This window comes from Phocoena phocoena, chromosome 4 (assembly GCF_963924675.1).
Source record: "Phocoena phocoena chromosome 4, mPhoPho1.1, whole genome shotgun sequence".
Classification (NCBI taxonomy): Eukaryota; Metazoa; Chordata; class Mammalia; order Artiodactyla; family Phocoenidae; genus Phocoena; species Phocoena phocoena.
In genome coordinates, this window is record NC_089222.1 from 131,235,986 (window position 1) to 131,308,074 (window position 72,089).

The following is a 72,089-nucleotide window of genomic DNA, read 5'->3' on the forward strand; positions in this document are numbered from 1 at the left end:
CATCACAGGAGAAAGTAACTGAAATATGGACTAGTTGATTCGGTAGAGGAATTAGCTAAAATTTCTAGGCATTTCTTTATGTAGGAGCTGAGTAAGTTGAATATTTTGAGCCCAAGTTACAGAAAAACCTCCTATTACAGAAAAATTGGGTGATGTATATGTATACCATAACTTTGTTTTGAATTAAAATTCTGAATTTAGCTTTTCCCCGGAAACTCCAAGATAACTAGAAATTTCAAAAAGAAATACTGCAGTCCTTTGGTTTGAAGGGGTTAGGTCATGGGCTCTTAAAAAAGTTTCTTTCTTATTGTTCTGCTTGTTGCTTTTTTTCATTCTACATTATATATATATTTATATATTTATTTAAATTAATTAATTAATTTGTTTACTTATTTTTGGCTGCGTTGGTTCTTCCTTGCTGCGTGCAGGCTTTTCTCTAGTGGCGAGCGGGGGCTACTCTTCATTGTGGTGCACAGGCTTCTCATTGTGGTGGCTTCTCTTGTTGCGGAGCACAGGCTCTAGGCGTGCGGGCTTCAGTAGTTGTGGTGCTTGGGCTCAGTGGTTGTGGCTCACGGACTTGGTTGCTCCGAGGCATGTGGGATCTTCCTGGACCAGGGCTCGGCCCGTGTCCCCTGCATTGGCAGGCGGGTTCTTGACCACTGCGCCACCAGGGAAGTCCCTACATTATATTATAAAGATATATACATATTACATAGAGAGATCTAATTTAAACAACTGCTTCATAATATTACATTGTACTTTGTATTTAAATCATGCGGTTGTGTGGATGGATATATAAATTGTGTCCAGTTTTTTCTCTATTTTAAACAATGCTACAGTGAACACCTAAAAAAACAAACAAACAAAAAACAGTTTCTTTTATGAGAAAGCTGTGTCCTCTTATTGAGGCTCTATTAGAGAAATTGCTTTTCAGTAGTAAGGAAGATTTTAGAAGTAGGAAGAATTAATTACAACTAGTTATACTAACTTAGAATGGATTTTGTTTCCTCCTTTAATTTTTTTTGCTTGTAAGAGAAAATTTGAGGCCTACTTCTGACTACATAGAACTGTAGAGAGCAATGTGCTTTTAATATAATTTCAGTTAAATAATTTATTCTCCAATTCCTTGTTAGCTTTTACAGGAATTTATAACATATAATAGTTCAGTAAGGTGGCTGGCTAGATATGAGATATATTAAATGAGAAGGTTTTCTATTTATCTCCAGTAACTGGCTAGAAAATATCCTCATAAAAAGGATTTCCAATACATAATGATAAAAGCAAAATAGCCATTTCTAGAAATAAAATTCTGGTGAGAAATGGCTGGAACTTACTCAAAATAAATTGAAAACCTGTTTTTGAGAGTTGTAAAGGAAAATTTAAATAAATGGAGCACTGTACCACATTCCTGAATGGGAAGAAGTGTGTATTAGTCAGCTTGGGCTATCATAACAAAAGACCACAGAGTAGGTGGTTTACATAACAGAAATTTATTTTCTCAAGGTTCTGAAGGCTTGGGAAAGCAGTTTGCGATCTAATAGACTTTAGCCATAAATTAGTCCTACAAATTCCTCTATGTACCAAGTAGTTCATCATAGCATTATTTAGCCTAGTAAATAGTAGTGAATAAACCTTTAGAAATGGAAAAAAAGTGAATCCCTGTACATCTACTCAAAGCTAAGTTTACTGAGGGTTTATTCTGTGCCAGACACTACATTCAGCTCTCTTCATGATTTTTTCACTTAATCTTCACAATAACTTCAAAAGGTAGATATTATCTTCTCTTTTAGGAGTTTTACTAAGCTAATAAGCTGTTTATAATAAACATAGAATAACATGAAAAGTGCTCGTGACATACTAAACATAAAAGCAAGACACATGTATCGAGAATGATTATAACCATGCATAAGAAATATGAATAGAAAAATAATGAATAGAATAGAAAATAATGAAAAGAAGTCCGTGAAAGGTGAACACATTCTTATTTATTCCAATTTGCTTTCATGGGTACGCATGAATCTTGAGACAATAACCACCACCACCACTGTAAAACTATCAAACATGATTTTAAAAACAAAAACCAGAGAGAGAAAAATTTAAGGGTAAGTCAGCCAGAAATGTAAAAAAAGCAGGAAGTTATATTTCACTCAGCTAAAAGCTGAGATCTTGATGGTGGTCCCCAAGGCCTGCTGTGATGGGGTCCCTCCCCTCCCCTCTGTCTTCATCCCCCAGCTCTCCTCCTCTTTTGTGTCCCCAGCTCCACATGCCTCTTCTTTCTCAGCACACCAGACAATGTCACTCCATGGGGCCTTGGTCCAAGGGGTCCCTCTTCCCAGAATTCTCTTCTTGCAGCTACCTCTAAGAACACTTTTCCAGGTGACACTTACCCAGTGTCACCTTCTCAGTGAGGCTCCTCTAGTCAAGATTGCACCCTACCTCCAACCTACCATCCCACCTCCAACCTCTGTATCTTGTCCTTCATTTTCTCTTTCCATATCACCTGTCACCTTCCAACATACTAGAGAATTGGCTTATTTCTTTTGCTTCATGTTTATTACCTGTCTCACTCCACTAGAATGTAAGCATCTCAAGGGCAGGAGATTTACACACAAATCCTCGTCCACATTGCATCTCAAGTATCCAGGACAATGCCTGGAATCCAAAAATATTTGCTGAGTGTTGCCAAAGGTGCTGTCCTAGAGTAGAGAAAAGACCTGAAGAGTGAAAAAAAAAATGATCCCAAGGTGAGTTCTGGGAAATACAAGCAGTGGCCTACTTGGAAAGTGATTATAGTAGATCTTACACTGTTTGACTTATCAGTACTGTTGATCTTATGACACCAGCCCCACCAAGAATAACTGGGTTAAGACTTTGCAGTTGTGACATTTATGGCTTACTTCATCTAGGTTTTATTTTGCTTGCAAATAAGTCAATGTCTTACAATGATTTTAACATGGGGAAAGGTCCACAGTAGTATACTTTGTTCTAGCCTTTTTTTATTCATACTCTGACTCTTTTCAATAGTTGTGGCTTTCTCAGAACTCTCTGCACCTTATCCTTTTTTCTTTCCAGCCGTAGGTGGCAGCACACCACTGCCTACAAACAGCTGCGTTTGTAAGTCAGAGCTGTTGGTCAGGAAAGAGCAGCTAATGAGTAATCGGTCCAAGCTGATTGGCAAATTAATATCTTCATTAAGTGAACTAGCCGGTTTCCTTTATAAACAAGGTCAGAGTATTTATAACCCAGTGCATTTCATAAAGCAAAATCCATCTACACTGATGTGACCTCACTAAGGTACCCATGATTGATCTGCATGGAGCATATGCAAAACCTCACTTGGAAAACCATCTTTAATAAGGACTGGTACCATTCTGATGTAATCGTTAATAAAAGGCACCCTTGCTATGCAGCCTCGTTTTTCTCACACGAGGTAAATGAAGAAGTGAATACCTTAAACAGGAGCTACTATTATAAGATGATATTGGGTGGCCTGTTCCAAATTGAGTTCTTAGTAATAAAAAATAAAGTGTGATCCTTATTGATCAAATATATCTTCTGTCACTTAGGCTAGACAAAAACTTATTTCACATTTAGAGTACGCTGTACAGGTATAAAGTTTGATGTTTACCGTCTACTCTATGTCACATTTCGAGTGATTCAAATGCTTAATGTTGCCATGATTGTCAGAGAACTATGTGAGAAGTTCAGAAAATCTTCTCACGAGGTGATCAGGCGTCAGGGACCTGGTGAATTTCTCTTTCTAGAACAGTGCTGTACAACAGAAATATAAGGCAAGCCACAAATATGAACTGTATGTGTAATTGTAAATTTTCTAGGAGCCGCATTGAAAAATGCAAGAAGAGAGGAAATTAATCTTAATTCTGTATTATAGTGTCTTTAACCCAATATATCAAAAGTATTTAGCGGGTAATCAATATAAAGACAACTGAGGTATCCTACATTCTCTTTTTCACTCTAAGTATTTGAACTCTGGTGTCTATTTTACACTCACAGCTCACCTCTGTTCAGACTAGCCTCATGTCCAGTGCTTGATATCCTCGTGTGGCCAGTGGGCACTGTGATATCCAGCTCAGCTCTAGAGATTTAGTATCTGTTATGGATTCATTTGTGTCCCCTCAACATTCAGATGTTGAAGACCTAACCCCCAATACCTCAGGAGGTGACCTTATTTGGAGACGAGATCTTTACAGAGGTAATCAAGTTAAAATGAGACCGTTAGGATGCATCCAAATCCAATATGACTGATGTCCTTATAAAATGGGGGAATTTGAAGACAGACTCACACAGGGAGAGCGCCATGTGAAGATGAACACAGAGAAGGGGGTGATGTGCCTACCAGCCAAGGAGCACCAAAGATTGCTGGTAAGCTACCAGAAGCTAGAGGAGAGGCGTGGAACAGGCTCTGTCTCACTGCCCTCAGAAGGAACTGACCCTGCTGTCACCTTGATCGTGGACTTCTAGCCTCCAGAACTGTGAGACAATAAATTTCTGTTGCTTAAGTCACCCATTTTGTGGAAAGAAATACAGTTCCTGCTGTTGGTAGTGGGCACTTTGTTCCATCACTCTGCAGCTTTTCTTTTCCTACCTTGAACCTCTTCTCCTCTTTCTGCACTTTCTGCACTTTCCCCTCTGTTCTCACCACTCAGCCTCCCAGCATCCTCTCATGGAATCTCCTAGTATTTCGCTCCCATGCAGACAGGCTGGGAGTTTCCCCTTCAGTGAGCATGAGAGGGGCACATCCTGAGCAGTGAGTAAAGAAGGCTGATTTGCTTTAGGTCTCTAGCAGGGATAATATTACCCACTAGGCTGTCTCCCTAGAGCTGCTATAATGCAGGTCCAGTGCTGTTTGAGAAAGTGCTTTGAAAACCGTAAATAACTGCATAGATGAGAATGAGTGTTTTGTAGGTGGGATGAAGTGTTTCTCAAATATTTTCATTTCTTCTCCCTTTAATTATCTGGGCTCCCCACTTCACAGAAGGAAATGAATCAAAGGGGAAAAGACCCTGACACTTTCTTGCCATCAGGCAGTAATGCGCTTCTATTGGTTGTCTCTCCAGCACATAATGTACTTTTCTGCAGACACTGCAGAAGCTCCCTCCTCCCCTATTCACAAACCAGGTGCTGTGGGTGACATGGATCCCACTCCATCTCTAGAAATGGGTCCCAACCTGTGTGTATATATATGTAGACACACATATTCTATTAGTCTGTTTCTGTTTCTCTGGAGAACCCTGACTACATCCACTGTTCTTATTAATTCATGGCAAGGGGTCATAGTGCTTAAAAGGATGAAAGGCAGGGCTTCCCTGGTGGCGCAGTGGTTGAGAGTCCTCCTGCCGGTTCAGGGGACACGGGTTCGTGCCCCGGTCCGGGAAGATCCCACGTGCCGCGGAGCGGCTGGGCCCGTGAGCCATGGCCGCTGAGCCTGCACGTCCCGAGCCTGTGCTCCGCAACGGGAGAGGCCACAACAGTGAGAGGCCCGCGTACCGCAAAAAAAAAAATACACAAGAGCAGGGACCCAGATTGACTAGAAAGGCCTCATTAGTTCCAGTGGAGGGGGAGTTCATAGGCACTCCCACTGACATTGGAGGAGGTCTGTGCACTGGGGTGAGCAGCCTGAACCTTCACCCAGCAGGGCAGCCCCACAGATACTCGCTCTGCCCAGGTGTCTCTTGGTAAAGGCAAGTAGAGGAACCAAAGCAATTACCTAGATAATTAAGGAAAAACAAACCTGTGTGTGGCAGGTAACTTGGGGAACTTCCACTCAATTTTCTAGGCAACCATTGGAATTCTTTGCCTCCCTGTTGTCAGCAGGAATGTGATCTGGCTCACAAGAGCTACTTTAACAATTATAATGCTCTGAGTTGGTAAATATTGCTTCATAGGAACTCCTCCTGTACTCATCAATCTAGAGTTTGAAATAGCTCCATGGGAATCTCAGGGCTGTGTTGTTCCCACTGAGTCATGGCAAAACCCCCAGTAACTGCTGTGAAAATGTTAGGCTATTTGTGAAACTTTGGAAATCAGCTTCTGGCAACTCTTGTTTTGTGATTCTGGGTGAGATGAGACCTGCAACCTCACAGGCTGGGCAAAGGAAATTCCAGTTGTGATGGAGGCCAAGGAAGAAGATTTGCTGTCAGTCTCTATATGAGGCATGTGTTGCATCTTACCTCCAACACCTTCCTATGAGGCAAGGTCCTACTACCCTCGCTTTAGAGATGAGAAAATGGAGCATCAACCAGGCACACACTGGTGAGTGACAAAACTAGAATTTCCACCCAGATCCTTTTGATTCCAAAGCTCTTTTTACTCTCCCAGTGGCTCTGGGAGAATCCAGGGTACCTATATTTTTAAAAAGCTCATAGTTGTTTCTGGTATCAGTTGGACTGGAAACTGTATGTTAAGGCGATGGTTCTCAAAGTTTAGCATGTGTTAGAATCACCTGTAAGACTTGTAAACACACAGATGTCTGGTACCACACCTGGAGAGTCTGTCTGATTTGGGTCTGGGTTTGGGCCCAAGTATTTGCACTTCTTAACAGGTTCCCAAGTGATGCTGCTGCTGGTACCCAGGGACCACACTGTGAGAACCACCGCTACATTCGGGACCTCAGAATTTGTTGTGAAAATCAGCATAATGAGAATGAAATCAGATAACCACAAACTCACCTTAGAGAGAATGGTTCAGAATAAGTCCTGACTAATAGTAAAACTAACACAGTCTAGAGAGAATATGCCTATCATAGGCGGTTGGTCAGAAGAGAGGCATTAATTAATGGGGCAGAAAATATATCTGACAGTTTCCCTCTGAAGGGAGGAAGTGATGAAAGGGTCAGTTTCTACCTTTCCTTCTGATTCTCTGGACACCAAGCAACCTCATGAACGTTAATTCAATTAGCTTATTTGATTAACTTATTTTGTTTTCCAGCTGTCTGATATCTGAATGATGGTTTCAAGCAGGACTATTTTTCAGGACCACCGCTTTGCCTAATCCCTGCGGGTGCCATTCATATTGAATTCTGTGCAAATGGTGCCCCCTGGAGGAGCGGAAAAGAATATCATCCTAAGTGAAGGATCTAGCATTGTTGGTTAAACATGATTTATGCGCCCCTGGAGTCTACTCCTTTCACATTAGACTAGCAAAACTGAGGACCAGTCCCAGGGACCTATGAGAATACTCTCTCAGAGAGGCCTGCCCTTGAGAAAGATTTTCCTAGTCAATATTCCAAGTAACCCAGGACCTAAAATTCTTGAAACAAGTGAAAATGGTAGGAGAAGGTCGTTAACAAATCCAAACGCTATCAGGATGTGTATCTTGCTTCTCTGTTTTGTGGGGATAAAATTATTTCAAGATTTGACTTACAAAGTAGGAATTGTGACTGAAACTGAAACCAATGTTTGTCTTCATGAGAGAGCAAGAAGTCTCTTGGTTGGAACCCTTTGGTACAGAAGGGTTATTCTACCATGAGCATAAAACCCGGAAGAGGCTCTGCATGAGACCCACCAATGCTCCATGTCTCATGACCCTCTTCTCCCCCACTGAAAGGTCAAACTTATCCTTTGTGTCCATGCTTTCCTATGACCTGCAAGTTTTCCAAGAACCCCTATATTCAAAGCATAGGTATACCACTTGACAGCTTTGTGTCCTTACTTAACCTTCCTGGGCGTTTGTTTCCTTATTTGTGGGATGATTATAAGATAGAGATTATTACAGATAGAGATGATTACAGATAGAGAGATTATTACAGATAGGATGATTACAGATAGAGAGATATAGATTGATAAAGCTGAGAGCAGTGATTGACACATCCTTGTGTTCTGTAAATGTTACTCGCTACTGTTATTGTTCAGACATGCTTGTTAAGAATGCCCTGTGAATGATTTGTACATGTTGGATATTTAAGGGATTGCAAAGTATTTAATTAGTGGAGATAGTATTGAGGGGTCCAATCCACATCTGCAGTGGGTAGAGCTAGAAAGGCATGGAGGATAGTTAGATAAGAGAACAAGTAGAGAGGTGTGAACTCCAGAGGAGAGAGCTCATCTGGAAAGTAGGTTATCAGGAATATGTGATTCCAATCTGTTGATATAGAAGGAGCTGTGAATGTGGGAGGCATATTTGGGAGAGAAAAAACAAATGTTGCTCATGCTTGTGTTACCTAAACTCTCCCCTCCCTTTTAAGGGTCATCTCCTTCTAATGAGAGTTATTTATACTGCTGCTTGTAGACTACTAGGGCCCAGAAATCAATTTTTTTTTAACTTTAACTTTATTGGAGTATAATTGCTTTACAATGGTGTGTTAGTTTCTGCTGTATAACAAAGTGAATCAGCTATACGTATACATATATCCCCATATCTCCTCCCTCTTGCGTCTCCCTCCCTCCCACCCTCCCAATCCCACCCCTCTAGGTGGTCACAAAGCATGGAGCTGATCTCCCTGTGCTATGTGGCTGCTTCCCACTAGCTATCTATTTTACACTTGGTAGTGTATATAGCCCATGCCACTCTCTCACTTCGTCCCAGCTTACCTTTCCCCTCCCCTTGTCCTCAAGTCCACTCTCTACGTCTGCATCTTTATTCCTGTCACTAGGTTCTTCAGAACCACAGAAATCAATTTATATGATCTGTGACCAGCATTAAAAAAAACAAAACAGAACAGAATATAAACAACCTGTGTCCATTCATTGCACATGGTGAGTAATATTGTTTTATACAACCTGTGTCCATTCATTGCACATGGTGAGTAATATTGTTTTATAAAACTTTGCTCAGTTATGCATATACATGTGTATAGGGTCATGATGTACAATGTATTTTTTTACTGTGGCTTTTGGTACAAGGAGTTTGAAAGTCACTGCTTTAGTGTATTCATTGGGGTGGGGAGTTTTCTCTGCTCTTGCAGGGTCCTCCTTACCTATTCTCCAGGCTGCTTTTTTCTCCCCAGACTTTTCTGAGCCAAAGCAGATACCTACTTGTTGCCTTCCTAGTGGGGCTGGGGGCTCAGGACACCTTCTAATGCAATCTTCCCACTTCTGCAAAATCCCAGAGATGATGGTGAGCATGATGGGGATCTGTTCCCCTCTGTTTTTATTTTTATGACTCAGTCCCTCACTTATTTCAAACTTTTTATTCAAGTGTTGGAGAAACTATGAGAGAAATTATTTAAACTCTGCTGCCTAACTTTACTTTTCCTGAAGTCCAAGGAAGGAGTGTCCTGGAATTGAAATCCTGTGCGGGGCTCACTTCCTAGATGCTCCTGGTTTATCACTGTGATTCCCTGACCTCAGGGCCACATCCCTCACTGCAGGAGGGCTCTTCTTGCAATTTAAAACCTGCAAATATTTATTCGTTTTGGGAGGAAAATGCTGCCTTGTACTCACAGAGTTCCATACGTTTTCTATTTACTTCTGAATATTTTAAAACAGCAGGTCAAGTTTAAAATATCCATTTCAGATCCATCTATCCCCTCCCCTCCTCCCAGCACTGGCCATGCTTTCCCAAGGAGACTTAGAGGAGGGAGAAAGCTTGGTCTGCTTTTTCACTCCTTATTCCCGATTTCTTGGGGCACCTTTCTCCTTGATTGCAGAGGGGAGATGGAAAGGGACAAATCTGTCATTCCTGGTGTGCATTGGCCATCTCTTGGCTATTGCTTCTTAGGCTGAAATGGACCAAGTAGAGATGCCCACTGAGGGCAGGCATCCCAGGCTGCTTCCTTCTTGGGGTACATGTGTGAGTTCTTCACGGACCCTTCAGGATCGGGACAGGGCTCCACATCTTGTTTCCTTCCAATGCCTTAACAAGGGAGATTAACTCTAGCTCAACCTCTTTGAATCCCACCGCAGCTTTCACCACCAGCAGTACACCCTGCTGTTTCCCATTGCTTGGGACATCCACCCTGTACGTGGCCCTCTTGTTTGGGGTACAGTAAGATAGCTTAAGCCCAGCTACCTTCTGCAGTGTCCACCTGAGTCACTGAAGACTCAGGTTTCCTTCAAATACCAAGTGGTAGGAGGGCTGGTTTCCTCACTGCTGGTCTCTCTCTCTGCCCTGTTGGCTCTCCTCTCTCCTGCTCAGAGATGTTCAGAGAGTGGGCAGATCAGCATGTCTGCTCCATGAGCTGATGTCTCCCTGTGGTTCAAGATGCCTGTCTCCTCTTGTTTCTGACACTCCTACTGTCTATGAGAGCTCCCCATTTTTCTTCCTCCATGGAAAACACCGAGGCTCTCAACTCTCTACCGATGACTCACAATAAGGAATCTCTCCTCCTTCTCCTCTTCCTGGTTTTCTGCTTGTTTGGGGTGGGGGGAATGGTTGAAAGCAGTACCGTTGGTTAAGTCTGGTCTATTAAAACATCCTGGAGGGGTTCATGCCTCCAGCTGTTGGCAGCTCTTCTTAGAATGGGAGGTGCTTGATGTGTCTTCGCTTTCTGCTCTAGGTCTTGGTCACCAATTTTGAGACAACAGAATTAGTATCATCAACACCCCAGTGGACGTGGGACGAGAGATCCACATCATGTACCCTATCTATAAAGAGTTAAGTTGGGTGCTTGCTTCGGCAGCACACATACTGAAATTGGAACGATGCAGAGAAGATTAGTGTGGCCCCTGCGCAAGGATGAACCACAAATTCGTGAAGCATTCCACATTTTTTTTACAATGGAATATTACTCAGCCATAAAAAGGAACAAAATAGTACCATTTGTAGAGGCGTGGATGGACCCAGAGTCTGTCATACAGAGTGAAGTAAGTCAGAAATAGAAAAACAAATATTATATAATATTGCTTATATATGGAATCTAGAAAAATGGTACAGATGACCTTACTGGCAAAGCAGAAATAGAGTCACAGATGTGGAGCACAAACTTATGGTTACCAAAGGGGGGAAGGGGGACACTTGGGATGAATTGGGAGATTGGGATTGACATACATACACTAATATGTATAAAATAGATAACTAATAAGAACCTGCTGTATTAAAAAAAAAAACTGCCTTTATATTATTTAGCCATTTTAGTAAACAATTTACCATACTTGTGGTATGTCATATGTGAATTTTAGATATTTTTTCCCCAAATAGCATCTGTTAATTTACCACCATAGAAATAGGCTTAACTATGGTGAAAAATTCAAATGGTAAAAAAGGTACATTAAATATCCACCCCTCTCTTTTTAACCTAAAGCAGATGTTAGCCTGGAAGGGGGCAGGGGCAAATTAACATATGAAGTGGTAAGGACAGTGTCTCTGCTCTGACCACACACCCAGAAATACTCCTGGTATGTCCATCACCATGACCTCTTGGCCGAGTCAAGGGGGTAACTCACATTATCAGTGGGGGTGGCAGTTCTCTTGCTGAAGCTATCAGAATCAATGCCCTTCCTTACAGATGCAGATGTAGAGAATGGACTTGAGGACACGAGGAGGGAGGCAGGGTAAGTTGGGACGAAGGGAGAGAGTGGCATTGACATATATACACTACCAAATGTAAAATGGATGGCTAGTGGGAAGCTGTTGCATAGCACTGGGAGATCAGCTCGGTGCTTTGTGACCACCTAGAGGGGGTGGGATAGGGAGGGTGGGAGTGACGCTTAAGAGAGAGGGGATTTGGGGATATATTTATACATATAGCTGATTCACTTTGTTGTACAGCAGAAACTAACACACCATTGTAAAGCAATTATACTCCAATAAAGATGTTAAAAAAAAATTAATGCCCTTCTTTATCCTCTTTATTCTCTGCTCTGTCCTGGGCTCCCATTTCTGAAGCTTCTGCAGTGGCTTCAATTGCAGTGTTGACATATTCCCTTCCATGGCCACAGACCCCAGTGATTTGCCCTCCAACCTGTGCAGTTGACATAGATGTGTGATTTCATAGCTTCCTCATGGCCCTCACTCATGAAGAGAAGAGTACCCTCTTCTCATCAGGGGTACTTTTCTTTGATTTCTTTTTTCAGGTTTTCATGCCTTCCCAGCTCAGATCAAGCTTGAGACAAGTTACCCAGCACCTAAACTGAAAGGAAACAGCATACCTGCAAAACTACATCTGAAATCATTTATTCTTCGTAACCACTAGTTGGGGGTACCTCCTGACTCTCGCACTTTCAAGTGGGGGTAATATTCAAAATACATACTTAATGACCAGTTGTCTTGGGCACCATGATGGAATGGGGAACTGACCAATTGGTATGGTCAAACCAGTGCATACAGGCTGAATATTAGACAGGGGTTGTCAGATTAGATTGTCAGATTAGACAGGGGTCCCAAGCAGGCAGGCCTCTGGGCCATGTTGCTGGTAGATTAGTTTTGTTGGGTATGCTGAGTGGTTTTGAAATCTGTTTCTGAGCCTAGGCACGCACTAGGCACTGTTTCTGATCTAGGCACGCACTCTCCCATTTTCAGTCTGCTATCTTGTGTCATGTCTTAGAGTTTTTGCTGGCTTTGTTTGTTTGTTTTGTTTTTTAAAATGTCTTACTATATTTTTAATTAAAATTTTTTTTCATTTTAACAGTTTTTAATGAAAGTTATATAAAAGATTATTTCTGCATCTTCTCAATTGTTTCTTCCTTATATTTGTCCTTTTCCTTTCCTGCTTGGCAAGATTTGACTTTATGCTCAAGGATCTTTTTTTGGTCTTTGCCCAGTTTAGTTTAGTGATAACCTCCTTCCTGGGGTGAATACTCGCATGCTCAGTTGTGCCATCAGCCTTCTCCTGCTGCACTCGTATGGTGTAGATGACAGATTTCTTCCTGGAAACCTGGACTACTTTGCCAATTTGCTGCCCTTTGTAGCACCCTCGCACAACCTGAACTTCGTCCTTTCAGATGGGCATGAAGCAAACATTGTACTTCTGCCTCAGCTCTTTGGAAAAAGGGGAAGATGTATATGTATATGTATAACAGATTCACTTTGCTATACAGCAGAAACTAACACAGCATTGTAAATCGACTATACTCCAATAAAAAGTAATTTAAAAAATAAAATAATGAAAACGGTGCAGTATAAAAAAATATAGTAAGATCGCTGGCTTTGTTGATTTATCTTACTGTAGCTTCCTAGAAAGCATCTGCCTGTGCCATCCTCTTTTCAAACCTTTCCTGTGGTCCCGTCTCTGTCCAGGGGCTATTCACTCCAATTTGTCTCTTAAATGATCCCAGATTGTCGTTGCTTGGAGAGGCCCTCATACCTGTGGGGACTGTACGATACCTCCTCTGGTTGCTGGGCCTAAATTTCCACAGAGGTGGGCACCCCATTCTGGATCTGAACTACATCAATATTGCAGCTACTCATTAAATTATAATTAACTTGGAAATGAGAGACTAAACATAGAAACAGACAACGGCCAGACCCTATATAAAAATAGAACTCTGACCCACAACCTACAGCAACCTGCCAAGGAAACCAACCCTTTCATTGACAATAAACAGTCCAGGAAGCCAGCCTGCCATAAGTCAGACTTGTTAGAATTCAGACTACTATCTCTAATAACAATCTAAGAAGCTAAACAGTAACTTCTGTAACAGCCAGCCCCAAATGGGCAGGATTTGATTAAATCCTTCCAACTTAGGACCAACTAGAGAAAAACAAATATGCACACCCCTAACCAATCACATAAGATACCTTGCTATGAGTTATCGCGCCTCCAGCTTCCCCAAGCCCACAGCCCCCAATCAGGGTACATGTGAAGCCTCCCTTTTTTGTACAATTGAGCTTTCCTACTCCTCTGCCTGCCTTTGCATCTTTGCCAAGATGCAAGTGACAGTGGCTGACTCACTTCTTATCCGGGTTCTGAAAAAATAGCCTTTGATTTTTCTCATTTGGTTGGTCTTTATTTCCACAGAAATAAAGTCAATTCTAACTATTTAGATATGATAATAATAATAAAGGCCTTCAATAAAATTTAAGTAAGTTACGGTAGAGAGGGAAAATAAGAATTTTTTGTATTCCGTAAAAGTTTAAGGTGGGCGGGGTGGAGGGAGGAGAATGTTCCCTTTAGCATCTTTTGAATGTCTTGGGTTCAATTTTCTGATTTTTCCTACTACCACCTAAATTTGTAATAAAACAGCTGACCATAAAATGTTGAACTTTGTTACTTTTAAGCTGAAAATTTTTTTGAAGCTTAAGGCACTTATTTCTGCAAAAGATGACTTTTGGGTTTATTAATTAAAAAGAAGGCAGGGAGTATTTGAAATATTATCATCTGAGGGACTTTATTCTACATTTATAAATACAGTCTCACCACAATTAAGAGAAATTGAAAAGAGTTTGAAATATGGTGATAGCTTAAAACTGAAAATAATTCTTCTTAACATGAATAATTGTCCCACCAGTTTTATAACCTAATAAAAATCATAGTAGAAGAAAAATCCTGGGCATTTTAATTATGAGAAATCACATGTATTCTGGGAAATTAGAAACATAACACACATATTCGTACTTCAGAATCCTCATTCTAGAAATTCTTTCCCTGGAGATTTTCCAAAGAACTGGATTCCATGATCTGGCTTCTCTGCAGTACCCAGTAAACAGAGCTCAGTAAGAGGCATACCTGATTTTGAGTCCAAGTTTAGCAACAATATATTTCACATTTAAACCGAGATGCAGAGTAGAAATTCAGTCTTTGGACATTGTTTCCCTTATGTTTGTTCCTTTAAAAATATAGATTTTTCTTCTATACTCTAGACAGAGGCAGAGGAGAGAATACCCTTGTAATTTTTTCACTTTCTAGTAACCCCTTTAAAGTTAACTGTAGTATCACTTAGATACATACACATTACTCATATTATGATTTAAATCCTAAATCCTTCAGAGAATTCCCCAAATACTCTCTTTCTGGGTGTCTCCATTGGTTGGTGTGCTTTGAAGAAAAGGACATCAAAGGTGTTCAATTAGCACTTGTTAACAGATTGACTCAACGCAAAGCAATGTTAAATTAACCTCAATTTGGAAGATGTGCTGAAACAATAACAGTCATTTAACACTTGTTTTGTTAACACTTGTTTTGTATTATCTGGCCTGTTTCACCCCACCTCCATGTTTTCTGTTATGAATTCACACTGACTGTGTGTCTTTTGATTTCTTAATTATTTACTTTCCTTCTTGTGTAAAATGAGAATGTCTCCTACTCACTCAGCCCTAGGTTTTTAAGAATTAGAAGAACCTGCATTGTTCCCCCAAATTTACCCTTCGTTTGTGGGCATGACACTCCTCTACTTTTCACAAACTTTCCTGTGCACAGGTGTCACCTGGAGGACTTATTAAAACTTGGAGTGCTACCCTAGAGCGTCTGATTCCATAGGTCTGGGATGGGGCCCAAGAACTTGCATGTTTAACTAGTTCCCACGTGATGCAGCTGCTCCCTGTCTCAGGACCACACACTGATACCTACTGCTATTACAAGAAGTAAGAATTCCGCTGTGTGTGTGTGTGTGTGTGTGTGTGTGTGTGTGTGTGTGTGTGTCAGAGGTGGTGGCAATGGTGGTGGTGGAGGTGGTAGTAGGGGTACGGTTTGACCAGGGTAGAGTCTGGACATAGGAAAGCTTGCAGGTGTAGATCATTGTGAGGAAGCTGCGGGGTGTTCTGGAATGAGCCCAGGTCCCAAAGGTGTGAGAGGGGAATTGAGAAGGAGAAAGCCTGATGTATTCCTGACCTCTGGATGCTTCTCCCATTTGGATTTCATTGGAATGAAACTCCTAAATGGTTTAAGCGCCAGAGGGGCTGCTAAATTGTCATGTCTCAGACACACATACAATATTGGTATCTGCAGTTTATGCTCTCAGACTACATATTAAAACTCTGTGCGGTGGTGGAGTAGCTAGATAAATATTTGTACATTTGACTGCACCCAGACACTACTTATGTTTCCTTATTCTTCTGTTTTGTCTCAAGAAATCTGAGTCAGATGGTGTAATTGGTTGTGAAGCTTAATCCCATCATCATAGTCATTCACCTGCTTAAAGATGGGGGTGTGTGGATGATTTAGCACATCTAGTAATCTGTTTATTCCCTCCCAAATGGTAAAGACAAGAAGCTCTTCACAGATTGCTGGATGGCTCCAGTTATTATGAATTCTTACAAAGACACGGCAAACAGGCAAGTGTTAGTTCAGCAGAATAACAATACACATTGATATTTGGATCATTCTTGCATAGTATAAAATTGCAAGTGATTTCAGGTTCTGAAAGGACTTTATAAGCCTCAGGTCTCAACACTCAGATTTTAATGGCACATAGTCTTTTTCATTTCAACTTTGTTTAAAATATTTTATTACAGAAAATTTCAAACATATCCAGAATTAGAGGGAAGCATATCGTGATGGTACTATCACCCAGCCCCAATAATTATCAATATTCTGCCAATTGTGTTTAACCAGTCTGCACTCCTGGGCCACAGAAATTTTACTTATAAATACCTCATTTCTAACAGATAAAGGCTTTAGAACAATATAACCACAATAGTATTATCACACCTAACAAAATTATTATTTGAAATATTATTCCAATCCGTGTTCAAGTTTCTTCGATTGTCTCAAAATTTGTTAATTGTCCTATTTGTTCAATCAGGACCCAAATAAGGTCCTTTATAGAATTTGTTGATTTATCTCTTATCGTTTAGCAGTTTCCTCTCCTTTTATTTTTTTAACAAAGACATTTATTTATTGAAAAAATGAGTCATTTTTCCTGTTGATTTTCTGCATCCTGGACTGTTTTGGTTATATCTCTGTGGTATTGTTTAACTTGTTTCTACAGTCCTATATTTCTTGTTAACTTGTAGCTGAGTCTAAAACATGAAATTTAGGCTTAATTATGCTGGGGGAGGCAAGAATATTTCACAGGCAGTGTGGGTACTTGCTATTGTATCACATCAAGAGGGATGTAATACCTGTTTGTCCCACTTTTAGTGATGCTAAGATTGATCAGTGGGATTTAGGTGTCAACCTTTTCCTAATGGTCTTAGTAGCCATTGAGGATTATTGTATAGATCCATTATTTCACTGTGGTTGCAAAATGACATTTTTCTAAGTCAATCGTTCTTTCTGAATTAGTTGGACTTCTTTATCTGGTTAATATGAAAAACAGTTTGTAAAGGGGAGGCAAGATAAATGCTTGATTCTGTACCTTAATCTAATTTCAGAATAATGAGCCCAGCAATATATATATATATATACACACATATATTTTTATTTATTTAATTAAAGTATAGTTGATGTGCGATATTATATAAGTGTGTAATATAATGATTCACAATTTTAAAGGTTATACTTCATTTATAGTTATTATAAAGTATTGGCTATAGTCCAGGTATTGTACAATATATCCTTGTAGCTTATTTTATACATAGTAGTTTGTACCTCTTAATCGCATACCCTTATATAGTCCTTCCTTCTCCTCACTGGTAACCACTAGTTTGTTCTCTATATCTGTGTATGTGCTTCTTTTTTGTTATATCACTAGTTGATTTTTTAGTTTCAACTTATAAGTGATATAATACAGTATTTGTCTTTATCTGACTAATTTCATTTAGCATAATACCCTCCAACTCATCCATATTATTGCGCGTGGCAAAATTTTATTCTTTTTTATGGCTGAGTAGTATTCCATTGTTTATATGTACCACATCTTCTTAATCCATTCCTCTGTTGATGGACACTTAGGTTACTTCCACATCTTGGCAATTGTAAATAATGCTGCTATGAACATTGGGGTGCATGTATCTTTTTGAATTAGTGTTTTCAGTTTTTTTGTTTTTTGTTTTTTTTGGATATATAAACCCAGGAGTGGAATTGCTGGGTCATATGGTAGTTCTATTTTTAGTTTTTTGAGAAACCTCCATACTGTTTTGCACAGTGGCTGCACCAATTTACATTCTCACCAACAATGTATGAGAGTTCCCTTTTTCCACATTCTTGCCAACATTTGTTTTTTGTGTTCTTTTTGATGATAGCCATTCTGACAGTGTGAGGTGATATCTCATTGTGGTTTTGACTTTTTTTTCCCCTGATGATTAATGATGTTGAGCATCTTTTCATGTGCTTGTTGGCCATTTGTATACCTTTCTGGGAAAAATGTCTATTTATGGTTCTGTCCATTTTTTCTTTCAGGTAAAAATTATGTTTTCCTTTTAATTGACACAGTTTCCTCTCTCGGTGCTACTTTGGTAAGGATTAGGTCCCCACCTCTCAAGAACATTGCATCTGAACAGGCTGAGACAGAGCCAGTGTGAACACAGCCCCCCAACCAGGGCTTTTGGAATAACAAGAAGAGCAAAAACTAGCCTTTCTCTTCACTTACAAAGGGAGTCACTCAGAGGGTCCAAAGCTCTGCTTTCCAAACTAGAAAACCTGGAGCTCAATGCAAAACTGGAAAGCAAAATGTATCAGAAATGAAGCATAGTGCTTCCTCAGATACTCAAGGTCTGATCATCCCTCCTCTTCTACAAGAAATAGTCCCACTCCAACATTTTTAAAGAAAGATGTTTTGTTTCTGTTTCACTTTCCAACTGGGTGTAAAATCTACTAAAAGGGATACAATGAATCAAAATAAATCAGCTCACTCACAAGAGACACTCCCAGATAATGATTTTTTGGTTGCTGAGATTATTCAGCATATTATTTCAAAGTGGCAAAATTCAGGACAATCGGAGAAAAGAATTCAAAAGTGGCAGCTACATTTGCTGATATGTCCATGTGAGACACACAGACACACAACCCCATTTTTCAGTGTATATGTCAAGGGGCCAAGACCCCGATCAGCACAATAAATTATTTTGTACATTACAGTGCACAGCAAAACAGAAGGAAAGACACTTTCTCGGAGAGGTTCATATTGCTCTGAAGGAGGCTGGAGCCCAGCACCCCAGAGCCATCATTAGCTGGACCCCTCCTCTTCTATGGTTGCAGTGGCCTCAGAGGCAGCTGTTTCCTCTAAACGATCCCCTGGCTTCTCCTCTTCCTTCTGGAAATAGAGGTCTGGGTACTTCTGCATGCACCCCTGCATGGCCCGGAACTGGTCTACACAGTCTGACCCCTTGACATCCTCCATGCTGTAGAGGAATCAGGAAAAGGCCACCTTGAAAAGTTTCCCACACGGACCACTGGCCATCCGCCCAAGGCATGGGCAGTTCCAGTTGATATCTCCATTTGGCAGGATCAGTCTCTTCTCCTCATACAGATCATTGGGGTCTGTATGAGGAGAAGAGACCCCAGCTCCAATTGGCCACCAGCTCCAATCTGCTTGGAGTTTCATAGTCTTCTTTGGTGACGATTCGATCCTTCCCTTCCTACTGGCAGTAGATCATGGTGCAGGCTGGTGCTTCGACCGCACAGCAATGGCAGTGGTGGCCTCCAGGTTCTGTCCATTTTTAAATCAGGTTGTTTTTTTTGATATTGAGTTGTATGAGCTCTTTATATATTTTGGATATTAACCTCTTATTAGTCATATCATTTGCAAGTATTTTCTCCCATTTAGTAGGCTGTCTTTTCGTTTTGTTGATGGTTTCCTTTTCTGTGCAAGACTTTTAAGTTTAATTAGTTCCAATTTATTTATTTTCTCTTTTGTTTCCTTTGCCTTAGGAAAGAAATCCAAAAAAATATTGCTATGATTTATGTCAAAAAGTGTTCTGCCTATGTTGTCTTCTAGGAATTTTATGGTTTCAGGTCTTATATTTAGGTCTTTAAACCATTTTGAATCTATTTTTGTATATGGTGTGAGGAAATGTTCTAATTTCACTCTTTTACATGTATCTGTCTAGTTTTCTCAGCACCATTACTTGAAGAGTCTGTCTTTTCTCTATTTTACGTTCTGTCTCCTTTGCTGCAGATTAATTGACGATAAGAGCATACATTTATTTCTGGGATCTCCGTTCTGTTCCATTGATCTATGTGTCTGTTTTTGTGACAGTAACATGCTGTTTTGATTACTGTGGCTTTGTAGTATAGTCTGAAGTAAGGGATCATGATACCTCCAGTTGTGTTCTTTTTTCTCAAGATTGCTTTGGCAATTCAGGGTCTTTTGTGTTTCCATATATATTTTAGGATTATTTGTCCTAGTTCTGTGAAAAATGTCATGGGTATTTTGATAGGTGTTTTGTTATTTTTGTAGATTGCTTTGGTTAGTGTGGACACTAACAATATCAGTTCTTCCAATCCATGAACATGGGCTATTTTTCCATTTCTTTGGATCATCTTCAATTTCCTTCATCAATGTTTTATAGTTTTCAGAGTTAAGGTCTTCCATTTCCTTGGTACATTTATTCCCAGGTATTTTATTCTTTTTGATGTGATTTTAAATGGGATTGTTTCTTGCTTTCTATTTATGATTGTTCATTATTAGTGTATAGAAAAGCAATAGCTTTCTATGTATTAATCTTGTATCCTAAAACTTTACTGAATTCATTTATTAGCTCTAATAGTCCTTTGGTGTAAATTTTAGGGTTTTCTACATATAGTATCATGTCATCTGTAAATAGTGATAGTTTTACTTCTTCCCTTCCAATTTGGATGCCTTTTACTTCTTTTTCTAGTCTGATTGCTGTGACTAAGACTTCCAATACTATGTTAAATAGAACTGGTGAGAGTGGGCATGTGTGGTTTGTTCTTGACTTTGGATAAAAAGCTTTCAGCTTTTCATTGTTGAGTATGATGTTAGCTGTGCGTTTGTCATAAATAGCCTTTATTATTTTGATATATGTTGCCTCTATATCAACTTTGATAAGAGTTTTTATCATGAATGGATGTTGAATTTTTCTGCATCTATTGAGAAGATCATGTGATTTTTATCCTTCCTCTTGTTAATGTGGTGTATCACACTGATTGATTTGTGACTGTTGATCCATTCTTGTATCCCTAGAATGTATCCCTTGTATCCCACTTGATCATGGTGCATAATCCTTTTTATATATTGTTGAATTTGGTTTGCTAATGTTTTGTTGAAGACTTTTGCATCTATATTTGTCAGAGATATTGACCAGTAATTTTCTTTTTGTGTAGTGTCTTTGTTTTGTGTAGTGTCTTTGTCTTTATTATGCTAATGGTGGCCTTGTAGAATGAATTTGGGAGTGTTACCTCTTCTTTAATTTTTTGCAATATTTTGAGAAGGATAGGTATTATCCCTTCTCTACATGTTTATTAGAATTCCCCTGTGAATCTGTCCACTCCTGGACTTTTGTTTGCTGGGAATTTTTATTATTATTATAAATTCAATTTCACTGCTAGTTTTTGGTTTGTTCCAGTTGTCTATTTCTTCCTGATTCATTCTTGGAAGGTTGTATGTTTCTAGAAATTTGTCCATTTCTTCTAGGTTGACCAGTTCGTTGGCATATAACTGTTTGTAGTATTCTTTTATGATTTTTTTTTGTATCTCTGTGATACCAGTTATTATTTCTCCTCTTTCGTTTCTCATTTTGTTTATCTGTGTCCTCTCTTTTTTTCTTGATGACTTTAGCTAAAAGTTTATTAAGTTTGTTTATCTTTTCAAAAAAAACAGCTCCTGGCTTTATCTTTTCTATTTTTTTTAGTCTCTAATTTATTTCCTCTCTGATTGTTATTATTTCCTTCTTTATGCTTACTTTGTGCTTTATTTGTTCTTCTATTTCTAATTCCTTTAGATGGTAAGTTAGGTTGTTTGACATTTTTCTTGTTTCTTAGGGGCAGACCTCTATCCTTGTAAACTTCCCTCTTAGAATTGCTTTTGCTATGTTTCATAGGTTTTGGAAAGTTGTGTTTCCATTTTTATTTCCCTCAAGGTATTTTCTGATTTTATCTTTGATTTCTTCATTGAGGGGTTTCTAGTAACATGTTTAATCTCTTCATTTTGTGTTTTTCCCATTCTTCTTGTAATTGATTTCTAGTTTCATACTGTTGTGATTGGAAAAAATGCTTGATATAATTTCTATCATCTTAAATTTGTTGAGACTTGTTTTGTGACCTAACATGTGATTTATCCTAGAGAACACCCCACATGCACTTGAAAAGAATGTGTATTCTGCTGTTTTTGGATGGAATGTCCTATAGATATATATTAAGTTCAACTGAACTAATGTGTCATTTAAAACTATTATTTCTTTGTTGATTTTCTGTTGGATGATTTGTCCATTGATGTAAGTGAGGTGTTAAAGTCCCCTACTAATATTGTAATATTGTCAATTTCTCCCTTTATGTCTGTTAATATTTGCTTTATATATTTACATACTTCTGTATTATGTGTATAATACAGAATTTTTTTGTATATTTGTTAATGAGTGTTATATCTGTTAATAAGTGTTATATCCTCTTCCTTTATTGTTAATGAGTGTTATATCCTCTTCCTTTATTGATCCTTTTATCATTATATAATGCCCTTCTTTGTCTTTTGTTACAGAATTCATTTTAAAGTCTGTTTTGCCTGATATAGTATTGCGACCCCTGCTTTCTTGTCATTTCCATTTGCATGAAATATCTTATTTCATCCCTTCATTTTCAGTCTGTATGTGTCTTTAGTTCTGGAGAGGGTCTTATGTAAGCAGCATATAGGTAGGTCTTGTTTTTGTTTTTGTTTTTTAATCCAATTAGCCAGCCTATGCCTTTGATTGGATAATTTAGTCCACTAGCATTTGGTAGGTATGTACTTATTGCCATTTTGTTACTTGTTTTCTGATTCCCATCTCAAGTTTAAGAGGATTGTTCTTAAGCTCAGTATATAACTGCTTTTATATCATTTTGTTTATTTTTAAAATACTGTACTTAGAACTAACATATGCTTCTTATAGAAAATTTAGACAATAAAGACTCACATAAAGATGAAAATGAAAATGACCTGTATTCTCCCCACTCAGAAGTACCCTTTAAACATTTTGTTGAGTTTCCTTCTATTTTTTTTCTCTTAGGTACATCATTAAACTTTCATGGTCTACCATTATAATCACCCCCTCACATGTAGTCTCAACCCTTCTACTACTCTCACCTTCATCACACATGTCTAGTAAAACCTTAACCCCCCCCATCTTCTCTGCACCTGTGTCTGAGTAGCTGAATGTTACTGGAGAATATATAACTGAATTGATGTTTCCTTAATTTGATTATCTAAAATCACAACTTGCACATACTACGACCCAGAAACCCACTTATATTTCCCAGAATGATTTTATATGTTCTCCTCAAACCACCCACAACTCCTCCCTATTTTACCCTCACTCAGCTGTTGTCCTTGCCTCATACTTAAGTGAAATAAAAGCCTTCAGATGATAACTCTAAAATTTCTAATGCAAACTTAACAAAGACTACCCTCATCAGCAGTTATCTTCACTTTTTCCCTTCTGTCATTATGGAGAGCCCTTTCTTCATCTTAGCCAATTCCAGGCCCTCCCTTATCCTATGGATCCAGTGCTCTTTGACCTTTAAAAACACTTCACTTTGGTTATCCACTCTCCTTTTATCAAATTTTCCATTCTTTACCATATCAGTTTTGTAACCATATTCTAATTTTCCAACTTTATCTTAGAAACAACACCAAAAACAAACAATCAAACCTTAGTTCCATAGCTCCCTGAAGATTGGTTTTACTCATTTCCCCATTATCCTGCATAACCAAACTTCTCAAGAGTTGTTAAATGTATTAGTTCCACCTCCTTAACTTTTCTTTAATCCATTCTAATATGGTTTCCACATTGCCCCACGACTATACTGAAATTTCTTGTCTCAGGATCACTGACAATGGTCACACAGCCATTTGCAATCTACACATCTCTGTCCTCTTACCCACCCTTTGAGCATTTGATGGGATTGGCCATTTACTTCCTGAAACACTCTCTTCTCTTGGCTATCATTACACTATTGTTTCCTAGTTTTCCAAATGCACTGGCTTATTACATCAGTTTCCTTTTCCAGCTGGCTCCTACGCCCCCTCTGAAGTATTGGCAGTTCTCTGGTTTAAGTTGTGGATCCTCTTCTCTTCTTTTGCTTTTTCTCCCTGAGTGATCCTATTAATTCCCAGTCTTTAAAAAATTAGTATGACTAAAGACTCCAAAGTTTATATCTCCAACCTAGATAATTTTTTTTCTGAGCACCATATACAATTTTGCTTACCTGATAGCTCAACCTGTATGTCTTACAGACACTTAAATCATATACATCTAAGATAAAACTTCTCATTTCTCTTCTGCAAGTGAATCCCTCCCCTATTTGTTCTATCCAAATAAATGGCACATTATCCTTTAGTTACTCAATTCAGAAACCTGAGTCAGTCCTGATTTTCTTTTCCCATAACCCTTATCCAAAGCATTGGTAACTTCACTTGATTCTACTCCCCAAAATATCTTGACTCTGTCTTTTCTCCATCTTCTTGGCTCCTGGTCATAGCCCATCCTTCACAGACTATGTTGACATCTCTTTGATGTCTCTCTGATTCCACATTTGCTCTTCTACAATCCATTTCCACATCACAAGCAAGAGTGATCATCTTCTAGAACATAAATTAAACATTCCTTAAAAACTGTAAGTGGCTTTTCATTATACTTGTAACAAATTCAAACTCTTTACAAGAGCTGGATGGCTCTATAGATCTACCTCATTTGTCTCTGCTGATCTCTTCAACCTCAGGCTGCACTACTCCATCACTACACCAAAGCCACTCTTTTTCAAACACATCCACATCTTTCCCACCTCAGGATGTTCATACATGCTGTTCCCTCTGTTCTTTTCTCTCTACTGTTGCCTTGTTTGACTTCTTGTCTGTTGGAAATCAGCTTAAATATTGTCTTTTCTGCAGATGCCTTTTCTGGCCAGTCTAACTAAAGTAGGTAGAATTTCTATTCCATCCATCTGTGAGTGAAGTGATCTGAATCTCTCTCAAATGCCAATTTTTAATCTTTTCTCAGAAAACAATTTCTTCCCCTATTAGTGCTATAAATCCCAGTGATCTATTCTTGGAAAAGCCAATTTAAATATGAAATACTGACTGTGATATGATAACAGTTGCATGACAATAGACTTGGATTCAAATTTGAATTTGGACTTGTTACTTTTAAAATCGGCTCTTTCCTCTTCTGTTTCTTAATAAGCAGATAGATGATAAATCAAAAAGAATGAAATAAAGGGGAGATACAGTACAGTTGCTGAATGATAAGACAGCCTCGTAAAACTTCTTGCATTTAAGGGCAGAAGAATCGTGAAGGAGAGGGGCAAATATTCCTTAAATGCTTGGTCTGTATTAGGGCACTATACTAGATACTTAACTAACTGTTCTGACTTTAGGGCACTGCTAGGCCAAAGCCAGGGACTACTAACTCATAACATTTTAGAATTGGAAAGAATCTCACAGATCATTTATTATGTAATGAACGTACCCATTATGAGATTCCTCTAGTAATACGTGATCTAGTGCTCTCCCAGTTTACCCTTGAACTCTCTACTTTCCACTGAAGCTCATTCCATGGTTAATAATTCTAATTACCAGAAAGTTTTAGCTTAATGGCATATAAATCTGTCTCCATGTAACTTCCACTCACTATTCCTGTTTCCATCCCCTGCAGCCAAACAGAGTGAGATGTCTCAGTCCACCCCATGCGTCTTCCAGGTATTAGAAGTTGGTCATCAAGTCGCCCTCGGGGCTCCTCCAGGCCAAATGTTATCAGTTGGGTTTGGACTTAGAGTTAGAGTGACTTGAGGCTGATTGGCCACAACCAGGATTCCTGCAGACTTCCTCCCTTCATTTTTCCCTGTGCCTCTGGGCCAAGTGTACATAGTTGAGATCATTTCACAGCCCCTTCTCTCTAAATAATGACTTCTTTAGGCATAAGGCTGCTCCTATTATTATTGTCCATAGAATACCTGTTCTTTAAATGTCAGCATAGTACTTGTGCTATATGTATATTAACTTTAATCCACACAATATCCTTGGATGGTAGGTACTAGTTTGAAACATATGAAGTTGTCATTTTTATTGTTTAAAAATGGTTGAATATCAGCGACTTCAAATGGTGCATTTATTATTAATCTGATTTTATAGATGAGAAAAGCAGAGCCTTGCACATGTGATATATTCTGTTCAAGGCCACAAAGCCAAGGGCAGGGTGAGGTCTACCCCTACATCAGTCCAGCTCAAGAGGTGGCTCGTTTGCTGCATGTGCTGCTTCTTTATGTATCACTTTGCCATTGCAGATGGGAGGATTCAAGGTAAAGACAGAGGCCACAGTCTTTTGTAATGTAGCATGGCAGAGTGGAAAGGAAACATTTGAGATAGTTGTATATTTGCTAAATACATATATTCCAGCACTTATTATTTGTGTGGCCTTGAGAAAGTTACCGAACCTCCCAGAAACCCAATGAGTGTATCTCTAAAATTGGGTTATTAATATTTAACTTGCAGTGCTTGTACAAGGATTCAGTGAGTTGACGTTCTATCAAGCTCCCACCCAATACCTTCCTGTTGCCTGGCATATCGTGCTGTATGGTCTCAGCCCACTAACTCTTTCTTTCTCCTACATCAAGGGACCGCTAACTTCTCCCTAAAAGGCCAATAGTAAATATTGCAGGCTTTGTTAGCCAAGAGGAAATATCCTCATCTCTTCAAGAACCTGTTCTCACTAAAAGGCTATAGTTATCTGACCACTTTGAAAAATGTAAAAGCTATTCTTAGCTCACAGCCCATACCAAAACAGGTAGGTTAGGGGGCTGGAGTTTGCCAGCCCCTACACTAGCTGATTATTATGTAGTTTCTTCTCTCTTCTCAAGTCTCCAGCAGCTTCTAACTCATGCTCACTCTCAATGATTACATTGCTTCTTCTTTCATTGAGAAAATAGAAGCAATCAGAAAAGATGTAGCAGCAGTTCCCCTTGCCTTATTTATTCTGCCTGAATTCCCCTCCTTGTCCCTATAGCTAAGGGTCTCTCTGGGCTCCTGACACAATCTAGCCCTTCTGCTTGTGCACTTAATTCCATTGTCTCCTACTCTTAGGAACATTGCTCTAACAATTCTCCCCTAGCTCCTTCAAAGCACTAACATTTCTTCCTCCATTGAATCATTCCCATCAGTGAGCAAACATGCTGTGATTTTTCCCATCTTAAGAAAACTCTCCCTCGACCCTACTTCCTCCTGTACTTACCACTCATTCCCCATTTCTTGCAGTAAAACTCCACGAATGAATTAGCTATCTAGGCTAACTATAATTTCTCTTTTCTCATTCTTTCTTCACTATCACCCCATCAGTAATGGACTCCAGGTTGTTTACATGAATGAGCAGTTCTCAATCCTCATCTAGTCTGATTTATCAGCAGCGTTTGCCACAGGATCATTCCTTTCTCCCTGAAACCCTCCTTCATGCCTTGTTGGGTACTAGACCCTACTTCTTTTCCTCCTTAATCACTGCTGCTTCTTCTCAGATTCTTTGCTATTCATCTTTATCTCAGGGATGAGTCCTTAGATCTCTCCTATTTTCTGTCTACATTCTGTCTTGTAATGATCTTATATAGCCTTATAGCTTTATCTGTACGTTATGACTTCAGTATGTATATTTCCACCCTAGGCCATTTCCTGAACTCCAGGTTTTTATATCTGACTGTCCATTTAACATCTCTACTCTGATATCTAATTGGTGTCTCAAACTCACCATGAGTTTGAGCTCCTGATATCCCCCATCAACAAAATAGCCTTCTTTTCTAGTCTTTCTCATTTATGTAAACTGCAAGTCCATTCTTTCAGACACTCAGGCTAAAAACCTTAGCTTTATTCTTTAAAAAAATTTTTAATCAACTTTTTGAATGTAATTTATGCCCAGTAAACTTTGTCCATTTCAAGTGTACAATTCAATGAATTTTGACTGACGTATATATCAGGAAACCACTGCCACAATCAATATACAGAACATTTCTCTCTCTCTTTGTCACCCATTCCTCTCTTTTCCCCTGTGCCCTAAAGAGCACTGGTCTGCTTTCTGTCACTGTGGGGTTACTTTACATTTTCTACAATTTTATATGAATAGAACTCTACAGTGTGTACTCTTTGGTGTCTGTGTCTTTTACTTAGAATAAACATTTTGAGATCCATTCCTGTCGTGTGTGTTGGTAGTTCACTTCTTTTTGTTGTGATTTATGTTCCCTTATATGGTTAATTGTTTATGTCTTCTCCAAGTGATGGACATTTGGGTTGTGTCCAGTTTTTGGCTATTCTGAATAAAGCTGCTATGTACATTCAGTAGAGGTCTTTGTTCAGACATTTGATTTCAGTTTTCTTGAGTAAATCACTTAGGTACAGAATGTCCAGGTAGAATGGTAGGTGTATTGGGTAACTTTTAAAGAAACTGTCAAACAGTATTCCAAGGTAGTTGTGCCATTTCATATTCCCACCAGCAGTGTATTAAAGTATGAGTTCCTGCACATCCTTGTCTGGCTACATCTTCAACTGCTCTCTTTTTCTCGCATCCAATCTGAAATTCCATCTATTAGGAAATCCTGTTGCCCAAATCTTCAAAATACACCTAGAATCCTATTCCTTCTCATCCTACTACTGCCTCCATTTTGGTAGAAGACAGTCTCACTGGGTGTTTTCAATGGCTTCCTGCTTATGCCCTTCAGTGTGTTCAAAACACAGCACTTGAAATACACTTGTTAAGTATAAGCAGTTTCTATCACTCCACTGTTTAAACCCTTGGTAGCTGCCCTTCTCAGAGCAAATGCCAAGGATATTATAGTGGCCCGTTTGCCTTTTCTAGATCTGTCCATTCCTAACGCCCTTGACTTTCCATGCTCCCACTTTTCCTTCTCTCCTTTCCTTCTCTCAATGCTACCTTGAATACACCAAGTTTGCTCCCATCTCAGGGCCTTTGCACAGGCTGTTTTCTGGTCCCTTTCTTTCTCAGATACATATATGACTCCCATCTTCACTTCCTTCAGATCTTTACTCCAAAAACCCTTTCTCTATGAGGCTTTCCTTGATTATTCCATTTAAAATCGCACCCATCCCACTCCCTAGTCCATGTTCCTACCTTATTTCTGCCATCGCGCTTATCACCATTTGGTAGTCATTATACATTTGCTGACCCTCATCTATATGCCAATGACTATTCTGGGCACTTGAGAGGCAGTGTTAAATGAAACAGTCAAAAATCTTTATCATCCTGGAGTTTTCACATATTTTATTAATTTATCTTGCTTCTCAATCATCTCCCATCCACAAGAATAAAAGCTCTGTGATAACAAGGATTATGTCTGTTTTGTTTAATGCTGTCTCACTACTGCCCAGAAAAATGCTGGCAAATAGTAGGATTTCAACAAATACCAGCTGTTGTCTTTTTTTTTTTTTGTCTTTTAATTTCATTTTTCCAAATAAAAAAGCAAACTCTGGTCCAAGCTTTATTAATGTAGAATAGATTACTGCAGTGTCCTACTTTGGACTTTGAGGGAATCTGCAGCCTGTGAAAATTGAAGACACAATTGAATTGCTAATTAAAAAATGGAACCAGTTCAATTCTGTAATCTTCTAAGAGTGGGTTTTAAACTCTGAAGTAGTATTAATCTAATTTTCTAGACTGCTTATCAGGAAAACTCCATTTCTCTGCAGAGAGCCTCTTCCAAGACCTTTGGGTTGATGAGCAGCTGCCTGAGTGTTGGGCAATGAGGTGGGCTGTTCTGCAGATTTCCCCTTCTTTAGAAATGTGCCTTTTAACACGTTGTCTGGATTAATGTTTCCCAAAGTGTGTTCTCTTGACCACCTGCATTAGCACTGATCAACTCCAACCACTGAATCAGGATCTCTAAGAGTAGGATTCTGAAATCTTCCTTCTTTACAAACTCCTGATGTATTGGCTATTTGAAGTTTGAAATGATTTGTTTTAAATTTTGTCTGAGTTAGGACAACTGGGTCTAGGAGAATTGAACCACTGTAATTGAAGGCAGTATGGCAAGGATCCTCAGCAGGTGGATTGAGATGTTCAGGTGAGGGTTGGAAGATTTGATCGAAGCCAAAGGTTAGTAGTTTTAGTTTTGCCCTTGTTATGGGTTGAATGGTACCCCCCACAAAATAAAGTCCCAACTCCCAGTACCTCAGAATGTTACCTGGTTTGAAAATATAGTTGTTGCAGATATAATTAGTTAAGATGAGGTCCTACTGGGGTAGGTTGGATCCCTAATCCAAATTGATTAATGTCCTTACAAAAAGAACTCCATGTAAAGACAGGGACACAGGAAAAATGCTATGTGAAGATGGAGGATTAGATGTTGCATCTACAAGCCAAGGGACACCAAAGATTGTCAGCAAACCACGAGAAGCTAGGGAAAGGCAAGGATGGATTCCTCTACAGGTTTCAGAGGGACCATGACCCTGCCAACGCCTTGATTTTGGACTTCCAGCCTCCAGAAATGAGCGACAATAAGTTTCTTTTGTTTTCAGTCTCCCAGTTTGTGGTATATTGTTTTGGCAGCCCTAGGGAACCAACATTGCCCTTGTCCTTCAGTTATTTATTAAACAACTAAAAATATATTATTGAGGTGGGATTATAGATAAAAGAAGAAGAGGCCAGAGTGACAACTTCAGGGACTTCTAGAACTCAGGGAATTTTAAATGTAGGCTTGAAATTTTTCTAGAGGATAGACAGTCCCATGGAAGAATAAGGAAGCTAGAAAAATGTTCACCCCTACATGAAAGCTGATGTATGACAGAAATGGCATTGTTAGAAAGTGAGAAAGAGGTCAGCTAGTTAGTATATAGGGGTAGGAAATTTGGTTATCCATATACAAAAATAAAATTAGATCCCTACTTCATATAATAACAACAACAATAATAATAGTAATCACTTAAATGCATTTAGTAGGTACTGTTCTAAGAGGTTTTTGTATATCCTAGTTGCAACTTCACACTTATCTATCAATAGGTGCTACTATTTTTATACCCATTTTACAGATTAAGAAACTAGGGCATGTAGAGGTTAAGTGACAGGCTAAAATGTGATGGAGGTGAGATGTGAACTCAGGCAGTCTGGCTTCAGACTCCATGCTTTCAATCACTATGCCATACTAGTTCACACTTCATAAAGAAATCGAGTCAAGGTATATTAAAAATTTGACAGCGAAAATAAAACCAAAAGAATTTAGAAGAAAACAAAGAATATCTTTACGGCTTCTAGCATGAAATGAATAAAACAGGAAAACTACAAATTATAAAAAATATGGATGGCATATACTACAATAAAAACTTTGTTCATCAAAAGACATCATAATAAGAGTGAAAAAGAAGTATTTGCAGCACGTATAATCACCAGAGGATTAAAATGCCGTGTATGTAAGAAATTCTGCATATCAATAAGAAAAGGACAAACAACACAATAAAAAACGAGGTCCATAAAAAACACACACAGCAACATGGAACCTCACAGATGAGGAAACATAAATGACTAATAATCACTTGAAAAGATGATTATAATTTCACATCTATCATATTTGCAGAAATTTAAAAAACCTGCCAACACTATATTGTGATAAGGATATAAAGCAATGGCAATTCCTATACACAGCAGGAGGAATGTAAATTGGTGTAACCACTTTGGAGGTCAGTTTTACAATATTTAGTAAAGTTGAAGATTCCCTCACCTTATAACTCAGCAGTCCAAAAGAATATACTCCAGGGCAACTTGCCCATATAGTCAAGGAGACAAGAGACATGTTCACAGCAAAATGGTTTGTAATAGCAAATGCTTAGAAACAACCTAAGTTGTCAACAGAAAAGTGAATTAACTCGTGGTGGTGTATTTATATAATGGACTACTATGCAGCACTGAAAATTAATAAACTAGAGCCAAATATATTTATAGGAGAACTTTATAAACATAATGATGCTTGAGAAAAGAAAATCGCAGAATATGTAAAAGTTAAAAGCATAAGCAAAACTTATAAATGTTAAAAATATATAAAGGTTAACAAATTTAAAAAAAGAGTATATAAAGGTTAAAACATACAACACAATACAAGAATTGTTAAGGGGCTACATAGAGACAGAATAAAAATACAATAACAACAAAAAGATTGGAAAAGACAAACCCTAAATTCAGGACAGTGTTTACCTTTAGAATGAAGGTATGTTTGTAATGAGTAAACAAAGGGCATTAAATATAATGGATTAGTACTATTTTATCTCTTAAAGTAGGGGTGGGTGCATAGGGACTTATTTGTTATTCCCTTTTCTATGTCTTAAATACTGCAAAAATAAAGTTTTTAAAAAGAAAAGATCATCTGGCAGCTATTGAGAGCTATAAGAAACAAGCAAGTCATCTGAATGTCAAATGTTGGGGCTACAAATCAGAAGAGGCAGGAAGTGGCCACAGTCTTTGCTTCCTCTGACTCCCCCTCACTCTTCCTCTCTTATTCCAGAATGGTGGTCAGGAAAGAGAAACGCTGGGAAAATGTCTTTTTTCGTCTTTCTGAGATCCAGGCTCTTCATATTTTGGTCCCTTCCTCTTGGTTGGATAGGGCACTGTTTGGGTAAAGAGCATTCTTTTTGGAGTGAGTACTGCTTTTTAGCAGAGTCGCTGTGGTTTCTAGTCTTTTGTGTTTGACAAGCTCTTTTTGATTTAATATTTTCTAGTGTGCCTTTGATTAACATGCTCTAAGTGAGCAAAGTCTCTCACAAATAAAGTGTGACTGACGTACAGCTAATATTCCTCCTCCACAACACCAAAGTGTCTTCTAGACAAGCAATAAATAAGAATCAAAGAGCTTGGTGTCTGGTACCTCTGGAGGGCCTTATAGCATATCTCTGGGAATCCATTTGGTCTCTACCAAGAGGAAAAGCTGAAAAGAGGGACGTGTATTTCACACAAGTTAATAATCTTGGCATTTCCTATGCTCTTCTATTCAGCAATGTCAACAGAAAATATCATTTTGGCTGTGGGTGTTGTCACTTAACACTTTGCCACAGTGAGTTTTGCCCAAGTATTTTAGTATAACAGGTAGAACAAATCTGAGTGCAGGTATTACTCTTTTTGTATTATTTCAATGATGTTGTTCCCTTACCAGCACCGTGGGTGCTTTCTTATTTGCAAAGGACCAATGGGGAGGAATAAAATGCAGCCAGTCAACCGCTTTGTTTACATGAATTCAGAAGGATCCAACCTAGAAAACTCTTTCAAAAACTGGAGAAACAAAATCAATGCTTTCTCTCCCTTGAAAACTTATATTTCATAATAATCATTATTTTGGTCACAGTGGCAGGGAATTATCTCCCAGAGAATTTAGTATTTTTTATTGTTGTAGGGATTTTTTGGTTTGGTTTTGCCAATTGCTGTTCGTTTAAATTTGGTCCGCCTACTGAAATTGAATCTGGAGCTGAAGAATTGAAAGATTTTGATAACATTCTTAAAATACATGGCTTTATAAAGTGGTAATAGGAGGGAGGTATTGCCTGGATATGGTAGTATTTGGCTCAAGGGACAGGCGTGATCTGAATACTCTCCTTGTCTGCAGGAATATTCCTCTATAAAAGATGTGGTTAGGATGGGCATGGGTGGGAGGACTTTCCCCTGGAACCCTGTTTATTGTGCATAAAAGATGGCTTAGACACCATTTAAAGCCTTCGTCCGGTTATTAAAATCTTGTGATGCTGGAATGGTGAATTTTATCACCTGGTTATCCATCTCCTAACAGCATCCAAAAACATTTTGCCAGACATATGACTGGATTTCTCCAGTAAACAATTTGTACTTTGCAGTCATCTGAATGAGAAGAGCTTTCCTATAGTATTATTTAATCCTTAGAAGCATATTTATTTTCCTAGATCACGTGCATTTGGTTACTTAGCAAAGAATGAATGAAAAAGTCCTTGTTAGGTGTGGTCTGTAAAAGTAGATGTGACAGTCTTGTTCACACTCTTTATTAATATATAAAACAATGCCTGCCACATAATACACGCTCTTTACCCACTGAAAGAAAAGAAGAATGAATGAATGAATAGATGACAGATTGAATATGGGACTTTAACTGTTATGTTCTTCATAGTCATTCTTCTAACATTATAGAATACCAGTCCTGTATTCTATAACTAGAATGAGATATGAAGAGCAGTAGGAAGTACCTAGAAAATAGAAAAGAAGGCAGCAGCTGGGAAGCACGGACGGGTCAAAGGCCTCTAATCGTCTTGTGTTTTATATCCACAAGATTAAAGATTCCTTCTGAGTTTTGATTAAGGATGCATAGTTACAAGATTAATCGGCGAGTCAAATTAGAAAAGGTTTAACTTCAATCTCAGAATTAATCAAAGCTCCCCCTGCCACCCCCTCGCTCACATTAAGCTGTCTTTACAACATGGGATTAGAGAAAATCATCTAAGACTTCGCGTCCCCGGACTCTCTGTTACCTCTTCTGTACAGCTGTCCTCATTCAGACCACAAACAATTCTCTTGTCAAGAATCAAAGCTCATTTCCCCTTGAAGTTTCTGTTTATACCCAGGCCTGAATTTATTCTAGTGCCTCTGCACATATTTATTTATTTTGGTGACCTGCAGTGTCCTGTATCATGCACTCGTCTTATGCATTGTCACGAAACATATTAAAACTTAGTACACTTGTCTGTGTCCAAAAACACCTCCTTAATCATTCCAGTAATTATGCAAACACTCCCATGGGACTGGCTATAAACATGTCCTTCCCTTCCTGAGGAGACTTCTGACTCTCTCCTTGGAAGCCACGCCAAAGGAGTGTGGGCAGAATGCACAATTAATAACTCCACTGAGAAGAGGTTAATGTGGTCATGAGGCACCCAAGAAATAAAACTGCCATTGCTTTATTAAAGGCTGTAATTCAGGCACAGGCTTGCATGGTAACAATAAAACAATTTTAAAGAAATAAATAAAAGGACCAGAAAGAAAAATGTGGATTTTAACTGTGCCTGGATTCTAGATTTTGCAAATATATTTTCTTGACTGATGAACAATAAGAGCCATTGCCCTTTAAATGTGTCACTGGTTGCAAGAAAATGTAAAAGTCCAAGGAAATTCTGTAGAGACTTTGCTACTTATGGCTCAAAACCTGCCCCCAAATTTCCTAAGGACATCGAACTCTTGACGGTCCATATTTGATATGGTCCCACCTCTTCAAGGGGTAAGATGATCATGCTTAATCATGTAAGTTTTCCTTTCCCCTCTGTGGGAGGGGACCATGAGTTCAGAGAATCAGAGTCATTTAAAAAGGCCTATATCATCCGTCCACCCTTTTCCTGACTTACTTAGTACCAAAGAAGATGAGGAGAAATGTAGAGAGTCAGACCTTAGGTTCTTACATAAGGTTCAAAAACACAAAAGAGAACTCATGATCGGGTCCTGATGTACAATCTCACAAAATGGAAAATGTCAGATATAAAGATAATGGGACTCCATTTAGTGCTAACGTGAAATCTTTAGGGAGCCTGGGATAAGGGAGAGCCATGGACTCTGACATGTGGCAGCCAACACTGGCTGTTTATAACTGAATGAAGGAATGGATGCTTTGGATTGCCTGACCTCAAATCATTGAAATACCATTTTCATTTCAAAATGTCTGCAGGGCATGATGGGAGGATCCCTGAGAAACTAATGATCTAGCCCTTCCAACCTCTAAGTTTGGAATGTAGAAAGAAAAATCATCAGGCATCTGGGAATGGGGATTAGTGGACAAGGCCTTTATGGACAAGTAGAAAATAGTGGGCTTTATCTTTTAAACCACCTAGTCAATGGAGAATTTTGGACAGAGGAATAATGGGATAGAAGTGGTGTCTAAAAAATATGGATTTGGGTACAATATAACTTGAAGGATATCTGGGAAAGAGGCTAGTTCAGAATATTTTTTCAGTAATCTGTGTCTGAGAACATGAAATACTATTGGTGTGTTGGATGAGCTCAACAAGGAGAGAAATAAGAGACTTTATTTTTCTTCATCTATTGTATTTAAGCATACTCTGTCCAATCCTCTCCCCTTACCCTTGGATGAAATCTGGGCAAGATCTCATAGCTTTCTTGTCCTTTTGCCTCATTGGACAAGAGTCCCATTCTACTGTCCAGTCTTAAACAGTTCAGTCCAGTCTTAACAAAAACTTCAGCTCCATATCTAGTTCTGAGGTTCTCTCCTTCCCCCCAGCTCAGGTTTGACCTATCATCTAAGGTAGGGGTGCAGTCTTTCCCTTTTCTATTCCTTTCTTTTTTTCTCTTTTTCCTACCTCCTGCTACTGGCTCCTCCAGGATTAGAGCATGGGAAAGAAGGGGTTAGAATGAAAGGGAGAAAGAGATTTTTACCTACTTCATGTTATTTGTAGGTTTCTTCTGGCTGTTAATGACTTGTGTGGCAGACCTCCAAATTCTGGCTCATCTGTGGGGTGCTGTGTGTTCTGTTGTGTGTTCCATGTGGACTCTGAATTGTGTGGCAAGAAATTCCTTCTACAGTTGTCTTCTTCCAACCCTCCCTCTACCATCTTCTGCCCTGCATATCCTTCCACATCAAGATGGTGCAAGCCTGGCTACCTTCAAGTGTTCACTGAACCCATGGGAAAGGCAGGGGTCCTTGCCATTCCAAATTCAGGCTGCTTCTGATGTTCTTTTCCTCTCTCCTGTCAGCATCTCTATCTTTTATATTCTCCAGCGGGAGGCAGACACCAGACTCTATATTCACAAATACCCCTAAACTCTAGTGCATCCATGTCAAACACTCCAGAGTACAATTACACCGTCTTCTTCTCCAGGGAAGTAAGAATTCCTGCAACTTAGCAAACCTCCAGCTGGGGAGTGAAATATTGTAATGGGGGGACTTCATATGTTGAAGTCTTAGCCCTAGTACTTCAGAATGTGACTGTACTTAGAGATAGAATTTTTAATGAGGTAATTAAGATGAAACAAAGTCATTGAGGTGGGCTCTAATCCAATGTGACTGGTGTTCTTGTAAGAAGGGAAGATTAAGACACAGACACACAGAAGGAAGATACATGGAGAAAAGATACATGGAGAAAAAGGCCAAAGAGAGAGGCCTCAGAAAGAACTAACCCTACTGACACCTTGATTGTGAGCCACCCAGTTTGAGCCACCCAGTCTGTGATATTTGTTATGGCAATCCTAGCACACTAATATAGGTACCCATTTTCATTTTGTTCCCCCACTTCTATAAATTGGGATGTGTCAGGCCATTACTTGGTTATCTCTTACAGATGCCTCTTGTCTTAAACTTTGGGCCTTCCCTTGAAAATCTGAGACCACAGGAGACATTCTACTCCAAGCTTACTTTAGAAGGTCTGGATGAAGATGGTAGAACAGATGCTGTGATGTACTCTGCATATGCCCTCAGCCCACCTGATTTTAGGGTAGCTGCCCCATGTACCATGGCCAGGGTCCTTCACCAAGATTGTGCCAAGGGTTTTCTCTGAGTTGTTTTCTCCAAAGCTACAGAAGACTGCTGAAACTTGGCCAGGGGCAATTCAGACTTTCAGGAGAGTAAGCACCCATGGAGGCTGTCTTTACCTTCAAGGTGAATAATACCTCTGCTTCCCATTACCTGGTGTGACAACTCTGAAGAATGTTCCGCAGTTTCCCAGAGGATCCCCAGAGAGACTGAGCCACAGCTGCCCACCATATTATCCAGTTCATTAACACACCATGTACTGACTTTCCTCCATCGCCATCTACTTTTCCCTTACTTCTGTTTTTGGGGATTAACTCCTGGCTGTGCACCAAGTCCTTGTCTTAGGGTTTGCTTCTTGGGGAGACCAAATTATGACAAGTTGTGCCTTGGGCTGTGAGATTGAATTAGTGTCTACTTCTGAGGTTTTCCTGGTTCTATGTAGACTGTTGCTTATTGATTTTTCTCTTCATCAAAGGGAAAAGAATTTGAAAAGGAATAGATACATGTATATGTATAACTGAATCACTTTGCTGTACACCTGAAACTAACACAACACTGTTAATTAACTATACTCCAATATAAAATTAAAACAAAAAAATTTTAAAAAGCAAAACAGTATGTGTAAATGACACAAAGCTAAGATGCTGCCACTACATTCAAAGCATTTATAAACTGAGAAGATTATATAATCCATAGAAGCTTATTGTCACAGATATACTGCAAAGTTCTTTGAGACGCTTCCATAATTCTTGAAATCTTAGGAAGAAGGAAGAATGACGAGGGCACCATGGGGTATTGTGAGCAGCGGTATTGTAGGTAATTCAACATAACCATCTCCATGGCAATTCTGACACTGCAAACATGTAACACCTTTCAGTTGCGTTCCTTATGCCATTTCCACCATATTCTGAATTTGACCAGCTAGTCTAATGAACTGTTTGCATTCCAGCTAGGATCTCTGAGGCAATGTCCATTTAGTGGTCACTGCATTGGGGAGAACCTTATGATTTCTTTGCTTTGAAAATGAGACTGTTTCATCTGCATGAGAGCCATCTCAGAGAGAGTACAAAGTTGTTGGCTAATATGCTGAGGGTGGTGGATGATTAAGAATAAAGCGTTCAAATTCTGATCGTGCCACTCACTAGTTTGGCGGTCATGGGCTGGTTACTTAACTGCCTTCCACTTCCACTTCCTCTTCTGTGAAATAGAACAAAATATTAGCACGTGCTGATTAAAGGTGTTAAATGGATCAAATGAGGCAATACATTTAAAGTTGTTAGTAGGATGCCTAGAACGTGAATGATGGCCCAAGAAATATTAGTAATAACGGGGATGATACTGCTGCAGCAAAGAAATGTAGCTTTTTCTATGTGGTCCCAGAAGCAGAGACAGGACTGGTACTTGGCCTGGATAGACCCGCCTGAGGATGGAGTATTCCCTATGTGGTGACCCCTAGCAGAGGCTGGGTGATGAGTTCTCTCTCTTAGCCAGGATATTAGAAGCGTTTCAAGGAAGGAGTGGAAAGAGAAGACACTTAGGATGACCGCCAGCCCCAGGGTCTCCCCTTACTTTACTCCACAGATGCAGGGAGGCTTCAGGTGAAGGCACAGATATGAGACAGGAGTTTTGAAAAGTCCACAATATTCTGTTGAAGTCTGAAGGCAAGAGTGTAGCACTTGTGTGAATGGCACCAAGAACTTGTGCATTTCTGTACTGGGGTATGGCGGAGCTGACTGGAGGAGGACAGCTCCAAACAGAGGCTGTAACCTGAAATTGAGAGGTTCCCTGGTCTGGCCCTGAGCTTGGTCATTGTTCAGCTATGAGCATCCTGGGTATAGGGCTCCCCAGTCTGTGCTCATCTGTCCTTTATCTTTACACCATACTGCCTATACCTATGTGTATATTTGTTTTATTCTTTCAACTCAGATACTAACATTTATGTCTGTTTTTATTTCTGACACAACAGTGGGCAGGATTTTCTTTTGAATGTCGATTGCTTTAAGATAATTTTTCTTTGTTTGTATTTATGTGTGTATTTTTCTCTTTTACGTTCCTGTTATTCAAGTTGAAAAAATGAGATGAAACTAAGCATTTATTTTAATTTCAGCTTCAGGTTATGTTCCTTTTGATTGTGAGCCTATCTTGAAATTCCAATTTGGATGGCATTTGTTTCATGACTTAAAATAATTCAGGATTCTTTTAGTTGAAAATGTGCAATCAATGGCTTTTTGATGAATAGAGGTTTTACATTTGAATAATAAATAGGCTGTTCTTTGTTTTCATAAATAGCTGGAGAAAAGCATAAACCCCAGTTATCTCCTGTCATTAAACTCATCCTGGAGATGTGTGGAGTCTACTTTAGAAATACTTACAAAAATTAGTTCATAAATGTAGATTATCCAAAGAGAAAATATTAAGCATTAAATATAGAGACTTTGAATAATTTATTTGTTCTATATGAATACCAAAGAAGCTCACAAGGGAAGCATGAAATAGAGTACAGCATACAGTAATTACCAAATATAAGACACTTCAATAAAGACTAGTATTTACGTGCATCTCAGATTGACTTACCAGTTACCACATGGTCAGTGTTCTTCCAGTGGTCATAATGGATGATTTATATTAAGCATGATGAGTAACACATCCTTCCTGATTGTTACCTTGTTGAGGTAGGGAAATATACTGCAATCAAATCATCACCATTGCTTTAGTTTATAAAATTAGTGTATTTGGTTAAAGTGTTATAAGCATGCATGGTATCTGGTTGTCTTATTAATTTGGGGTCTGTATTAGCTTAAAAAATATATCTCACACAAATAGAGTTCTTATGAGATTCTGCTTGATTTTTATTTGGAGGAACTATTTGACCCTCTTAGGGGAGGACTTTTATTTCTGCAATTTTCTTCCAGGAACAGCTTCTGGTTCATTCATTTTAGTAGGGTATGTATAACTTATTGTTTTTTAAAGGTCTGCCCTTTTGGTGGAGCACAGGAAAATAGAATTCGGGGAACAAATTATATAATTCATACGAGTTCCATGGAGAAACTATGTAAAGAAAAGAAACATCAAATATAAATTCTGATACCCAAGAACAATCATTACTATACCAGTAGAGGTGTTTTTCTTTTAAACCACTTTTTTGGGGGTGGTATAAGTATGCATGGATTTTCTGTATATGTATTAGGTATCCTGTTTATAGTGAGAATTTTCTTGTCATTAAGTATTATTTTAAGCGTTTATTTTGAATTAATTATTTATCCACAGAGAAAAAGAGAATTCCATGTACGCTTCATCCAGTTTCTGCCAATGGTTACATCTTCCATAACTATACTGCAATGGCAATATCAGGAAATTGACATCAGTACAATGTGTGTATGTCATTTTATCCAATGCTACAGATTTGCGTAACCACCATCACAATTAAGATACAAAACTATTCCATCACAATAAATATCTCATGTGTGCTACCCCTTTATAGTTACACCCGTCTCTCTGTCCCGCACCATTCCTTACCCCTGCTAAACACTAGTTTTTCTTCATCTCTATTATATTGTCATTTTGAGAATGCTATATGAATGCAATCATCTAGTATGTGACCTTTTGAGATTGGCTTTTTTTCTTACTGGGCAGAATCCTCTTAAGATCCATTCAAATGGTTGCATGTTTCAAGTTCAGTCTTTTTAATGCTGAGTGGTATTCCATGGTGTGGATGTATCACTGTTTGTTTAACCATTCACCTGTTGAAGTACATCTGAGGAGTTTCTGGCCATTTGCTATTATAAATAAAGCTGCTATGAACAATCACGTCTAGGTTTTTCTGTGGTCCTAAGTTTTCATTTCTCTGGGATAAATTTTCAGGAGTGTGATTGTTGGGTCATATGATAAATATAGGTTTAGTTTAATTTTGTTTTTTTAAAGAAGCTACCAGATTATTTTTAAGAAACTGATGAGTCTAAGAAACTGCCAAATCATATGGTGTAAAAGTGGATGTACCAGTTTGTACTTCCACCAGCAAGGTATTAGAGATACAGTTTTTCCACATCCTCATAAACATTTGGTAATGTCACTATTTTTTATTTGAGCTCTTCTGATAAGGGTGTAGTGATATCTCTTCATAATCTTTTAAATATTCTTTTAAAATATGACTTTTAGTAGTTGGGGTTATCTTCCACCAGCATATATTTGAGATAAATGGTTTTCTGTACCCTCGTAACCAATAACCATTGTTGCCTGTTGAACGATTTTCCTCAACAATTCCATTCTCTCTGTACTATTGAGTTATTACCTGGCCAGAGAAAATAATCTACAGGTTGTCTTTTTCTTTACATAAAGTATTCATATCTTGCCTTTGTGTTACCTACTCTGTCATAGACTTTCAGGGAGAAAGAGAGAGAGAGAGAGAGAGAGAGAGGGAGGGAGAGAGAGAGAGAGAGGAGAGAGAGAGATGAGAGAATCAGAGTGTATCCTGGTTTAAAATTGAATACATCTGATGCTGTTGCTCAGATCTAGGCTGTGTGTTTAATTGTGTTGATTTTTGCCTGGTGTATATCATCTGGGGGCATTTTAAGTCACAGTTATCTGATCAACATAAACGTTCTTCACTGCCGTGCACAATGAATTCTTGTATTCATTTATCAGAACATGGCTGAGGAGTCACCTTTGCCCTTCCAGAGAACACAGCTCATTGTCTGAACTTCCTTTCATTGCCAACTGGGGAGGGCTTCAGAGAGGAGGAATACGAAGGCAGGGATACATGAAGAGGTAGGTTTATGTAGGTGATTAATGCAGTTTCATAAAAAAAGAGTTTTGCTAAGGGAACAAAGTGCTACTGCATTCGTGGGAAGCCAAGATTGAGGAGCTCTCCTTAATACATTAGGGCAAGAGCAGGTCGATGGATATAATTGCCAAACTCCCTTCCTAGGAAGAAGCAAGTACCCCGAACCAAAAGCTAATGGCATGACAGTGAATTTAAAAATGGACATTAGACCTGAAGCAAATGTGATGCCCATTAAACTGTACAGGTTGCAAAAGTGGAGCCCATAATTAGAGCATTAGTCAGCTGGCTGTGACAGCACGGGGTCCAGGGAAGATGGATTCACCAGCCTGATGCTGAACTTTCTGGCTGAGTTGAGCAGGTTCACCTCTTGTTGCTGTCGCCACAGATAATCCTCCTGGGACATGAGGTCTTAATGTATAAGTTCACCAAAGCTAGATTTGAGACTTAATAACTCCATAAATCTCTGGGAGATGTTTTTTTCTAATTGACTACTTAATAACAACATTTATTGACGATGAGCTGAATTTTTAGAAATCAATTGCTAATTAGTGACACAGACAAGAAAATGATATAAGCAATGCCCAGGTTGCAGGAAAAGCTATGAAAAAGGGTAAAAGCTGGTGGATAAAGAAACAACTAAAAGGCAAACAAGACCTGAATGAAAAGCAAGCCAGCTATAGAAAAACTCCTTAGGCTTGAAAATAGGAGGCCTAGCAACTAGTTCTAATGTCAGCATGAAATGTGAGAGCCTATCCAGCTGTTTTTACCTTCTTCATGTTTGTTATGTGGACAAAACCAAGTGACCTGGAGAGTCTGATGTGGGTTCATTCTTCTTTTTTTAAGGTAGACTTTATTTTTTAGAACAGTTCTGGGCTCACCGTAAAATTGAGTGAGAGGTACAGAGATTTTCCATATATTCCCAGCCTCCACATATGCACAGCCTCCCTTACTGTCAAAATCCCAAACCAGAGTGGTGTATTTTTCACAATGGATGAACCACATTGATATGTCATTGCAATCCTAAGTCCATGGTTTACATTAGGGTTCACTCTTGTTTTAGTACATTCTATGGGTTTTGACAAAGTATAAATGATATACCTCCACCTTTCTAATACACAGACTAGTTTCACTGCTCTGAAAAACTTCTGTGCTCAACCTCTTCATCCCTCCTTTCCTCCAACCCCTAGTGAACAATGATCCTTTTACCGTCTCCACAGTTTTCACTTTCTAGAATGTCATGCAGTTAAACAGTATGTAGCTTTTTCACTTAGAAATATGCATTTAATTTTCCTGCATGTCTATTCATGGCTCTATTTAGCATTGAATAATATTCCATTGTCTGGATGTACCACAGTTTATCCATTCACCTATTGAAGTACATCTTGGTTGCATCCAGGTTTTGGCAATTATGAATAAAGCTGCTCTAAACATCTACATGCAGGTTTCTGTGTGAATGAAAGTTTTCAGCTCATTTGGGTAAATACCAAGGAATGCAATCATGGTGCCAGTGGAGTCAGTGTGTGGTGAGAGCCTGCTTCCCAGATGGCCATGTTTTAGCTGAAACGTCACATGGCAGAAGAGGGTAAGGGAGCTTTCACAGGTCCATATAAGGGTACTGATATCATTCATAAGGGCTCTGCCCTTATGATCTAAGCACCTCCAAACACCATCACATTGGGGATTACTTTTCAACATATGAATTTGGGGGCCACAAACCTTCAGACCACAGTAGATCTTAATTTGGGGAAATTCTCAGTCATCATTGCTTCAAATATTTCTTCTGTTCCTCATTCTCTTCTCCTTCTAGTATTCCCATTAAGGGTATGATATACATTTTGTAGTGGTCCCACAGTTCTTAACTATTGTTTCATTTTTTTCCTGTCTTTTACTTCTTTGCTTTTTTGTTTTGAAAGTTTCTACTGACATACCCTTAAGCTCAAAGATTCCTTCCTCAGCTGTGTACAGTCTACTAATAGGCCCATGGAAGGCATTCTTGATTTCTGTTACAATGTATGTTGACCTTTAGCATTTATTTTTAATTCTTTCTTAGAATTTCCATCTCTCTGTTTACATTGCCCATCTGTTCTGGTAGACTGTCAGTTTTATCCATTAGAACTCTTAGCATATTAACCATAGCTGTTTTACATTTCTGGTTGGATAATTCCAACATCTCTGTCATATCTGAGTCTGGTTCTGATGCTTGCTTTTACTCTTCGTACTGTGTGTTTAGTCTTATAATTTTTTCTTGATAGCCAGACGCCATGGTCTGAGTTAAATAAACTGGTGTAAATAGACCTTTAGTAATACGGTGGGAAGGTGTATGTATGGGGTGGGAAATGTTTTATTGTGCTATGATTTAGTCTTTTTATGAGCTTGTGCTTCTGGACTGTGAACTTCATAAGGGTTCTCAGTCTCCCACTTAGGTGGGATAAAATGGCTGCAGTTGGGTGTTTTCCTTCCTCCCCCATCTGAAAGGTTGGAGAAGGATGGAGTTGGGTATCTCTCTTCCTCAGGTTGATTAGGTTTTCAAAAAATCCCAGGAGTTTAGGTTCTGGTAAGACAGTTTCTCTTGATGGCTGGTCTTATTAAGAACAGAGTGCTCTGGTATATTTCAAAATTGTTACTTTTCTCCTGGTCCCAATGAAAGCAGGAGGAGATTTTTCTCCTATATTCATTATTCTCCTATATTTGCTCACTGTTCACTCTTTTTATTCTATATTCTCTGTGAGAACCAGAAGATTCTCACAGAGCTCCTGGAGGTAAAACTCATAAAAGTGTGGTAGCTCCCTCTGACTGGGTCCTCCTGGAGTTTTTAACTCAGACTTTTCCACACTGAGCTTCCAGCAATTCATCAATACCATTTATGTTTTCCTACCCTGGCCCTGGCTCCTGCGAAGGTGTCTGCTCATGGATTGCTGCTCCAGTAAGTAGCGATTTTCTGCATTCATCTATTATTTTCTCCAGTTGTAGAGACAATAGTTTGCCCTGTGACCTCACTTCTCCCACAGATCTGAGAAGACTTGTTGATTTTTCAGTTTGTTTCAGATTTTTGCTTGTTAGGACACAGTGACAATTTCCAAGGCCCTTATGTGCTGGACCGAGAATTGGAAGTTGGTTCATCCTTTAAACAATTAATAGTCTTTATCTTTTAGAGCGGTTTTAAGTTTAAAAATTGAGCATATAGTACAGAGTTCCCATATACTTCCTCTCTCTGTCTCAATTTCCCCTATTATTAACATCTTGTAAGTGTGTGGTACCTTTGTTACAATTGATGAATCAACATTGATACATTATTATTAATTGAGGACCCATAGTGTACATTAGAGTTCATTCTATGTTGTGTAGTTTTGTGGGTTTAGTCAAATGAATAATGACACATATCCATCATACAATAGCATATAGAATTGTTTTCATTGAGCTGAAAATTCCCGGTGCTCCCCCTACTTTCTTTTTCCCTCCTTCTTCCCATCCCCTGGCAACTACTGAACTTTTTATTATCTTCATAGTTTTGCCTTTTCCAGAATATCCTATAGTTGAAATCATATAATATAAAGACTTTTCAGACTGGTTCTTTTATTTAACAAAACACATATAAGATTCCCCTGTGTCTTCTTGTAGATTAATACATCAATTTTTATGATTAATTAATTTGACCACTTATTATTAGATGCATACTTGGGTCTGGTACCAGCTGGGACCAGAAACACAAGCACAAATAAGAAACAGCTGTGGTCATATGAAGTTTACATGGAAACTGGCAGAGAGACAGATCACTGGACAGTGACACTGCCAGGAAGATAGGAAGAAGTGAGGTACAAGTTGAAAACAGTGAGTGGCATCAGGTGATATTTAAGAGAAGAGAACAGGATCCTCTAGGAGTGTAGTCAAAGAGACAAGGTTTGAACATAAGCTGAACCAGTTTCCCATTTTGTAACCCAAAAGGGGAAAGAAAGTATGGGAAAAAACCCATCAGTGGAGAAATTAATGCATTAGAGTGAGAAAGTGAAACAGAAGACAATAAAGAAGAATTTATTTTTAGTTGTAGTGGTTCTGAATGGATACTTGTATGAGCATTTTATATTATTTCTTCTCATAACATGCAATAATATTTCTGGTGCCTGGAACAAAATTAATTCCTTTCCCCTGAATAACCTGAATTTAGATATGAGTCTTTTTCCACTGGAAATTGTAGCATTTTAAAACTGGAAGGAACTTTGATGGAAATTTAGCCGAACTCATCCATTTTGCCAATAAGGAGACTAATGGCTAAAAATTAAGTGATTTTCCAAGTTATTTAGGGGATGGAAGCATGGGGCTAGAAAATAGGTGTCCTAATTCTGATTCTAATAGTCCTAAGCCCCCTTCTTTCTAAAGGCATGGAAAGATATGAATACATCTGTTCAATAGCAGGTTCTAAAACATTGGTACAAAGAAGAGAGAGTGAAGGGTGAAACTGTTTCTTATGCAAATAAGAGATGAGTCTTGACATTTCTAATATTCCAGATATGGCTGAAATAAAGAACTATGAATAAAAAGGGAACATCATAGTTGAAGTGGGAAGAGAAGAAAGGAATGGAAACCAGATAAGAAAGGAGCAGTGGGGAGGGAAGAGAAAGATCGAATAAACACTCATGGTGTTTGATCCTTCATTTTAAAGAGAATGTTACCACATTTATGGGGTCAAAAAACTGAGTTCTGGGCAACTTGGAATCTCCAGACAGCCCAAGGGTGTCTAGAAATAACATTGATTCAAGGAGGGAAATCAAATTCTTGTCATCCTGTGAGAAAATCTCAAGCATGAGGTCATTATTCTGAGGTCAACTCACTCTCATAGATTTTCTCAACTTGGTCCTTGTTTCTCCAATTTTCCATGTTGCTTTTCCATGTTGTTCTAGAGTGTTTGGACATAAAAGAGCAACTTGCATGTTGATGGGAGAGTTGCTGGAAAGCTTATCTGTTGTTGCTGGGCCTGTTAGTATCCCGTGGGAGGGGGTTAAGATCTGTTCTATTTCTCCTTTTCCTTCTCTTCTCCCTCTTCTTTCCTCTCTCTGTTCCTCTTTCTCTCTTTCCTGGTCTTTTAACTGTAGATTAAGATTGTCTACATTCCTCCAAATTGTCTCCTATGACAAAGACATTATTTTGTTGACCGATGTTTTAAATGGCTTTGCATCTTTTCTCCCTCCCTTCCAGACAGAGAGGTTTTTACTGACTCTGAAGATGGGAAATGGTGGTGTGTGTGTGATGGTAACATGGAAAAGGAACTTTTTGAAAATCAAAAGGTAAAATATGGCCACTTAGTTCTCTGAGTGAGCTGCAATGACATACATACATGGAACATGGTCCCTGTAATCCTCCTGTCCAGCAGCCTGAGTAAGAGAGGTGCAACATGATAGAAGTAGGGAGAATATGAGTTAATACTTCACAATATATCCCAGCATATATACATTGGACTTAATATCCAAATAAAATGGTAAATGTATTCAACACTGAATTTCACACTGTTTTCCAAATACTTTGCCCATTTCAATTTTGTCCAGAGAGTGGAAGCTTATATAATTCATTTATCTATTGTGTTTACTGATATATTCAACTTTTAGTTGGAATATATTGACACAGTCTCCTTTTCCTGACTTTCAACCCCATATTCTAAATGCAGTTCTCTCTGTTAGAAACTCCAAAACAGCATCCAGTGGAATGGTATGGCAAGAGATTGGAGGCAGAGGCAGAGTGTGGAGGAAAAAGAGCTGATGTGAACTCAGGACCAGTGATATGAGCACCAATTCCAACTCAAAGGGCCATGGAGGGCTTCCTAGAGAGGACATTTGAAATGAGCTGTGGAAGATGACTCGGAGTATTATAATCTGGTGTCATACTGAGGGAGGTTAACTATACCTGTAGTCCATATAGTGTGAGAATCAAGGTAATTTAAGGATGTCTTGTAGCAGGTGTAGCTTAGGGTGACTCTCAGCTCACAAGCTTTCTCCTTTCTCTCAGATGAAGGTTATGACCCAGGGATGAAAGGTTTTCAGGATAGTGTTCCTACTCTGTGACCCTGCCTGGCTACAGGGTGAAACCCTGACTCAGACTGTGCTTTCCTGGTCCTGAATACCTGGAATTTCATAGTTTGAACTAAGACACGATAACTTCAGAAGATGGGAACTGCATTGCATGTGGCTATGCTTTAGAAGGAAGTTTCACAAACACTGGGCTGGAAGCTGTTGGAGCTCCTGTTCTCTATATCCTGGGGATTGGCTGTTAAACCCCTGGACTTGGTGGTACCATCATACCTTGGAAATATTGCATGTTTAGTTCCAGACCAGTGCAGTAAAGTGAATATCACAATAAAGCAAGGCACACATTTTTTGATTTCCCAGTGCATATAAAATTTATGTTTACACTATACCGTAGTCTGTTAAGTGTGCAATAATAACATTACGACAAAAAATGTATATACCTTAATTTAAAATACTTTATTGCTAAGAAATGCTAACCATTATGTGAGCCTTCAGAGAGTGGTAATCTTTTTGCTCATGAAGGATCTTGCCTTGATCTTGAAGGCTGCTGATTGACCAGGATGGTGGTTGCTGAAGGTTGGGGTGGACATGGCAATAAAAAAAAAAAAAAAGACAATGAAATTTGCTGGATCAACTGACTCTTACCTTCATGAATGATTTCTCTATACCATGCAATGCTGTTTGATACCATTTTACTCATAGTAGAACTTCTTTCAAACTTGGAGTCAATCCTCTCAAAACCTACCACAGTTTTGTCAACGAAGTTTATGTAATAGTCTCAATTCTTTGTTGTCATTTCAATAGTCTTCATAGCATCTTCACCAAGAGTAGTTTCCATCTGAAGAAACCACTTTCTTTGCTCTTCTCCTCCTCTGTTAAAGTTTTATCATGAGATTGCAGCAATGCAGTCACATCTTTAGGTTCCACTTCTAATTCTAGTTCTCTTGTTATTGCCACCACATCTACAGTTACTCCCTCCACTGAGGTCTTGTGGCCCTGAAAATCATCCATGAGCATTGGAACCAACTTCTTCCAAACTCTTGTTAGTGTCAATATTTTAACCTCTTCCTATGAATCACCAAGTGTTCTTAATGGCATCTAGAATGGTAAATCCTTTCCAGAAGGTTTTCTATTGATTTTGCCCAGATCCATCAGAAGAATCACTATCTATGGCAGCTATAGTCTTACCAAATATATTTATTAAATAAGATTTGAAAGTCAAAATGACTCCTTGTTCTATGGCCTTCAGAATGGATGTTGTGTTAACCGGTGTAGGGGAGCAAAATTTTCTACCTCAGCATGTCTCTTTGGCATGTAGATTATTTTGAGCTGACAACAATCAAGGTCCAAAGGACACAAGAAGAAACTTTGACATTCCCCTAACTGCCTAAAAGAATGTAGATAGTGGACCGCTTCTAGGAAGAGAGCTATCATCATAGATAACTATAGTATGAACTAAGTATGGTAGACAGGGAACCTAGCAAAGTCTGTTTATTAAAATTCCTCTCTTTGTCCCATTGTCTCTACATGACCTGCCAAATATTTGTTTACCAAACATTTGCTTTTCCAACTCTATGTGAATTGCATACTTTCCTTTGAAGTCCCAAACCACTTTGTCTTTAACTGAAGACAGTATTTAAGGTGAGGGTTTCAGCCATTTTGGTGAGTTACTCAGTTTTTCTGCATCTCTCCTATGTATATGTGTTATTAAACTTATGTTTGATTTTCTCCTGTTAATCTGTTTTATGCCAATTTAATTCTTAGACCAGCCAGAAGAACCTAGAAGTGTAGAGGAAAATTTCTTCCTCCCTGACACAGGCATGTAAACAATAGTGTCCTGTGCATCTCCATCAGATCTCTTGGATAACCATGTGCATTGTCAATGAGCAGTAATACTTTGAAAGGAATCTTTTTTTTTTTTTTGAGCAGTAGGTCTCAACAATGGGCTTAAAATAGTAAACCATGTTGTAAACAGATGTGCTGCCATCCAGACTTTGTTGTTCCATTTACAGAGTATAGGCAGAGTAGATTTAGCATAAATTGTAAAGGCCTAGGATTTTTGGAATGGTAAATGTCTTAAAGTCACCAGCTGAATTACACCCTAATGAGAGAGTTAGCCTGTCCTTTGAAGCCAGGCATTGATTTCTCCTCTCCAGCTATGAAACTCTTAGATGACATCTTCCAGTATAATGCTGTTTTACCTACATTGAAAGTCTGTTGTAAACACCTGTGTAACCACCTCCATTAATGACCTTAGCTAGATCTTCTGGATAATTTGCTGCAGCTTCTGCATTGGCCCTTGCTGCTTTACCTTGCACTTTTATGTTTTGGAGATGGCTTCTTTCCTTAAACCTCATGAGTCAACCTCTGCTAGCTTCAACTTTTTCTACTGCAGCTTCCTAAACTCTCCCAGCCTTCATAGAATTGAACAGAGATGGGGCCTTGCTCTGGATTAGGTTTTGGCATAAGGGAATGTTGTCGCTAGTTTAATCCTCTATCCAGACCACTACAACTTTCTCCATATCAGCATTAAGACTATTTAATTATATTATCATTCTTGTGTTCACTGGAGTAGCACTTTCAACTTTTTTCAAGAACTTTTCTCTCGAGTTCACAACTTGGCTAACTCTTTGCTGCAAGAGGCCTAGCTTTCAGCCTTTTTCAGCTTTTGGTCTTCCTCACTAAACGTAATCATTTCTAGCTTTTGATTTAAAGTGAGAGACATGTGACTCTTCTTTTCACTTGAACACTTAGAGGCCACTGTAGGGTTATTAATTGGTCTAATTTCAATATTGTTGTGTTTCAGGATATAGGGAAGTCCTAGGAAAGGGGAACAGCCAGTAGGTGGAGCAGTCAGAACACACTCAACATTTACCGATAATTTTGTCGTCTTATGTGAGTGTGGTTCATGATTCCCTAACACAATTACAATAGTAGCATCAGAGATCACTGATCACAGATCACCATAACAAATATAATAATAATGAAAAGTTTGAAATATTGCAAGAATTACCAAAAAGTGACATAGAGACACAAAGTTAGCATATACTGTTGGAAAAATGGTTTCAATAGAATTGCTTGACAAGGGTTTCCCATAAACCTTAAATTTGTAAAAAATGTAATATCTGTGAAGTGCAATAAAATGAGGTATGCTTGTATATGCCAGTGCTTTCCTAATAAATTTGTTTTTGATGGTTGTTTTACAATTTCCAGTTGGTTTCTTTTATACCTTAGCTAATTAACTCCCCTGTCAAAAAAATTTGCCTGTCAAAAATATCCCACGTGTTACCAGTACTGTGACTGTGCTTCTTTCTCTTAGATTAAGGAAGTGGTTCTCAAACTTTAGATCACAACAGAACCTCTGAAGAATTTATTAAAACACAAATTTCTGGGACTTCTCTCTGCAGAGGTTTTTATTCAGCAGGTCTGGGGTGGGGATAAGAATTTGCATTTCTATTTCTAACAAGTTCCCAAATAATGCTTACGCTGCTGGTCAGGGAACCACACTTTCAGAACCACTGATTTATGAAGTATTAACTTTGGAAGAATTCTGTAAAAACAAAATACATCGAGAGATGCATTACACTTAATTGTTTATGCTTGTATGGCAAAAACATCCAATGTCCAAACACCTAACACCTTAGTATAAATGGAATAATATTCATTTCCAAGTGGAAGAGAGCTAGTTTGGGTATAGGTGTGGTGATCATATGCTCTGGATATCTCAGATATACCAATTTCAAGGAACTTTTAAAATTCTTTTCAATAATGTGGGTCATTATGTGCATAATTAAGTGGAATTTAATATTTGTTCTCTTAAGATATCTCATTTAAACATGTTCATAGAATAAAAAAATCTATTATAAGACAACAAGTCCCAATATTTTTGTTCAAGGGACACCATGACTATGGAACACAAGTAAAACTTGAGTAAAGGAAGAGGGAAAGGAAGGTCCAAAGCAGGGAGCCTCCAGAAGGACAGTCCCAGGTGGGTACAAGTATGGTGGGGGGGAGGGTGTATCTGTTGGAATTCAGCCAGAGGATTGGGACCAGTAGGAAGGGAGGGACATGGGCAGGATGGATCTCAATGGCACTGGCCAAAACTGGTGTCCACAGGTGGAATTTCTTCTTTCGGGGAAGCCTCAGCCTATCTATCTATATCTATCTATATCTATATCTACCTCAGCGTATCTATATTTCTCTATATATACCTGTTTCTATCTATGTATCTATCTATGTATCTATCTATGTATCTATGTATCTATGTATCTATCTATCTATCTATATTCTTTTTCAGATTCTTTTCCCTTATAGGTTATTACAAAATATTGGATATCATTCCCTGTGCTATACAGTAGGTCCTTGTTGTTTATCTTATTTATATATAGTAGTATGTATGTGTTAATCCCAAACTCCTAATTTATATGCCCTCTCTTCATCCCCTTTGAAAACCATGTTTGTTTTCTATGTCTGTGAGTCTGTTTCTGTTTTGTAAATAAGTTCATTTATATCATTTTTTTGGTTTCATTTATAAGTGATATCATTTGACATTTGTCTTTCTCTGTCTGACTTATTTCACTTAGTATGATAATGTCTAGGTCCATCCATGTTGCTGCAAATGGCATTATTCCATTCTTCTTTATTCAGCCCTGCTTTTTAAGGCCTTCCAACTGATTAAGCTTGGCCTACCAGATTATCCAGGATAATTTCCCTTAATTAAAGTCAACTGAGTAGGGACTTAATTAAATCTGCACAAATCTTCTCATAGCAATGTCTAGATTCATGTTTGATTGAATAACTGGGAACTATAGCTCAGCCAAGTTGAGACAGCAAAAAAGCCACTACAGAGGGCATGGACTGATTTGAGAGGGAGAGTACAGGAAGGGTTAAATGGTGGTTTTGAGGGCCAAGAATAAATATCTTCCCCACTTCTCAGTTTTGGGTGTGCTCTGCATTTGGAAATTGTCACCTAATGGACTTGGAAAGAAAGACAAAAAAACTCAAAAATTGTTTCTGAAAATGTGTGAAAAGAAAGCTGAATGTGAAGAGAAATGCTTGTTTTCAGGAACTAGGAACTGGCTCACCTTTAAAAGGAAAGTCAGCTATCACCTCTAGAGAAGTGGAATTGCAGTATTGTCCTGGATGGTAATTTGTACTGGATGGAAATATTTATTGCCAACCTAGCATGCAAGATACTGAAGACAAAGCTTTAATGTCTCAGTCAGTCAGCAATGCAGCCTTAGAGCCACAGGTGAGAAGTATGAGCCTGGAAAGGAAGGTTGCCTGCCCTTTGGTCTTGGGGCATTTGATGAAAAGTTGGATAGGTAGATCACAGGAAATAGCCAGAAGTGTTATCTATTGGACTCCCTTTCTAGGGGGAGGAATTAATCTCTTCATGAGAAAGAATGATTTTGAGAAGATTCCCATGGAGGCAGAAGGAGAGAACTATGGTTGTTCGAACAGAGGAGATCTGTGCTCAGCTCCTGGCTGCACTTCTGGAAGAACTGAGAAAGGAATGGCTGTTTGTGTGTGTTTAACGAGGCAGAACCCCAGGCACCTGACTTATCCGCTTTCCAAAGATCAACACACATGAAAACATGGGCTAGAGGTGGTCGTCTAACTGAAGTTGAGTTTACCATCAGGCTGTCAGAATAGGGGCTCTGAATTGAAATGCACTTGATCTATAGACAACTGAGGAATGGGATATCATATTTTATGAACTCTAAGATGCCATTGACTCTAAGATGTTGAATCATGTTATGTTCCACCAAGAAAAAAAATTGCTGTTAAATTGTGACATACTGCTATCATTTCTCTCGGTGTTTTTATTTTATACTGATGAAACTGTTTTTCTAGATTTCTCTAGACATAGACTTCTGTCATGTACTACCCCAGTACACAAATAAAAAGGAAAAATATAAGCAAAATCTATTTTAACCCATATACCCATATTCATAATAGTTTTTCCCATTTGGAGTCATGCTCTTCTGAATCTCCATTTTGATTCAGACTTGTCAATGTTCAGGGTTTCTTTTCAGTATCTTCCTCTGTGCTGTGAAAGCACTGGACATGCAGCATTTATTAAAAACATGTTCCTTGAAATTAATATAATATTTCATGTCAATTAAATTTTGATTAAAAAAAGAAATAAGTTGGAATGAGAGGAAAAGAATGCGTGTCCACCATTTTCTCTGGGACATTCTTCCAAGCCACTTTCCACTTCTTTTGGTCAGGAAGTGACAGCTCCACCATAACTGCCCCGTGGTGACAGTGATGCTAAGACACCTTTGATTTGTAAGAAGCATTCCAATTTCAGAGATGTAAAGATGTAAATTAAAAATGTGTAGCCTAGAATGGATGGATAGTTTTTTTTTTTTTTTTTGCACAGCTGAGTTTCATTCCCATTACATTTATAATTGGGAGATAACTTAAAGTTCTATTTTCCAATATTTAAAAAAATGATAATAAAACCAAGGCTCAGATAAGTTATGACTATTTCCCAGGATCACACAATCTTGAGGGTTTTAATATAATACCGCTTAGAGGTATGGCAACTTCATTCTCAGTAACTAATAGCTCCTTGTGGGCTGTGGGCAGTGGGGCACAAGATTGGTACTATAACAGCTGGGGCCCTTTCTCTTATATCTTAAATCACATAAACATGCAACTATCTACTATCTGTGCCTCAATAGGGACATTTACTGATCATTACAAAGAGGTATTAGATGAATTCAGGAATAGAAAAATAGGATAGCATTTACTCCAACATTCAGTGCCTCTCAGTTTATCACCTTTTGAAGTAACCAAATGTTAAGTGTTTAACTGATGCATAGGTCAATGGAATTCTTTTACTGAACTGTATGATCTTGAGATAAGTCACTTAATTTCTCTGACTATTGGGTTACTTTCTTATAGAATAGACAGGTTAAATTAGATCATCTTCCAACAGTACACTTCTATGATGATCTTCCAGTTCAACATGGTACAAGATACAACATCTATGGGAAATAAGATCTAAGTTGGATGGTTTATCTTTGCTGGGGAGTGCAAAACCAAAATGGTTCTGACAGAATGATTAGGAATAAATTGATCCCTGAAAGATAAATTATATCAAGATTTATTTATGCATAAGCAAAGGACTATTTAGTCATTCTGGACAATTTTGGTTATTACCTTCAAATGGTATCATCGCTGTAGCTTTTGATCTTTTCTAAGGGATTTAAATCATTTTAGTGGGGTTTATAATTCCACATCAAATCATAATTAACAATAAGAGAAAGGTCAGAGGCTCAAAAATCACCATAAGATCAGAGAAGGGAACCTGCAGCAAATCCTCAACCTAACGAGATGCCTGATGCATAAATGTATATTTTCTAAGAAACACCATCCCTGTGAATGATGTTCATCTGAATCTCAGAGAAACAATGAGTGTCTTGCAAACTTCCTGCTGGCTAATCTACCAGAAGGCTAGCTGACAGATTCCTCAGATACTTGGTTCTGCTTCTTTATTTTTACATTCCTCTGTCAAGCTTTCTCCCCAGGATGCTCTTATGCACACATTTCCCTTAACTTTCCCCTGCCCTGCTGTATTTGAGGCAAGCCTAATAACTTTTGTGTTTTTTTTTTAACTGCTATTTGTTTATATTGCTAAGGACTGTGGGATCAAAAACGGTAACAAATCTTAGAGAAAGACTCTCATAATATACAAAGTCTCTAGAATTCATTGAAATGCAAACAGGGCTACATATACATTCTGGTAGCCTCTTTTGCAGACTACCAGTCCTGTCTACATTGGGTTCTAGCCCAGGATGCTCAGAAGTCAGCCTAAGGTCCCTCCGGTAGCTCTGGCACTGTTGGTCCCTGCATTGTGCTGCTCCTGCCTTCCTGTATTTCTTTGTGATATTCCTTCCTTAACCTTTAGGCTATTTTTAAAAACTGACCTTTAGTTCAAATGGTGTATCCAGAGGTGAGGTGGCCTTTATAACATTATCATGCTTGGGTTTATTTTCAGGTTATTATTTCCTCTCTTAGTCTTGATCTTTGGGTATCCTTGGGGATGCCACTGCTTTCTTGCTGACTCCTGTCCTGAGTTCCACTCCTTGGTCCAGGTCAAAACTTCTTTACATCCCATCTGAATTCCAAATGAGAGGTTCTTTCCATTGGTGTGCTGGTAAATGTTTAACAGCCAGCTCTTAGAAGCAGAAGAAAAACCTGACTTGTAGCATTTGCAATTTCCATGGTGTAAATACTCCCACTGTGGCTGATTTCAAACTACCTATGGGGTGCCACTGAACTCAGATTTGGGAAGAGATGCACAGAACTGGTTCTTGCTAGCTGGCTCCAGTATCCCACTGGTTCTCCCTCTAACTAATTTATTGAGAACGGTGGTTGGCATGGTGCATGGAGAAAAGAAATTTATTCTTACCGCTGCATCTTAAAGGAAAAAAAAAAACTTTTGTCATTTTCCCCCTCCTGGGAAGAAATCTCAGGCAGACCCCACAACTTCTCTGGTAAATCGTAGTATTAAAATATCTACTCAGTGTACTGCTCATGTAAAAGAGGCTGCTGGTTGGCCTGGTGCTTGGGGTCTGCTGCCCGTTTTCTACCCCAGGTCCAGGTGACATCAGGGGGTCCTTTCAGAATTAGCATGCTGGGCAAATCAGAAATATTTGTTCACAGTCCATTGCAACTTGACTTTATTGATGTGAGCCAATAGTCTACAATCTGGTCAGGCTGTAAGGGATGTTGAATTTCTCTGTTGTTTTGGATAATTTTTAATCTGACCTAGCAAAGAGTTTATGGACTCTGGAACTAGATTTCCTGGTTTTGAATCTTGGCTTTGCCATTTACTTAGCCATGTGACTTTGACCTTTCCATGCCTCTGTTTTCTCATCTGAAAAATGGAGAAATTAATAGAGCACCTATTTCATAGTCTTTTTAAGATTAAAGGGTTATTATGTATAAAGGATTTACAGCAGCGATGACAAGTGGTAGGTACTGTATATGTGTTAGCTATTATTATTATCACTATCCAAAAATGATGGAGATGAAAATATCTGTTCCAACTTCCAGTTTGGGCTTTTGCCATTCTGGAGTCCTGCCATGGAGAAGAGCCCTGTAGTCAGTTTCATTACTATTTCTTACTTTTCTTTTACTCCACGCCTGTGACCACCATGCTGCTTCTAGTTCCTCCAGGGTTAAAGACTGTAGTGGTGGAGGGTGCTGGTAAGGGGGAAAGCAAGTCTTATTTCATTGGTATGGTTGGTAGAGGTAGAGATGACAGATGTCCATAGCAGACTCTTTCTCTTGGGGGGTATTTTTATGGCTTCCTTGGAGATTCCCCTTGAAGTCCTCCAATTCCAGTTTTCTGGAGATACCTTTTCCAGGTGGCTGCTTCCTGTTTTCCCTCAGATCCTAGAGTTTGACTGTCTATATCTAGCTTCCTTTTTAAAAAATTAATTCATAAATTTTTGGCTGCATTGGGTCTTTGTTGCTGCACATGGGCTTTATCTACTTGCGGCGAGTGGGGGTTACTCTTCGATGCGGTGCGCAGGCTTCTCATTGCAGTGACTTCTCTTGTTGCGGAGCACGGGCTCTAGGCATGTGGGCTTCAGTAGTTGCGGCTTGCGGGCTCTAGAGCACAGGCTCAGTAGTTGCGGCACATAGGCTTAGTTACTCCACGGCATGTGGGATCTTCGCGGACCAGGGCTCGAACCCATGTCCCTTGCATTGGCAGGCGGATTCTTAACCACTGCACCACCAGGGAAGCCCCTATATCTAGCTTCTTGATTCACTTTTGTCCCATTCTACTCTAGACATACAGGCTACTTCCAATAAGATACTGTCTTTTGGTTCTGCCTTCTGGCAGGTAGAGCAGCCTCTCTCTCCTTTAGGGTCCCCATGAGTTTGAGGGACATATGTCCTCAGAGTGGCTTTCTTATCCCATGTTCTCTTCACTTGGCTTAAGGAAGTACCCCTCACTCCTCTGTGGGTGGGAAGATAAGTGCCACAGCACAGAACATGTGATGCTTTCCTCCATCTCCGGTCTCTCTAAGGTCCTCATGAGGTTCATCTTTCCAATAGTTTTTCCTTTTGAACTAATAATTCCATTCCTGGTAATCAATCCTAATGAAAGAAAGCTCAAATGATGAAAAAGCTTTCTGCTCAAACGTGTTCTTTTTATCTTTCTCCTTCTTGCTTTCTTTTATATACTCTAGGGGGGATGTGCTGTTTGACAAAAGCTCTTAGAACTGGTTTTAGCCACCCCTTTGCAAATCTTACATAGACGTCACTTAAAAATTATGAGGATGGGCTTCCCTGGTGGCGCAGTGGTTAAGAATCCGCCTGCCAATGCAGGGGACACGGGTTCGAGCCCTGGTCCGGGAAGATCCCACATGCCGCGGGGCAACAGGGCCCGTGAGCCACAACTACTGAGCCTGCGCGTCTGGAGCCTGAGCTCCACAACGAGAGGCCGCGACAGTGAGAGGCCCGCGCACCGCGATGAAGAGTGGGCCCTGCTCGCCGCAACTAGCGAAAGCCCTCGCATAGAAACGAAGACCCAACACAGCCAAAAATAAATAAATAAATAAAATTTAAAAAAAAACAAAAGACCATATTGCACTGAATATTTAAAAAAAAAAAAAAATTATGAGGATGCTTGGCAGGGAATGTTCCCCATTTGGGGTCTCAGGTGAAAATGTAAGACAGGAGGGTTGTGTTTTAATATTCTGCCACACAGCCTTTCCTACCAAAAACTTCCTTATTAAGTCTGTATTCTGCAAATTCTTCTATCTGGCTAGACTAATTCCCTTCTGTGACTTTTTGTGTCTTTACAATTATTTTCTAGTGCCAACCTTCTGCAGCACTTCCAGCATTTACCAAATATATCTGTTTTCTGGTTTATTTAAAAATGTGTTCTTTTTTAAAAATCTACTTTATTTTTGGCCTATACCCTGGGGTTGCCAGAGTATTTGCTTCCTCTTATAAATTACACCTGATTTCAAGAACATTAAAACCAAGTTTGACATAATAGGTTATTGTTCTGTACATTTTGTATATGTTACAATTCATAATAAGTTAAAACAGGGGTATTTCCCCAAGCTCCTACCACTGCCAATTTTCATAATCTAATACATAGTAAAGATGCTAACCAGCTAGAATCAAACTGCTCAAGAAAGACTTTGAAACTGTACTTTTGATTTTAAGAATTTATTTATGGTTTTGATAAATGGCATTTTACATGTATCACAAATGGCATTCATTTTAAACACTATTTAAATATGGGACTTATGAATTACAAAATAATTTTTTGCTTTACTCCAAGATATTTTGCATCTTAATGGAGATTTATCATTGATTTTATTTGAAATAACTTGCTTTTTGAGAACCTTAAATAATTCAGTTTCTATTGGATTAACTTGGAACCTCAGGACTATAAATCTAGCAATTTGGAATAGTTAGTTAATACTGTGAAATATTAAACATACATAAAGTGTTATGAATAATGAAGGGATGAAGCAAGTGATAGTATTAGAAACTTTAAATATATTGAGATTGTTATATTAATGTACTTATATGAAATGTTTATTTATAATTATATGTGGATTATATTATATTATTAGAACCCCCTAATAAACTCAAATGAAAAACTATTAAATTTTATAGAAGTGTAGATAATGAGTTTATTTGCAAATTAAATGACAATAAAATGTCATTTCTTCCCAGCAAATTAACAAACATAATTTGTTTTCAATGAGAATACTTAATTGCTAGTAAGGTAGGGGTACAATGGAATGGGTATATCCATACATTGTAAGAGGGCGTGCAAACTTGCAAATCTTTTGGAAAAAAAATTGGTAACATGTACCTTGACATATTTCTTCTCTGAACTAATAACTCCATTTCTGAGAATCAGTCCTAAGGCACTAAGCCCAAATAATTAAAAAGCTTTCTGTTTAAAGATGTTCTTTTCATGCTTTATGTAATAAAGTTGGAAACCACTTTAACATGCCACATAATATAAATGTTGAATAAAGTCAGGTATTACCATTCAATGGGATACTATGTAATTGTTTTAAGGTACTTTTGTAAAAATTTATAATAGGAGAAATATTAATGCCATAGTAAAAAAGCAAGGTACTTTATGTATAAATATATTTATATATACATACATATATGTATAGACACATATTTATGAAGTTTCATATTTAGAATGAACATAATTACATGAAACCAAAAAGAAAAAAAAAAAAGAATAAAAGAAAACCCCAAATTCTGTTTAGATCCACACAAAAAAGAAAATCAAGTCACCAAGAGTTAACCTTGATATTATTTTGTATAGTGGGAGTATGGTTGACTTTTTCTCCCCTTTTTTTCTATTTTCCACAATTAGCATATATTCATTTTAGATGGACAAAACAAGAAAGTTTTCAAAAGTAATACACCCACACATAATGGTTTCCCTGTATTAAATTTACATAAAGTGTGATTTCATTAAGCAGAAATCCATTAGCACCAAAACTCACTTCCTATTATAGTGTGTCACTTCAGGCAGTTATTAAGAATCTTTCCCACCTTAAAGAATACAAACCTATTTCTTTAGTTCTGCAGCCTAAGTTAAAAGGTGGGGTAAGTGCTAACATTTCTTTTTTTAAGAAAGAACATAAATTTCAGTGCAGACTGTCTACCTAGCACTGAAGGTGTCTTTAGGAAATTGTAGTCCTTAAACTAAAAGCTTAAAAATCTAAATTATATGGATGAGTCATTTTAGACTCATGAATAATATGAAAAAGTTTTTTAATCGTAAAAAGGCCTGGACAATAAAATGAATCCCTTTGAGGTTAGCTATTTCTGTACAAGATGAGATTTCTTTTCCCCCAGCAATATTTGAAAGACTGTTGCAGCTGGAAATCATTCCGACAGTGTGGGGAAAATATAGAGCTGTAAATAGGATGAAGAAACAAGTGAGCAATTAGGAAATGGAGGAACAAACCGAAGGCAACAATAGAGGCTGGAAAAACATCAGCAGTAGATTCAAAACTGGGATCTTTAAGTATTTACTAATGGTCTGTGTAAGCAGAGAGAAAAGAGACCCTCCATAATGTATGGATCCATGTGACTTGTAGACATCTTGTTTCACGTACTATAATAGATTATAAGTTAGGACCTCTAGAAATAATCTTTTGCTGCTGTTTCAAGAATAATGACATAAATAGCTATTAGCAGTAAGAATTTATAAGTCTAATAATAAGAATATATGAAATTAGCTTGTCCATGAGTTTTTTTTTTTTTTTTTGAGTTTTCACATGCAACATCTACAAATTTTAGTTCACATTGCAATTGTGAAGTGCAGAGGAAAGTAATTATTTTTTTCTGCAACTGATCTGTTCCTCTTCTGGAGAGCTCATCTTTTGGTTACTGGGGAAAAAATTACCTAAATGTGCAAGGCAGTTTAAAGCTAAGACCAAGTGGATAAATTAAACAGCCCTTCCAAGCAACACTCAGACACTGTTGTGTGGTGGTTTTCAGCATTTTAAGAGACGCTTCTCCTCCTAAGATGGAATTCAGGTGTACGGAGGAGGCCATTTGCCCTTGGCAATGGGTGAGGGCTCATTTGGGCTGGTCCTTGATTCTGTCCTGAATGCTGTCTTTTTCTTTTTGGTCCCTTTGGATCCTGCCTTCCTCATACTGACAAGTTTGTAGCTGGAGAACTCCCAAGCCCTTTTAATGGTTTAGGAATGACTTGCCATTTCCCTTCAGATCTCAATGGTACTAGGCTTTGATTAAAATATTTCCCTAAACTAAAATTTCATGTATGTGTATATTTGTGTATGTGCATTCAGGTTTATGTACGTATCTGTGTGTGTGTGTGTGTCTGTTTTTTATTGAGGTATAGTTGATTTACTGTATTAAATAAGTTTCAGGTATATAAGATAGTGATTCACAATTTTTAAAGATTATACTCCATTTATAGTTATTATAAAATATTGGCTGTATTTCCTGTGATGTACAATATATCCTTGTAGCTTATTTATTTTATACATAGTAGTTTATATCTCAATCTCCCAGCCCTATTTTTCTCCTCCCCCCTTCCCTCTGCCCACTGGTAACCACTAGTTTGTCTCTATATCTGTGAGTCTGTTTCTTTTTTGTTATATTTACTGGTTTGTTTTAGCTTTTAGATTCCACATATAAGTGATAACATACAGTATTTGTTTTTCTCTGTCTGGCATTTCATTAAGCATAGTATTCTCTAGGTCCATCCACATTGCTGCAAATGGCAAAATTTTATTCTTTTTTATGGCTGAGTAGTATTGCATTGTGTGCCCACACGCACTCACACACAAATATACCATGTCTTATTTATTAATTCATCTGTTGATGGACACGTAGGTTGCTTCTGCATCTTGGCAATTGTAAAATTGCTATGAACATTAAGTTGCAGGTATCTTTTTGAACTAGTGTTTTTATTTTCTTTGGACATACACCCAGGAGTGGAATTGCTGGATCATATGGTGATTCTAATTTTAGTTTTTTAAGGAACTGCCACACTGTTTTCCACAGTGGCTGCACCAATTTACATTTCTATCAAGTATGTTCATTTTTATGTGTGTATCTGTTCATGTATGTGCTTTGTGGGGACAGCAGGAAGGAAACATAGGTAGTAAAAGTTATTTTGTGTCTATAAAGTCTTAGGCATTTATGGGCATTGTTATCATCTTTAATCTTCATGGAAATCTTAGTGATAGTTGCTGTTATCATCTTTTATTTCTTTTCCTCTCTTTTAAAATTAATTTTTATTGGAGTATGGTTGCTTTACAATGTTGTGTTAGCCTCCACTGCACAACAAAATGAATCAGCCATACACATACAGATATCCCCTCCTTTTGGATTTCCCTCCCATTTAGGTTACCACAGTGCATTAGGTAGAGTTCCCTGTGCTATACAGTATGTTTCCATCAGTTATCTATTTAGTATCAATAATATATATGTGTCAATCCCAGTCTCCCAATTCCACCCACCCCACCCCTTTCTCCCTTGTTCCCATACATTTGTTCTTTATGTCTGTGTCTCTATTTCTGCTCTGCAAATAAGATCATCTATACCATTTTTCTAGATTCCACATATATGCATCATTGTATGATGTTTGCTTTTCTCTTTCTGACTTACTTCATTCTGTATGACACTCTCTAGGTCCATCCATGTCTCTACAAATGACCCAATTTCATTCCTTTTTATAGCTGAGTAATATTCCATTGTATATATGTACCACATCTTCTTTATCCATTCCTCTGTTGATGGACATTTAGGTTGCTTCCATGTTCTGGCTATTGTAAATAGTGCCACTATGAACATTGGGGTGTGTGTATAATTTGAATTATGGTTTTCTCTGGGTATATGCCCAGTAGTGGGATTGTTGGCTCATATAGTAGTTTTATTTTTAGTTTAATGAACCTCCATACTGATTTCCATAGTGGCTGTATCAATTTACATTCCCACTAACAGTGTATGAGGGTTCCCTTTTCTCCACACCCTCTCCAGAATTTATTGTTTGTAGATTTCTTTTGATGGCCATTCTGACTGGTGTGAGGTGTTACCTCATTGTAGTTTTGATTTGCATTTCTCTAATAATTAGTGATGTTGAGCATCTTTTCATGTGTTTGTTGGCAATCCGTATGTCTTCTTTGCAGAAATGTCTATTTAGGTCTTCTGCCCATTTTTTGATTGGGTTGTTTGTTTTTTTAATATTGAGATGTATGAGCTGCTTGTGTATTTTGGAGATTAATCCTCTGTCAGTTACTTCATATTTAAATATTTCCTCCCATTCTGAGGGTGGTCTTTTCATCTTGTTTATAGTTTCCTTTGCTGTACAAAACTTTTAAGTGTAATTAGGTCCTACTTGTTTAATTTTGTTTTAATTTTCATTACTCTAGGAAGTGGGTCAAAAAAGATCTTGCTGTGATTTATGTCACAGAGTGTTCTGCCTATATTTTCCTCTATGAGTTTTATAGTGTCTGGTCTTACATTTAGCTCTTTATTCCATTTTGAGTTTATTTTTGTGTATGGTGTTAGGGAGTGTTCTAATTTCATTCTTTTACATGTAGCCATCCAGTTTTCCCAGCACAACTTATTAAAGAGGCTGTCTTTGCTCCACTGCATATTCTGGCCTCCTTTATCAAAGATAAGGTGACCATATCTGTGTGAGTTTATCTCTGGGCTTTCTATCCTGTTTCATTGATCTATATTTCTGTTTTTGTGCCAGTACCATACTGTCTTGATTACTGTAGCTTTGTAGTATAATCTGAAGTCAGGGAACCTGATTCCTCCAGCTCCATTTTTCTTTCTCGAGATTGCTTTGGCTATTTGCAGTCTTTTGTGTTTCCATATAAATTGTAAAATTTTTTGTTCTAGTTCTGAGAAAAATGCCATTGGTAATTTGATAGGAATTGCATTGAATCTGTAGATTGTTTTGGGTAGTAGAGTCATTTTTACAATGTTGATTCTTCCCATCCAAGAACATGGTATATCACTCCATCTGTTTGTATCATCTTTAATTTCTTTCATCAGTGTCTTATAGTTTTCTGCATACAGGTCTTATGCCTAGGTATTTTATTCTTTTTGTTGCAGTGGTAAATGGGAGTGTTTCCTTAATTTCTCTTTCAGATTTGTCATCATTAGTGTACAGGAATGCAAGAGATTTCTGTGCATTAATTTTGTACCCTGCTAGTTTACCAAATTCATTGATTAGCTCTAGTAGTTTTCTGGCAACATGTTTAGGATTTTCTATGTATAGTATCATGTCATCTGCAAACAGTGACAGTTTTCTTCTTTTCCAATTTGTATTCCTTTTATTTCTTTTTCTTCTCTGACTGCCATGGCTAGAACTTCCAAAACTATGTTGAATAATAGTGGTGAGAGTGGATACCTTGTCTTGTTCCTTATCTTAGAGGAAATGCTTTCAGTTTTCACAATTGAGAATAATGTTTGCTGTGAGTTTGTCATATATGACCTTCATTATGTTGAGGTTAGTTCCCTCTATGCCCACTTTCTGGAGAGTTTTTATCATAAATGGGTGTTGAATTTTGTCAAAGCTTTTTCTTCATCTATTGAGATGATCATGTGGTTTTTATTCTTTAATTATTATTATGGTGTATCACATTGATTGATTTGCATATATTGAAGAATCTTTGCATCCCTGGAATAAACCCCACTTGATCAAGGTGTATGATTCTTTTAATGTGTTGTTGCATTCTGTTTGCTAACATTCTGTTTATGTTTTTTGCATCTTTGTTCATCAGTGATATTGGCCTGTAATTTTCTTTTTTGTGTGATATTTTGGTCTGGTTTTGGTATCAGGGTGATTGTAGCCTCATAGAATGAATTTGGGAGTGTTCCACCCTCTACAATTTTTGGGAAGAATTTGAGAAGGATAGGTGTTAGCTTGTCTCTAAATGTTTGATGTAATTAACCTGTGAAACCATCTGGTCCTGGACTTTTGTTATCATCTTTTAATCAATGAAGAAAGTGAAGCTGAGATGTGATATCAGAAATGGAGCCCATGTCTGCTTGGCCTCAAAGCTTATGCTCATTCTTTTGTCTCTTGGGTGTGGTAAAAATGGAAAAAAAGTTTTATTTCCCTTGGTGTTCATTTTGTGATATTGCCATCCAGATCAGTTTTACCAGTTTGCAATGTGCTGAAAAGTTCTAGTGTGATAGCATCTTCATTAGATTTGTGCACTGTTACCAGAAATATTTTCTTGTTTTGTAGCTGCATGATAGTATTCAAGTTTGCTTCAGTGTGCATATCTTTTATATTTAGAGAGAATGAACATTTTTCCATTTGTTTAAATGTATTTGTGTTTTTTCTTGTACAAATTGCTGTCTATTTCAATTTTAATGGCTTTGTTGCTATTCTTGTACATTTTAGTGAGAGGTTATATGCTATAGGATGAAATATTTGATAACAAGTATTACTCCTATCTACTTGTTTCTTTTTCCTTTTCAATTGAGGAATTTTTGGTAAATTTTTGGTAAATTTTTTTTAATAAAAGTTAAAAATTTTGCATACATAAATTTTTTAATCTTTCTTTTGTGATTTTACTTGGTACTTTAACCTTAAGAAGTTATCATTTTTCTGCAGCTATAATAGATATCTTAATTATTCTAATATTTATGAATTTGTTAAAAATAATTCTTTTATAGACCTGGAATTTATTTTAGTGAATAATGTAAAGTAAATATTTAATTTCTTTTAAAATTGATATCTTTTATCCATATAATTTATTAATAATCTTTATTTTTAACCATTGAAATTTTAATATAATGCTGGTGCAATTTCTGATTGACCTATTTTGTTCTGTTTTTCCTTTTATCTATTTTTATTGCAGAACTAAAACTTTAATTTTGATGTTTTATAAGGTTTTAATATCTGATAAAACTCAGTTCTCCTAAAGTAACACTTTGCTTTTCTTATATTTACAAAATCTGTGATAATTCCTTTTTTAAAATATTTCTTTAATATTCCAATTTAAATGTTTTTCCAGAATCAATTTTAGAAGTATCTTGTTATCTTTCCAATTGAGAATTTGAGTGGGATTATAATACCTATATAATACCTATATAAATTAACTTTGAGAAAATATTAATCTCTTTATTGAGGTCTAAATTGTAACTCTTCCTTTACTAAAGGTTTTCTTTATATTTCCTACTTAACATTTTTTCATTGTGAAAGTTCTGTGTAGCTTTCATTAAACTCTTTCATTAACATTTTATAATTTTATTGTTATTGAGAAATGATCTCCTTTATTATTATGTTTTAGCTACCTGTTATGGAATATAAAACTTCTATAAACTTTTTAGATGTTCTATCATTCCATTTCACTATTTTATTATTTCTAATTGATAATTTATTTTTAATAGCAGATTTATTTGGTCTTTTCTTTATGTAATTATTCTACTTGTGCATAATGATTTTTCAGTTCCCAATATAATTTTTATTTCTTATTTAAATCTTAATATTTATTATTATAATTTTATTACAAAAACAACTGTAGAAGAGACATTAATTACTTTCCCTGTCTGTTCGACCTCCCTTTCCTAACTGTTCTGTTTGTAGATTTAGTTCTGCTTGACAGTTGAGCACTACTTGAGTACAGCCCAGTCCTGGTTGATTGCTTACAAAAAATGGGCACATGATTCAGAGAAAGGTAGTTCATTGGACAGTCAGTGATAAACAAGACTGGGAGTTAGATGGTGTTCCACGGGAGCCATGAACTAAGTACCGAGGAGGCTAGAGTTGACGCTATGGCAACCCCAAGCCTCCTGTAAACCCCAGGAGCAGGAACTGGCCATCCTGTAGAAAGTCAGGCTGCAGGGAGTTCGCACATGCGTGCGCACATACACACACACAAAACCCTCAACCCACTGAAAGCAATCCAACACGACATCTAGCATCAGAAAGACAGAAACAGACGCTGCTCGTTACCTTTCAACTTATTGTGGGGAGCAGTTTCCCCTTTAGACTTTAGATTCTACTATAACAAATCCTCCTTTTTGTGGTCTATTTCTAGTGGGTTTCTGTTTCTCACAACCCCAAATCCTTTAAGACGTTGCTGATAATGAATATCTTTATTATTTCCCTATTTTTAAAATGAATGCCACATGTTTCAACTTTTGATTTCAGATAAACATTTATAGTAAGGTGTATTCCTTTTGTTACTTTAAAAATATTTTTTATTAGATGTGGGGACTTCTGTTGAAATTGTCATATCGTTTTGACTTAGTTAAATGAACATTTGTTAAGTGGAGCACAGGGTGTTGGATGGTGAACCCTAGTTCAACAACAGATCACAAGAGAAATTGAAATAGAGAAGTTTATTACTCACAGTCCTGGAGGAAACACCCTATGTGCCTCCAGCATCCAATGCGGTGGGGGAGAGGTCAAGGCAGAGTGCAGAACAGAGGGAGACAGAGGACCTGGGGCACGTGCCTTTATTAGGGTCCGTGGGTGAAGTGCTTTGGGGTTCCTAGGCTAAGGCCAAATTGGTCAGTGAAAAAGGAAAAAGCAGCATTTTGGTAAGCTCCACGGGGGTCTTATCTAAGGGGTGCACAAGAGGAAATCCACGTGAGAGACAGGGGAGGCTGTTGAATAAGGACTAGTGGGGAATTATTTCAGGAGCTTACATTCACTCGTGTCTCACCCACTGGATGGCCATATAGGGCATGTACTTGCATGAGGGGCTGGTGTCCATTTAAGTCCCTGCAGGCTGAACCAAATGAATGCTGAGGCAGCAATATCATGGAATAGCTCAGCTAAACTCTCAACACACATGCATTTTTTTTCTTATTTAATCTATATGTCATCTATTAACATCTATAGATAATCAAATATGTTGAACTGTAAATTAAATTTTCATGGCATTTGGTTAAATGATCTTTTCATCACACCATACAATGCAAGCTGTCCAATATTTCAAAGAACAGAGACCATGTCTTTCTTATTTTTCCTAGGGGAGAAGAGAATTACAAATTTGTTATGATGTATCTAATAATTATTTTTATGCTACTTAGTATCACTGAGTAACCTAATGGTCCCTTTGATGCTCCCATCCGATGCCAAGGTCCTGATTCTGTCATGGATTCTCAACTTTCTCTCTTATCAAAGCTTATGCTTCAGACATATATTGCAGATAAATATCTGCCTGCAGCCTGGTGGTGTGCGGACCTGCTGAATGGTCCTCTCGCCACCCCCTGATGCTCTGTATTACTGCCAAGGAAGTGGGCTTGGACACCTTTTCAATGACACTGACAGCTCAACCATCTTTACAAAACATGGTAATTAAAATGTACATTATCACATGTGATAGCTCAGTTTATTTTTCTCCAAATTTTTAATATGAACATTTTCTAACATATTGGGACACTGGAAGAATGGTAAGATAGATTTAAGGCTTAACACCACTGTATTTTTGCCATGGCTTCTTCTTTCTCAAGTTTAAAAATTTGATTCATCTATCTGTTGGCCAGATTAAAGACTTCATGGTTTTTCTATTGCCTCATTTCTTTTATGTTCAAGAAAGTCTGCCTGATGCTTTTAAATGTGAACAACCTCTTAGCTGGAGATAATACTCTTGGGAAACCATTTTCCTTCTCTTAGAACATAATAGACATTATTCCATCATCATCTGTCATTCATTGACGCGGTGGATAAATAGAAGGCCAGCGTGATTTTTTAACAGCTGTGGGTGATTTTCACAATTTGCCTGGATGCCCGTTTATTTCTTTATTCTTGATGTTTGATAGTCTGTCAGTGTTGAAGGTCCTCTATCACATTTGATATGCCCAATCATGATATGCTCTTTTGCTCTAACACATCAGTTTTTTTTTTTTTTTTTTGCGGTACGCGGACCTCTCACTGTTGTGGCCTCTCCCGTTGCGGAGCACAGGCTCCGGACGTGCAGGCTCAGCGGCCATGGCTCACGGGCCTAGCCGCTCCGCAGCATGTGGGATCTTCCCGGACCGGGGCACGAACTAGCGTCCCCTGCATCGGCAGTCGGACTCTCAACCACTGCGCCACCAGGGAAGCCCCACATCAGTTTTTTTCTTGGAATCTCAGGGTTTATTTTTTCTTGTACTGTAACACAACATAGTTTTTGGGTTAATTTGTTGGATTCTCTACCTCAGAGGCAGCAGTTTGTAGGATGGATTGCTTTTCTCCACCATAAAATTTAGTTCCTCTCTAGTTGTTAGAATGTTTTTGTCTTTTTTATCTACATTCATTGCCTTTACTTTCAACTTTTCACAGGCCGGTAATTTGCTCTTTACCTATGTCTATTCGATTCCTTGCTAGTTCTAATATATTTCTTAGTTCAGGAATGATTTTAATTTGGGTATCAATTTATTGTCTTAACTATGCAATCTCCCCTTTCATCTCATTCTATCCTTTTATCATCCCACTGCATCCATTAAATAATTAACCTGTTTTATAGCATAACACAATTTATAGAGGAATTTCCTTCTGTTCACTGAGTAATTTTTTCCTCCTGGGCTTGGTTCTTTTGATATTCTGCTCCTTTTACTACTCCCACCCTTTTTGCTGTCATGTGTTTGCAGAGTTGCCATGCTGTTTCTTTTCACCTTGCTTATGCTTTGGCAGTTCTATGTTGACATTATATTTGGTCAGCTGAGGAGCTCTGTTTTAGGATACCTAGGATCTGCTCTGCTTCCACAGTTTTTTTTAACCATGTATGTTCAATACAACTAGCTAGGAGGAATTCACATTTTCATGGGGCAGGGGTATCCTTGAACTTCAGCTTGTTCTTCAATTCAGCATGTAGCTCTGGAACCTTCGTTTTCATCAGAGAGTTTCACCCACATTGACTTTTTTCGTCATTTAACCTGCTTCACCCCATGAAACATTCCATTACTCCTTTGTTAGAAGAGGAAAAGGATAAAAATGTGTGTTCAGTCTGCTTCTGTTCAGGTTTGGGGGTATTAGTGAAATATTTCAGGACTTTGTAAACTCACTGAACTCCTGGGATACGGTGGAGTCTGGTAGGAGGGGTGTGGTTAGGAATGAAACTGTCCTGTGTCCCACTCTCTACTCTAGAGTCAGCTGTAACTTTCCTTCCATTACTTTAAAAAATGTACATTCCTAGTTTAATTCTTTTTTTTTTCTTTTCTTTTCTTTTCTTTTTTTTTTTGGTTGATGCAATTCTTTTTGCTCAGTTGCTTAGATATCAGTGGAGGGATGTTTTGTGTTGCAGTTTAAATTTGTTGCGTTGACCCAGAAGTCCTGCTAAACATGCTAATCGTGATGCTGGGAAGAGGGTATTGACATACCCAGCCTGCAGAGTGACCCAGAGCTGTTAATAATATGCTTGTGAACATATAAATTAATAAGTGGAAGGACCAACATCAAACCCATTTCTTTCCATTCCAGACCATTGTTTTTTATATGTGTCCCCTAAACATCAAGTTAATTTGTTAATTATTTAAACAAATGTATATATATATATAATTAAAAGATATTTACACATTGTTTTACTATGCTTGATGTGTTTTTAAAAGATTTCAATTACAGGATGAAGGGTCCTTTGGAAAAGAACTACAGGATTATTTCTATCTGTTCAATAGACACATTACCAAACAGCTGTGTGTAAAATTAACTCTTCTAGATGGTATATTTAAAACGCACACTGTTGTCACTATTTACTTATTTACATATTTATTTCTCCCCAGCTTTATTGGGATATAATTGACACATAACGCTGTATAAATTTAAACTGTACAACTTGTTGATTTGACACATTTATATATTGCAAAATGATTACCATGGTAACATTAGCTACCACCTCCATCCCATCAAAAAGTTACCATTTCTTTCTTGTGAAAAGAATACTTAGCAACATTCACGTATCTGATGAAGTATTACCTATCATCACCATCCCCAGAACTTGCTGATTTTATAACTGAATGTTTGTACCCTGTGACCAATATCTCCCCATTCCCCACATTCCCCAACCCTTGTAACCACCACTCTACTCTGCTTTTTAGATTCTACACATAAGTGATACATTTGTCTTTCTCTGTCTGACTTACTTCACTAAGCATAATACCCTCAAGTTTCATACAAGTTGTTGTAAAAGGCAGGATTTCCTCCTTCTCATGGCTGAATAATATTCCATTGCATATATATACTATAGATTCTTCATTTATTCATCAGTTAATGGACACTTAGGTTGCTTCCATATCCTGCCTATTGTGAATAATGCTGCAATGAGCATAGAAGTGCAGGTATCTCTATGATAACATGTTTTTAATTCTTTTGGATAAATACCCAGATGTGGAATTGCTGGATTATATGGTAGCTCTATTTTTAGAGGAAACTTCATAATGTTTTTCATAATGATTTTTATGGATTTACATTCCCACCAACAGAGCACTAAGTTTCCCTTTTCCCTACACCCTT

At 38.1% G+C, this 72,089-nt stretch overlaps 1 non-coding gene and 1 pseudogene across 1 annotated transcript; one reads left to right on the forward strand and one right to left on the reverse strand.

The window, feature by feature from the left end:
- Positions 1-10,563: 10,563 nt before the first annotated feature.
- Positions 10,564-10,670, forward strand: LOC136123013 (U6 spliceosomal RNA). The gene has a single exon (XR_010655895.1). It is a non-coding gene; the product is annotated as a U6 spliceosomal RNA (small nuclear RNA).
- Positions 10,671-18,881: 8,211 nt separating this feature from the next.
- Positions 18,882-19,311, reverse strand: LOC136122866 (mitochondrial intermembrane space import and assembly protein 40 pseudogene; annotated as a pseudogene).
- Between the last annotated feature and the right edge of the window lie 52,778 nt (positions 19,312-72,089).